The 65,016-nt window shown below is 45.4% G+C and overlaps 1 protein-coding gene and 1 pseudogene across 1 annotated transcript; one reads left to right on the forward strand and one right to left on the reverse strand.

The window, feature by feature from the left end:
- The first annotated feature begins 43,245 nt into the window (after positions 1-43,245).
- ACTA2 (actin alpha 2, smooth muscle) lies at positions 43,246-59,160 on the forward strand. Its single transcript, XM_030885905.2, has 9 exons — positions 43,246-43,313; positions 47,834-47,989; positions 49,082-49,210; positions 50,369-50,479; positions 52,357-52,441; positions 52,829-52,990; positions 54,469-54,660; positions 56,221-56,402; positions 58,872-59,160. The coding sequence occupies exons 2-9, from the start codon at positions 47,861-47,863 to the stop codon at positions 59,013-59,015; spliced, it is 1,134 nt and encodes a 377-aa protein (XP_030741765.1). The 5' UTR covers positions 43,246-43,313; positions 47,834-47,860; the 3' UTR covers positions 59,016-59,160.
- Positions 59,161-64,282: 5,122 nt separating this feature from the next.
- On the reverse strand, positions 64,283-64,636 carry LOC101639297 (annotated as a pseudogene).
- Between the last annotated feature and the right edge of the window lie 380 nt (positions 64,637-65,016).

Consider the following 65,016-nt stretch of genomic DNA (forward strand, 5'->3'; position numbering starts at 1 on the left):
CCTGAGGAAGAGGAGAGAGAACTCAGCGTCAGGGAATGAATTAACAAGAATTAACCCTTGGGGAAAAGGAGGAACGGGTGTGAATGGAGACTTCGCCGCACTGGAAGGTCAGCAAAACCCACTTGTGGGATGAACGGAAATCTGAGTCAGCCTTCCCACACTGCGTCCGCCAAGCCCTTCTTGGACAGAACGCGGCTCTGCTCTGGGCATTCTCTCCACCCGCCCCGCGTGGCAGGGGTGACCTGTGCATCACACCTCACTCATCTTCTCACTGCCAAGCACTTTCTCGAGAAATGGAAATGTGGAAAGTCCCTTTCTTCCCAGTGAAAACGGTCGAGCGAGGCTGCAGGCTGAAGCCACTGGCCAGCGGAGAGGAAGCAGAGAGGAAACGCAGTAGCAGTGAGTTACCCTCTGAGAGAACAATCCCAGGCGTTTCAGAACCTGTCAGTGTTGGAAGAGTGCAGGTGGTGGAAAATGAAACGTTTGGAACCTTGCCAGACGTCTATTTCCTGGGGCCACTTTGCTTTGGATAGAGATCCAGATGTGGATGGCATCGACAGTAGATTTAACAGCGAGATCATCTCCTATCGTGACCTGAGGTTTTTGTCCTTTCTGTCTTTAAGAACAAGCACTCAAATAGAGAGATTCATTATATGGTTTCCTGTTTGTACATTTTTTCATTTATCTGTTTTTTGGGAATGTGGAAAGAGGAACTCGTGTAGAGGGTTGAGGTCCTTTTATCCTTTGGTTTATGGCATATGAGAATCATTAGCCCGTTAATGCATATGTAAATAGGCACGCACATATACATGATACCTATCCACACACACATGTGGATTGATCCACAATAGGCAATCCAGAGTAAAACCATAACCTAGGAAATATATTATCATTTACATAACTTAAAAGCCCAGGTATACAAGAGAGTGGTAATTATGTTATAGGACCACATACAAAGAAAAAGGTGCACATTAATTATGTTAGATGGATTATTTCTTCCAAATAAGATTGGGAGTGGAGTCTGAGAATAAAATGCATTAATGAAAATTAAACCAGATTTTTTTCATGGACTAATGAAGGACTGACTGAGGAAGAAAGGATGAGGGTAATATGATTGTCCACTTTTGTGTCTTGGAAGGATGCATTTCTAGCATTCAGGCGTCCAAGGGGAAAAATGAGACAATGAAATTTGCAACAATGAAAATTTATGTGATGTGTCCAGGCTCATTGACTATCAAAAGACAGAACTGGTATTGCTTAAGCCTCTAGTGTTTTCTATACCCAGACTGGTGTCCTCAACATAGCATATAACTCATGTTCAATATCTGAACAAGTCCATGTATGGAACAACTGCAATGGGCACACAGATCTGAGGAATTATGCCTGAACATTCAGATTTCAGACTGAAGCATCACTTCTTCAATCTGCTTAGAGCCTAAATTCTTTTAAAAAAAATCATTTTATCGGTGTCTCGTACAACTCTTATCACAACCCATCCATCCATTGTGCCAAGACATTTGTACATTTGTTGCCTTCATCATTCTCAAAACATTTGCTTTCTACTTGAGCCTTTGGTATCAGCTTCTCATTTTTTCCCCTCCCTCCCCATATCCCCTCTCTCACGAACCCTGATAATTTATAAATTATAATTATTTTGTCATGTCTTACACTGTCTGATGTTTCCCTTCACCTACTTTTCTCTTGTCCATCCCCCAGGGAGTGGGTTATTGTAGATCCTTGTGATAGGTTCCCCCCTTCCTACTCACCTTCCCTTTCCTCTGCTGGTATTGCTACTCTCATTATTGGTTCTGAGGGGTTTATCTGTCCTGTATTCCCTGTGTTTCCAGTTCTTATCTGTACCAGTGTACGTCCTCGGGTCTAGCATGATTTATAAGGTAGAATTGGGATCATGATAGTGGGTGTGGGGGTCGGGGGAGGAAACATTAAAGAACTAGAGGAAAGTTGTATGTTTCATCATTGCTATGCTGTACCCTGACTAGCTTATTTCCTCCCTGAGACTCTTCTGTAAGGGGATGTCCAGTTGTCTACAGATGGGCTTTGGGTCTCCACTCCACATTCCCCCTCATTCACAATGATATGATTTTTTGTTCTTTGATGTCTCCTACCTGATCCCTTTGACACCTTGTGATCACACAGGCTGGTGTGCTTCTTCCATGTAGGATTTGTTGCTTCTGAGCTAGATGGCCGCTTGTTTACCTTCAAGTCTTTAAGACCCCAGACACTATATCTTCTGATAGCTGGGCACCATCAGCTTTCTTCACCACATGTGCTTATGCACCCCCTTTGTCTTCACCAATTGTCTCATGAATAGAGCCTAAATTTCTGAGCACAGTGTTTGCAAAAGGTTATAGATAACAGTGAAAACCCAAAATTCATTTGCAGAGTCTCCACAGAATGTTTACATGTTGGGCTGCTTATTGAAATGTCAGCAGTTCAAAACCACCAGCTGATCTCCAGGAGAAAGATGAGGCTTTCTAATTCTTTTGAGTACTTTTCAGCAAAGATGTTACTTTAATGACTAAAGTGTGCCTGATCCAAGCCACTGTATTTTCAGTCACCTCCTATGTATATGAAAGCTGGAGAAAGAATCAAGAAGACAGAAGAAGAATGGATGCATTTGAATTATGGTGCTGAAGATGAATATTGAAAGTACCATGGATGGCTAAAATGACAAATTGATCTGTCTTGGAAGAAGAATGGACAGAGTGCTCCCTAGAGGATGGCAAGACTTTCTCGACTTTTGTTGTTTAGACACATTGTTGGGAGAGGTCAGCCCCTGGAGAGGGACATCGTGTTTGGTAAAGTGGAGCAAAGGAGCAAGGCCCTTGAGGAGATGGATGGACACTTGGGCTGCAACGACGGTGCAGAACTGGGCTGTGTTTCGTTCTGTGGTACAGACGGTTGCTAGGGGTTGGAACTGACATGATGACACCTAACAACAACAACAACAATAACAATCGCCAACAATCTTCTTTCCAGTGCATTCTGTATGTTAGCAAGGCTGTTCACATCCCTGGTCTGTGGTCAGAAGGGATTCCCCAGAGGCTTAATGCAGGTGTATTTACCCTTACTCTTTTTTTTTTTAAAACAGAAACAACTTTATTTTTCATCAAAAAGTCATAGAAGAATATTTAATCACATGGACAGATGTTCACACACTATATTTCTGTCATTCATTTGTTTTGCTCTAGTTGGTTTGCTCAAACAATGCAGGACGAGCTTTGAGTGAAAGGAATGAGAACATTAGTTTGGACGCTTAAAGAGCAGGAACGGTTACTGGGTGTCTTTTTGTCTTAACCAGTCTCTCAGCCAGCACAGAACTTCGCCTGGGTCTCCCTCAAGTCATACTTTGAAAACTCAAATGAAGCAGGGATGATTCAATGGTAGAATTCCTGCTTTCAGTGAGAGTCAGATTCAAGGTCAATGCACTCCATGCACAGTCATCAGCCATCTGTCGGTAAAGGCTGTGTGTTGCTTTGATGCTAAATTGGCTTCAGTAGAGCTTCTAGACTAAGATGGACCGGTCAGAATTGACTGAGGTGTGCTGCTTAGCAGCTGGCCGCACCTCTGTGAACTCTTTTCTCCCTTAGGGAGTGTGTTGTGTCACTATCGGCTAGCTTCTGCTAGATCTCCTCTATGTCTGGGAGTGGCTGAATTATAAATCAAGTGAGACACAATTGCTGTCCAGCCTTCTGGTTTTGCTGCTGTTGTTGTCAGGTGCCACGGAGTTGGTTCCCGCTCATAGCGACCCTAGATACAACAGAATGAAGCTGCCCAGTCCTGCACCGTCTTCACAGTTGTTCTTGCACTTGAGCCATTGTTGCAGCCACAGTGTCAATTCATCTTGTTGAGATTCTTCTTTTTTGTTGTCCCTCTATTTGACCAAACCTGATGTCCTTCTCCAGGGATTGATCTCTCCTGACAACATATCCAAAGTTCTTGAGACAAAATCTCGCTGCCCTTACCTCTAAAGAGCATTCTGGTTGTACTTTTCCCAAGACAGATTTGTTTGTTCTTTTGGCAGTCCATGGTACGTTCAATATTCTTTGCCAGCACCGTAACTCAAATGGATCGATTTGTCAGTCTTCCCGACTCAAGGTCTAACTTTCACATGCATGTAAGGCGTTTGAAAATACCATGGCTCATGTCAGGGGCACTTTAGTCCTCGAAGTACCCTGCTTGCTTTTCAATACTTCAAAGAAGTCTTGTGCAGCAGATATGCCCAGTACAAGGCATCCTTTGACATCTTGACCGCTACTTCAAGATCATTGAGTGGATGAAAGCAAGATGAAATCCTTGACCACTTCAATCTTTTCCCCATTTATCATGTTACCTAGTGGTTACCTAGGTGGGAGGATTTTGGTTTTCTTTGTATAGAGTTGTAACCCATACTGAAAGCTGCAATTCTTGATCTTCCTCAGCAAATGCTTCAAGTCTTCCTCATGTAAATGGGTCAAAAGGGAGATAAAATAAGCTACTACATTTTAACCTAACTATAATTACTCTAATTGTCTCTACAATGCTCTCTGTGGGATAACAAGGCTATTCACATCCTTTGAGGAAAACCTGGCTGTCACTCAGCTCCCCATTCTGTGTCATCGGAGGACAGTATTTCCAGGAACCTATAAAAAGTGCATAAACTGACAACTACTTTCCCGGGGGAGGGGGTGCAATGGGGGTGATGGTTCAGTGCTTCATTGCTAAGCCATTGGCATAATGGTAACCCACTGGTTTGAATCTGGCTAGCGTCTCATAGGAACAAAAAACCCGGTGATCTACACTCCCGTAAGGGTTACCTCAAACTAAAACCAATGTCAGAGCGGACTCCATCTCACTCGCCACTGCCATCGAATAGATTCTTATTCATAGTGTGTCTACAGGACAAACTAGAACTGCCCCCTAGAGTTTCGAAGACTATGTCTCTAAGGGAGTAGAGAGCCTCATCTTTCTCCTGCTGAACGGTTGGTAGGTTTGCACCTGCAGAAACTGCCGTGCAGTTAGCAGCAGCCCAGTCTCAAACCTACAGCGCTAACAGGGCTCCTTATTCAGACCCAGGGCTTCCAAGACTGGAAGCTGTCTGCTGCTTCTCTCCCATGGCGCAACACCTCTCAGTTAACAGTCTGATGCCCCCCTATGATGCCACCAGATCCCCTTCTGCAGAGGAAACTCCCTATCGGGGAGTTGCAGTGTAATCTATGGGGCTCCTTATGAGTCCATACTGACTCTACCACACACAGCAACCCCAACAATATTGTATGAAAAGACTCAGATTGCTTTCTGGGGTTCGGAGGAGGGAGGGCCCCCTTTAATTAGTCAAGAGAACAAAGCTAACTACTTATGACAGATCACACATCTCCAGCTGTAGTAAACAGTTTTCTTTTAAAACATGCGAGTGTGTGCACGCACACACACACACACACACATTCTTGTAGCTGTGTGGTTAATACTGTTAATAGTGGCTAATACTGCCACTAATGTTTTGGAAAAGTAGAGAACTGTTTAGACCATTTCACATGACGACTTTTACATGTGGGGAGTTCGCATAATGACACGGTTAATGTGCCTGAGTTAAGAAGCAGTTTATAGACTGAGCAAAAAAGAAGGGTTCACTATTTCTTTGTCATTTTCCACCAAGCTCCGTGCCTCACTCCTTCTCTTCCTGGGTTACTCCATCTCATTAGGAAAATGCTCTCCTCCACCTCCCCTTGCTGGGCTCATTCTTCAGGCCTAGTCTTAGTTGACAATTTTTTCAAAAAGTTCTAGAAGCTTCTACTGGTCCCAAAGTCTAAATCAGATCACCTCCCTCTCACTTGGTGTTTTGCATCTCCGTCTCTGCAATTGTTACTCAGCCTTGTAGCAAGAGCTGATCATCCCAGTATGCATTACCTGTCGGTACCATGTCAGTCAGATAAACACTGGCGTCCCCAGTCTTGCCCACACCCTTCTAGGTGCACCACAATGAAAGGGGAGGAGGAGATGAAAGAAGAGGAGAAGCCACTGAAGGAGCAGTCGTGTGGTAATTATTTATTATGTTTTCAAGTGTTCAGTAAACCTAAAACCATTTTTAAATAAAAGAATGAAGGAACAGAGCAAGGAGAGAGAATGGAAAAATTATCTGATTCTTGAGTGTGAATTGTGATCCAAAAACTTTTGCAAATGACTTTTCCACTCTTACTGCTTGTCATTATATTCCAGTGAGGGGGTGATCACTTAATTTATTTTAAACATAAAGACTTGTAGCCAAAATAGGTTGAAGGAACATTGGAAAAATTGGTTCATGAAAAAATGGCAGAGTCAGGATTTGAGTTTAGATATTCTAGCTCCCAAGCCTTAGTCTTTCTCGTTCTTATTCCCTGCACTCTGCAAACAAACAGAGATAATTACCCTCAAGTTCAATGAGACAACGGTAGTGCTTCTCAAAGAAAAAATGTGTTCTTCGTTCAAATAATTTCAGAGAATTCTGGGTTAATTTAAGTGAAATAGTTTTCTTTAATCCAAGACATCTCAGAACTTTTAATACACAAACATACATCATAAGTATCTAAGAGGGTGAGGTAGTTAGTTTATTCTGCCAGCTTGGCAGATAAACACATGGGATTAATTGAAGGGCGGAGAGATCAATGTCTCGGTGAGCCTTGCCTTTCTTGTCTCTCGCTCTTTGATCGTCAGACCAGTGTGCGGCTGCCTTGCTTGTTCTGTGCCTCACTTTGCAAGCTACACTACCTGTGGAACGCCTAACCTGTGGACTGTGTCGCTGTAATTTGAGGTTCCTTCAAGACCTGCTTCGCCACACAATTGGAATTTACTTCTATCTCTTGAGCTGGTGACTGACTGTTGGTGACCTACCTTGCTGTTTGCTGCCTGTGCCGCGATAGCCTGAATCTCTCTACAGAGGACTACCTGGCGGCCCTCAAGACTTAAAGGACTGCCAGTGTCTGACAACTATCTCACGGGAGTGAGTTGCACTTAGCCATTTGTACTGCTTTATAGTTTAGCTGTTTATTTCTTGTATTATATATCTATCTATCTATCCGTATAAATATATATGTACATACAATTATTAGCAATCTGGTTTTGTCTTTCTAGAGAACCCTATCTAACACATTTTGGTACCAGGAGTGCTCTAGAGAAATAAAATCATAAATATGGGCTTCTTAAATTGGCTCTCCAGCCTGATTAGTCTTAACACTAGTAATGCTACTTCAACACCCCAAAGCATGGATAAGTCTGCTACTCCTCCTAATGCATGGTGTGAAATAGCAACGCTAGTACCATCAGTAGCACCACAGATAGATGAGGTGCTGGTTAAAGGAGAGGATATGAGTGATTGTATGATATTTTCCAGGAGTTTTGTAAGGATGACAAGTATAGGGAAGCTGGTTGGCTGGTCCTTCTTACAATGGAAAGTGTGATTGAGGAGAGGGATGGTCCCAGAGCCTCAGAAGCGTGCCTCAGGTGCAGACTAACAGATTTGAAAGCTTCCATCTGTGCTACAAAGGACAGCCTTCTCTCCTCTAGTAATAGAGCTGACATTGCCGAGAACCAGGTCCAGAGTCTCATTATGTGAGTGGCTGAATTACAAGGGCAGCTGAATTGCAGATCTAGAACAGTGTCTGATACCAAAGTGAGGGCATTGATTGAGAAAAGTTGGGACCCTGAAACATGGGATGGGAACATATGGGCTGATGATCCAGAAGAGGAGGATATGGAGCCCTACCCCAGTCAATAGATCCACCCCTCCCAGCTGAAAGTATTAATTCACAATCCACACCTGAGCAGATTACCAAACTATTCAAGTTGATATGCCAGGTGGGGCTGCATCAGTAGCATTGCCTTAGGGAGATACCTTACAAGATATTGCTGAGAGCACCCAGGAAACACCCTTACCACCCATTATTTCCGCTAGACCTGTCACTAAAATTACATCTCAGAAAGTTCCTAAAGGTGAGGTTGAGATGATTACCCAAGAGGAAGCATGCTATACTCATAAAGATCTGCTTGAGTTTTCAAATACGTACAAGCAGAAGCCTGGGGAATATCCCTGGGAATGGTTACTAAGGGTGTGGGATACTGGTGCACGAAATGTAATATTAGACCAGTCTGAGTTTCTGGATATGGGGCCTCTAATGACAGATTCTTCTTTCAATGCCTCTGCGAGAGAGGCTAAGAGAGGATCTAATTCTTTATTTGGTTGGTTCAATGAAGCATGGACTGCCAGATGGCCTAGATTAGACCAACTTGAAGTACCTGACCTACCTTGGTAAACTGTAGAGGAAGGCATCCAAAAGCTTAGAGAAATTGGTATGCTGGAATGGATCTATCAGGATATTCCCATAGACCAAAAGGGGGTGTGCTGAGGACATACCCTTTACCACAACCATAAGGAACAAGTTTGTGAAGTGGGCTCCAGCATCTCTGAAGACTCCTGTAATTGCTATTTTATGTGCACCAGGATTAACAGTGGGCACTGCCCTAAGTGAACTCCGACATTTGCCCACAATGGGGCTGATTGGTCCCGTGATGGTAGAGGGCAGGTGTCAGCACTGAATCAGCAGAGACAGGGTGAGCATGGTTATAATAGACAACAAGGGTTCCGTAGTAATCAGAGCAACCTGTCTCATGTGGAATTATGGCATTGGCAACTTAGCCACAGTGTCCCTACGAATGAAATAGATGGGGAACCTAAATATTTACGTGATCTATACAGGCGGAAGAATGGTAGATCAGGTGAACAGCAGAATAGACAGTCACGATCACTCAATCAATTCCCAGACCTGAGACCGTTTACAGACCCACAACCCTTGAATGAGGGGGAGGCCGGGTCCCTTTGAAGGAGGACCCTGCTACATCACCGAAGGTCTATACTGTTAGTCTTTCTTCTAGCCTTCCCCAAAGGGACCTGCAGCCTTTCACAGTCATGCTCATTGGGGAAAAGGAAATAATGAAACTTTTCGGGGATTACTGGACACTGGCTCCAAACTGACACTAGTTCCAGGAGACACAAAGTGTTTCGAAGGCCCACCAGTCAGAGTGGGGGCTTATGGAGGTCAAATTATCAATGGAATTTTAGCTCAGGTGCACCTCACTGTGGGTCCAGTGGGCCCCTGGACCCATCCTGAGGTTATTTCCCCAGTTCCAGAATGCATCATTGGAATAGTTATACTTAGTAACTGGCAGAACCCCCATATTGGATCCCTGAAATGTGGAATAAGGACTATCATGGTAGGAAAGGCCAAGTGGACACCATTAGAACTGCCATTGCCTAGGAAAATAGTAAACCAAAAGCAGTACTGCATTCCTAAAGGGATTGCAGAGATCAGTGCCACCATCAAAGACTTGAAAGATGCAGGGGTTGTGATTCCTACCACATCCCCGTTTAAAACCTATTTGGCCTGTAAAGAAGACAGATGGATCCTGGAGAATGACAGTGGATTATCGTAAACTTAACCAGGTGGTGACTCAAATTGCAGCTGCCGTTCCAGATGTAATTTCATTGCTTGAGCAAATTAATACTTCTCTTGGTACTTGGTATGCAGCTATCGATCTGGCTAATGCCTTCTTCTCAATACCAGTCTCCAAGGACCACCAGAAACAGTTTGCCTTCAGCTTGCAGGGGCAACAGTATACTTTCACAACTCTCCCCCAGGGGTACATCAAATCTTCTGCCCTGTGGCATAATTTAGACTGAAGGGACCTTGATCACCTGTCTATTCCACAAAATGTCACACTGGTCCATTATATTGATGAGATCATCCTGATTGGTCCCACTAAGGAGGATATATCAAAGACTCTAAATTCATTGGTACAATATCTGCATACAAGAAGTTGGGAAATTAACCCATCAAAGATTCAGGCACCCTCCACCTCAGTAAAATTTCTAGGGGTCCAGTGGTGTGGGACATGTCGAGATATTCCTAATAAAGTGAAGGATAAGCTATTGCATTTAGCGCCCCCATTGACTAAAAAGGAGGCACAACACCTAGTGGGCCTCTTCGGATTTGGGAGGCAACATATCCCTCACTTGGGTGTTCTACTTTGACCTATTTATCAAGTGACATGAAAAGCCTCCAATTTTGAGTGGGACCCAGAACAAGAAAAGGCTCTGCAACAGGTTCGGGCTGCCGTGCAAGCTGCTTTGCCACTGGGACCATATGATCCAGCTGACCCAATGGTGCTAGAAGTGTCAGTTGTAGATAAGGATGCAGTGTGGAGTCTTTGGCAGACCCCTTTTGGTGAATCACAGCGTAGACCATTAGGATTTGGTAGTAAAGTCCTGCCATCCTCTGCAGGCAACTACTCCCCTTTGAAAATCAGCTGTTGGCCTGTTACTGTGCCTCGGTGGAGACTGAACACCTCACCATGGGCCACCAAGTCACCATGAGGCCTGAACTACCTATCATGAACTGGGTATTGTCTGACCCACGGAATCATAAAGTTGGACGTGCGCAGCAACACTCCATTGTTAAATGGAAATGGTATACATGAGATCAGGCCAAAGCAGGACCTGAAGGGACAAGTAAGCTGCATGAAGAAGTGGCCCAAATGCCTACAGTCTCTACTCCTGTCACATTACCTCCTTTTTCCCAGTCTGCACCTATGGCCTCCTGGGGAGTTCCTTACCATACTTTAACTGAAGACCAAAAAGTTATGCTTGGTTTACGGATGGCTCTGCATGATATGCAGGTGCCACTCATCAGTGGACAGCAGTAGCACTACAGTCCCTTTCTGGGATCTCCCTAAAGGACAGTAGTTAAGGGAAATCTTCCCAATGGGCAGAACTTTGAGCAATGCACCTGGCCATTCAGTTTGCATATAAGGAAAAATGGCCAGATGTGAGACTGTATACTGATTCATGGGCTATGGGTAATGGCTTGGCTGGAAGGTCAGGAAATTGGAAGGACCATGATTAGAAAATTGGTGACAAGGAGGTGTGGGGAAGAGGTATGTGGATAGATCTCCCTGAATGGGCCAAGAAAGTAAAGGTAATTGTATCTCACGTCAACGCTCACCAAAGGATTACCTCTGAAGAGGAGGACTTTAATAATAAGTGGATAAGATGACACGCACTGTGGAGACTGGTCCTCCTCTTTCCTCTGCCACTCCTGTTGTCGCCCAATGGGCACATGAACAAAGTGGACATGGTGGCAGGGATGGAAGTTATGCATGAGCACAGCAACATGGACTTCCACTCACCAAGGCTGACTTGGCCACTGCCACTGCTGAGTGCCCCATTTGCCAGCAGCAGAAACCAACATGGAGTCCAAGATATGGGACCATTCCTCAGGGAGATCAGCAGCAGCTTGGTGGCAGGTTGATTACATAGGACCACTTCCATCATGGAGGGGACAGCGTTTTGTTCTTACTGGAATAGATAACTACTCTGGATATGGATTAGCCTTCCCTGCACACAATGCTTCTGCAAAAACTACTATTCGTGGACTTACAGAATTACTCATTCACTGGCATGGCATCCCACATAGCATTGCTTCAGATCAAGGAACTCACTTCACAGTAAATGCAGTGCGGCAATGGGCCCATTCCCATGGAATCCACTGGTCATATCATGTTCCTCATCATCCTGAAGCTGCTGGCTTGATAGAACAATGGAATGGCCTCCTAAAGACACAATTATGGCACCAACTAGGTGGCAACAACTTGCGGGACTGGGGCAATGTTCTCCAGGAAGCTGTATACACTCTAAACCAGCCACCAATACATGGTGTGGTGTCTCCAATCACCAGAATTCATGGGTCCAGGAACCAAGGGGTGGAAGCTGGAGTGGCACCACTCACTATTACTCCAATGATCCACTTGTAGCATTTTTGCTTCCTGTCCCAGCAACCCTGTGTTCCTCAGGCCTGGAGGTCCTGATCCCGAAGGAAGGAACTCTGCCACCTGGAAACACAGCATGGATTCCACTGAAATGGCAGCTGAGAATGCCCCCTGGCCACTGTGGGCTTCTCATGCCTTTGGATCAACAGGTCAGGAAGGGTGTCACTTTACTTAGTGGGGTGATTGATCCTGATTACCAAGGAGAAATTGGACTGGTGTTACATAATGGAGGTAAAGAAAAATATGTCTGGAATCCAGGAGATCCCATAGGCCAACTTTTAGTGCTACAATGCCCTGTGATTAAAGTATTAAGGTAGTAGATGGACATTGGGCCTCCACTCAAGTACTCCCTCAAGGCAAGAATACTTTGTGCTATTAAACTGGCATTCTATGTATGATGCTCACCTTCCCGACACAACCGCTGAAGACAAAGCGGGTGAATAAGCAAATGTGGTGAAGAAAGCTGATGGTGCCCGGCTATCAAAAGATATAGTGTCTGGGGTCTTAAAGGCTTGAAGGTAAACAAGCAGCCTTCTAGCTGAGAAGCAACAAAGTCTACACGGAAGAAGCACACCAGCCTGCATGATCATGCAGTGTGGAAGGGATCAGTTATCAGGCATCAGAGAACAAAAAATCATATCATTCTTTGCTCACCTCCCTGATATGATTGCTGAAGACAAATGGGTACATAAGCAAATGTGGTGAAGAAAGCTGATGGTGTCCGGCTATCAAAAGATATAGCATCTGAGATCTTAAAGGCTTGAAGGTAAACAAGCAGCCATCTAGCTCCGAAGCAATAAAGCCCACATGGAAAAAGCACACCAGTCTGTGCGATCACGAGGTGTCGAAGGGATCAGGTATCAGGCATCATCAGAACAAAAAAACATATCATTGTGAATGGGGGTGGATGGGAGTGTGGAGTGGAGACCCAAAACACATTTGTAGGCCACTGGACATCCCCTTACAGAAGGGTCTGGGGAGGAGATGAGCCAATTAGGGTGCGATGTAGCAATGATGAAACATACAACTTTCCTCTAGTTCCTAAATACTTCTTCTCCCCCACCTCCCACTATCATGATCTCAAGTCTACCTTACAAATCTGGCTAAACCAGAGGATGTGCATTGGTACAGATAGGAACTGGAAACACAGGGAATTCAGGGCAGATGATCCATTCAGGACCAGTGGTGAGAGTGGTGATATCGGGAGGGTGAGGTCAAAAGGGGGGACCAATTACAAGGATCTACATATAATCTCCTCCCTGGGGGACGGACAACAGATAAGTGGGTGAAGGGAGATGTCGGACAGTGCAAGACATGACAAAATAATAATTTATAAATTATCAAGTGTTCATGAGGGAGGGGGCAGGGGGCAGAGAGGGGAAAAATGAGGACCTGATGCCAGGGGCTTAAGTGGAGAGAAAATGTTTTGAGAATGATGAGGGCAATGAATGTACAAAGGTGCTTTACACAATTGATGTACGTATGTATTGTGATAAGAGTTGTATGAGCCCCTAATGAAATGATTTAAAAAAAAGAATAGCACCATGTCTCGTCACCAGTAGTGACCTTGGGGGAAAGTCTGGGCTGCTGCGAAGTTGTTCTTTCAAAGCATGGCGTGTTTCCAGTTGGTGCTCTTTTGCTGGTCAGTGAAAACCCAAGGCACAGTTCTCAGCGATCCTTCTCAGTCCTAAATCTTCTATTAAAATTCACGGGACTGAGCTGGAAGATAGTCTAGATAACGTGCCCATCTCTTCAATGGTCCGTTGTTGGTCTTTGAGCACAGGTGCATGAGTTTTGTCAACATTTTCTTCCATGAGAGAAGTTGACGGATGTCTAGCATGAGGTTTTGGCATCATAGACATTCTACCATTTTCGTAACAAGAAAACCACTTGTGTAGTTGAGTTTTCCCATAATGCTCTCCTTGTAAGCTGTGTTCAACATCACAACAGTTTCGGCGGCAATTTTCCCAAGCTGGAAACAAAAATTCAAAGCCACACACTATTCTCTTAAATCTGCCATCACAAAAACATGAGGTTTGACTGTAAGGTGACCAGATTTTAACATTGGTAAAGCGGGACACCATTGATAAAGCTCATATCCTGGCGAAATAGCCACATGGCAGCTGAAAACCATATACCCTAGGTTGTTGTGCATTCTTTCCAAAAATCAGGACTTTTAAAAAACATCACGGGACGCGGGGAAAATTGTTAAAAATTGGGACTGTCTCGCCAAAAGTGGGACATCTGGTCACCTTAAAGGGAAACTGCTTTCATGAAAAAATCCACTGTGACCAGAGAGAACCTTCCCAGGCAATGCCACTGGGTGCACTAACTCAGAGGGAGTTGCTCAATGCTTGCCTAGCAGGAAAAATGCAGATTATGAAAGCTCCAGCCAGTGGACCTTTATTCCAGGTCTTTTTTTTTTGGGGGGGGGGTTACCCCCTCATAAATTATAATCTTTTTCTTCTGTGAAGACACTTTCATTTCTGAATATCTCACCGACAATAATCTTTAAACTCATATCTGGCAACATAAACAGTGAGGAGGAACCATTGAGATAGTTAAGGTTTATTGTGCCAACCTGGCCGATAAACACATGTGGGGTTAATTGAAGGGGAGAGAGATAAATGGCTCGGTGAGCCTCGCCTTTCTAGTTCTGGGGTCTCTTGCTTTATGATGGTTGGACCAGGGTGCAGATGCCTTGTCCACTTCCCTGCTTCAGCTAGCTAGGCTCACTTCCTGTGAGATATCCCTGAGAAGAAGCCACATGGACCTACCCTGATGCAGCCCTGGGTGCTGGAGCAGCCATATGGAGACACCTGCCAGCATTGAGATGCTTACATATTCAACGACTTGGCTTTCCTCCTGCAGTCAGAATCATTGTATGTGTTTTGTGAGATTGAAGAGGACTTTGTAGATTGGTGTCGGACGTAGGGGCTACTGTTGGACTTATGGGCTTGGAAAGCCCTGGGTTGGGATGCTTTCTTAATGTAAACTTACCCTTTATATAAAACTCTCTCTTATACATATACGTTTCTACAGATTTGTTTCCCTAGTTTACCCAGACTAACGCAACTATCAAGAATATTTTTTATTTATTACACCCATGAATTTTTTAAAAAAAAATTCTGTCTACAAATTTGCTTTTCATAAACAGTATGGTTTTGACAATTCCCAAGACTAGTAGATATCAGGATTTTTTCCACCTACATCTTCTTCCTGGTAACAGCACTTTTCCCTCCTCCTTTTCTGAGTTATTTGGTGTGGGTGGCATGGCTGCAATCCCAGTTCTACGGTGTTAGTCCAGGCTAGGCAAGGAGGAAGAGGAGGACTGGGGACTCCACTTGTGCATCTCATATCTGACCAGGGTAAATCTCAGAACCTTTGCTGGAAACACCGCAATTCACCCTTGTATTTTCTCCACAAGGCTTAAGAAGCCCCAGTTGGCGTGATGTTTACATGTTGGACTGTTAACTACTATGAGTTGGAATTGGTTCAGTGGCAGTGAGAGACTTATGTGGGAGGCTGAGGCTTAAAAATAATGAGGGTGTGAAGGTAGCTTGTGAGCTTTCCAGATGTGAAGGCAATCAATAGGAAACAGCAAGAGAGGCAGAGCCTAGTGGTGTCTCCTGAGGTCTGGATTGATCCATTTATGAAATCTAACACTGGACTACCCATAATTACCCAACTCTCAGTGTGTTAGTCTGGGTAGACTAAAAAAACAAATTAAAAGATATACTCATATGTGTATAAGAAAGAGGTTTATATACTAGAGCAATTGAATATTGAGAAAACATCCCAGTCCAGATCAAGTACATAAGTTCAATATTAGCCCATATGTCTGATACCAATCTGTAACGTCCTCTTCTGACTCACGAAACACCTGCAATGATGCCCATTGCAGGAAGATCACAGGACAATGGGTGGGAAGTCTTGTGGATCTAGTGGTGTCTTAAGCATCTCAGCACTGGAAGGGGTCTCCATGTGACTTCTCCAGCCCCCAGGGCTCTGGATGCAACAGGGGAGGTCCATGTGGCTTCTCCTCAGGGATGTCTCTCAGGGAGTGAACCTTGTCAGTGGAGAGTCTCCAAGGGAGTGAGCAGAGAGCAAGTGTATCTCCAACCTCTAAGGAGGAATTACTGGAGTTCCCAGAATCTTCAGGAGAAGGCCATGCCCACACAGAGGTCTCATTGGCTATGACCCAACTGATAGACTAGACTCCACCCCTTCACTCTTAATCCTCTCAAGTCCCAAATTGACACCAGGTTATGTAACTACCACCCTCAAATTTTGCTTAAACCAATTTATAACAACTGAAGAATCCCAACTGGTACATCCTCAGAATGTATGATTAGCATCGGAAAGTCTTTGTTAGCAGTATTAGCTATCATCTTCCAATCCATTGCATTTCATAGAGACCTTATGTGATAGAGAATGCCCTTCTTGCTCTGCAATTTTCACAGAAGCAGGTTTTTCTCTCAAGGGGTAGCTGGGTGTTGGGTTTGTACTGTCAGTCTTTCAGTTAGCAGTCAAGGGCTTAACTGATGCACCACCAGAACATCTCTGTTATGAATTAGCAGTCAGGTTTCCTAAGTACCTAAATACTCCTGTGGAGATGGCCAAAGATCCAGGAGTGTTATTTTAACCCAAGATTGTTTTGGGTTTTTTTAATGTCACTAGAGGGAGTTAGAGTCCACACCAGCCAAAAGACTAAAGCAGACTGAATTTTGTTTCTAGTAGTTCCCCGGGAATAGGGTTCTTGGGGAAGGGTAGGGAAAGGAGAGAAAGAGATTTGATTTAGATAGATAATGTGTGTACCTGATCCTATCGACATTTTCACCTCCTGGAGAATACTGTATATTAATTCCCACAAGGTCAAATAATGTATGCAAAGCACCCAGAAACCTCAATGAATATTAACTAGTATTTTTACATGGTTCTTCCTAAACAAGATGCTAATGTGGAACCAGAGATCAGATGGAAAGAAAGGCAAGTAGCTCACTGCTAGCTTTCCTTTCTGTTCCACCTTCTCTACATGCCAGTTCTTGGGCCCAAAGCTGAGAGCTGGTCAGCTCAGGTCTGGCTGAGCAGACTGGAACTTTGGCCATTCTTCATCTAAGATAAAGAGTTATTAAATCAATTTCCAAATTTTACCCTACTATAAAATGATGTACTAACTCAGAACAGACAATGCATTAAGGAAGGTTTCAACTGTATCACCTAGGCTCCAGAGCGCATGTAGGGTAGTAAGTGGCTAGAAAAACCAATGGTTCGGCAGGCCCTGGCTTAATGATGCCATTTCTTGTTGTGTCAGGATGCCCTTTAACCATCAATATTGTAGGAGTCCACCTGGGAGAAGTAGAAATTTAGGGACCAATTTTCCAGAGGTCCCATCCTTTTGCCATTCTGTGTTGTGCTTGCACATTCACTTAATTAATACATATTTTAAAATCAACTTATTCTATTTCTTAACTTTATTTAAAAATGAACCATAGCATTATAACTTTAAGTGGCATTAAAATCGGCATTCCTTACCAAAATTGGAAGGTGTCTATAAAAATAAATACACAGCTCTTGAAAGAAAATATCTGCCAGCATACTGGTAAAAAAACTGTGCCAAAAACACATCACCTTTGGAAAGGCTGGAGTAAAGCACGGTGGTCTCTTTTCTCTCCTTTGAATGTGGCCCTGCTCCTTGTCCTCCAGTGACTGCTAGAGAAAAGACTAACAAACCTGGCCCTTGGGCCCTCCCCAGGAGACCGGCAGGGAGGAGAAGAAAATTAGCAAGAGATGATGTCCCGGCAGCCTCTAAGTCCCATCCGGTGCTGGTGGAGGATGGGTTCTCTTAGTACCCAACATGAGGCCTGGTGCTGGTGGAGGATGGGTTCTCTTAGTACCCAACATGAGGCCTGGTTCTGGTGGAGGATGGGTTCTCTTAGTACCCAACATGAGGCCTGCCCACCACCAAGCTTGGGAAGGATGCCTAGGACAGGCCCTTGGTGAGCCTCTTGGGAAAAGATATGACAAAATACCCATTTATAAACTATCAAGGGCTCATGAGGGAGGGGGGAGCGGGGAGGGAGGGGAAAAATGAGGACCTAATGTCGGGGGTTTAAATGGAGAGAAAATGTTTTGAGAAACGATGTACAAATGCGCTTTACACAATTGATGTGTATGGATTGGGATAACAGTTGTATGAGCCCCTAATAAAATGCTAAAAAAGAAAAAAAAACCAAACAAGCAAAAAAACAAAAACAAAAGATCACACACTCTTCAAATTTACAAAGAAGTCAATACAAATAACCAAACCTCCATGCATTTCAAACATTTAAAACATTATGCTAAGCAATTAATTGTGCTAGAGAATTGTATAAAGAAATTGTAAAAGTAGGTGCTGCCAAAAAGCTAAGGAATAAAGAAGTATCATTTCTATACACAGAAAAAAAAAGAAAAAAAAGACTGCCCAGAGAAATGGAATACAAATCAGCTACTTGATTCACTAGGACCTGGGCTATTCCCATCCACTCCCGATGGCCTCAAACCTAAGTCACAGAGAGACCTTGGAAGTCATCAGCCTAATACTTCCCATTTGAAACTATGCTCTCTTTCATAACATCTCTAAGAGCTGATCCCCAACCTGAGTTTGGACCCTTCCAGCGCCTGGCTCCCACTCCCTCGTGAGGGTTCATGCTACCTTAGCACACTTCCCAATGGTTAGACATTCTCACTGACATAATAACTTCCTGTTGTTTGACAGGTGTTTGTTCAACATCCATGTGCAAAGAACACTGCAGATAAAGAGACTAGAATAGTCCCAGGAAATGGGCAAGACTAACCCTCTGCTCACCCAAGACAAGAAGAGGCCTTTCACCATCTGAAATTTCCCCACAAGTGCTTCGCAAACCCGAAATTGTATTACTTATCGAAGCAGAAAGGATAACTAGGCAGCCTGACTCTTAAATCCTAGTAAATCCAGAATGAAATTGGGACTTACACTGAATGCAACTTCCATCCTGGGGAAGTTCCTTACCTGCCTTTGAAGAAGTCTCCTGGGAAAGTTCACATGGTTTATGAACATGTCTACTTACTTATTTTTATTTTGGGGTGGTGGTGGTAATTATTAGAAAATTATTAATATTGATATTTTCCATTGTAATTTTTTTCAAAGAAATTATTTTATAGAGACAAAGTGAAGGAACTAAAAACTATTAAAACATTTAAAATTCTTGTGTAAGTTCAGAGGAAACTGAATTAAAGAAATCCTTAGGGAAAGTGGCAGTGGGGCAGGAGGAAGGTAAAAGGAAACAGAGGAAGGACCTAGGAAGCAAAGCAATGGATAGAGGTATAATCATAGCAGTGCACATATGCAAATACATCAATCCACACAAATAGAGGCATTGGCCCTGTACATATATTTATATGGCAATACACTGAGGTAGGGGATGGACTTTGAGCCTCTGCTCATAGCCTCCCTCAAGACAAGAACACTTTGTTCTAACCAATCAGCAGTCTGAGATGTTCACCCTCCCATAACAATCACTGAAGACAAAACAGGTGCATAAGCAAATGTGGTGACGAAGGCAGATGGTACCCGGCTATTAAAGATATTGTGCCTGGGGTCTTAAAGGCTTGAAATTACACAAGCCGCCACTCAGCAGTGAAGCAACAAGTCCACATGGAAGAAGTACACCGCCAATGTGATCATGAGGAGTCATAGGGACAAGGTAATAGGCATCAGCAGACACATAACACACAAAAACAGATTGTTGAGAATGAAGTGGGCTGGAACAGAGATCCAAATCCCATCTGTAGACAGTGGAACAGTCTCCCCACAGAGGGGCCACAGGGAAGAGATGAGTCACCAGGGTGCAGCAAAGCATCGATGAAACATCCTATATTCCTCTGGTTCCTTGAGGCTTTCTCACCCCCGACTACCATGACCGCAGTGCTGCTTCTCAATCGATACTAGACCGGAACAGGTACACAGGTACAGATAAGAGATGGGAGCTCACAGCACACAGAATCCAGGAACAGGAGTGGGAGTAGTGATACCAGAAGGGTAGGAAGAAGAGGGGGAGAGGAAGGGAGAAAGGGGGAACCGATCGCAATGATTGACACATAACCATACACCCCTCTACAGGGGGAAGAACAAAAGAAAACATGGGGGAAGGGAGACAGCTGTCGGTGTGAGAGATGAAAATAATAACAATGTACAATCTATCAGAGGGGTACGGAGGGCTGGAGGCGAGGGGGCGGGCAGAGCTGATACCAAGGGCTCAATAGAAAGTAAATGTCTAGAAAAGAATGAGGGCAACATATGTACAAACATGCCTGATTCGATTGATGTATGGATTGTGATAAGAGTTATAGGAGCCCCCAATAAAACGATTAAAAAAAAGAAAGAAAGAAAAGAAATCCTTAGGAAAGAGACTGCTTGTCTAAATTAGAAAAGTTGGTTTCCAAGCTGTGCCCTCTTACCTCTACTGCTTTTAGCCCCAAGGAGACTTTATTCTCATTTTGTTGGTTTTCCTAGGGGGCAGGCAAGGTGGGAAGAATTGGCCGTAGTTAGACAAAAGACAGCTGAAGGCTCTGAGTCAGGAGCCTGTAATATGTAATGCGACCATACAATTCATCATCTCAACCAGGATACTTCTGAGTGCAAAAGAGTGTGCAAAAAGTTTTTGGACAATGCCGCTTGATGTGATTGAACCATGGAATGATATGGTGTATATGTTAACTCCCAATTGAAAAAAAAGTTCACCTTGGGTAGGCAGGGGGGTGGGGGGGTGGGAAGCGGGGTAGGGCGGTGGGTAAAGGGAGCTGATGTCAAGGAGTTCAAGAAGGAAAGAATGTTTTGAAACTGGCTGCGGTGGCAATTGTATGCTATTGCTTGATGTGATTGAACTATGGAATGATAGGAAATCTGTAGTAGCTTCCAATAAAATGGCTTTGAAAAAATATATAAACATAAATGCAACTTTAAAAAAATATCATCTGGGATGTATGGCCACAATAGAGATAAGGCAGTGTGAGAAATTACATTTCAGCATGCCCTGCCCCCTTAAAAGTCACAAGGCTGCACTGGAGCAAGGCACTCTGGGCCTGCGAGTTAGCATCACTTAAGAGGTACACTGTAGAGGGCTGGGCTCTGGCGTGGCGGCTTTTCATTTCTGTAGGTAGGTGACTTAACCAGACCCAGAACACAACACCTAGGGTGACGTTTCCATGGTTATTAAGGCTGGGGAGCCTGCCCAGTACTCCAGCGTGTGGAGCTGGTAAAGCTGCCCGTTGGTCCATTCTCTGTCTCTCTAGGGTGCTTGCTGCTTCTGCCTTCAAATCCTAGCATTCCCCTGCTGTTGGTCTTTTGGGGGATTCTGTTCCCACTCAACTTCAGCCAACTTACAGCTCCATGGTGACCTGGGCATCTTCCAAGGGGGAATGTCTGCTTGCCCCAATCCGAATGTCCCAATTCAGCAACTTCTGGCTAGAGTGCTTCAGAGACATGGTAAGATGCTCCAGGTTGAGGAGTGAGCTATAGGAGGTGCCCCAGGTGAAGGACTCGGGGTGGAAGTACTACAAAGCTTTGAAGGCACTGGACTCCACCACCATCATTCCTGTGAGTATGTTCGAGATCTGCCTCCCAGCAATCTTATGGAGTGTAGCTTTCGCCACAGGCTGCTTCCGGAGACCTCTCCATAGGATCTGAGAGGCACAATGCCGAAGGGTACTGATCACAATGCAGATCACCCTTGTAGTAGACAAGGAACATGGAGTCAAGGCACACACATGCTGTTAGGGCCCTGTGCCCACTATCTCACAGCCAAAGGTCACCATCTTCCTTACCTTCCTTCTCCTGAGATATGCCGAAGTTATCTTCTGAGTGCATTCGAGTGGAATTCTGTGAGGTAGATATGTATGCATGTGTGGTGCGGGGAGGAGGGCTAGTCTTCTAGAAATGCTTTCTCTGGGAGCAGGCTAGGTGGCTCAGTTTTTAGAAAGGCACTCTGGAAATCTTCCAGCACATCTATTTTTGCCAGAGGAGAACAGCGTTTCTGTGCAGAGGCAGGGGTTAGCCAAGGTACCGCAGGTAGTTTTTCTAAAATCCATAGCCTGCTCTGATCCACTGCTGGAGAAAACGGTCTCTTCCCTTTGGGAAGAGGAAAGGTGATCCATCCACCTTTGGACTCTCCTCGTTCTATGCAGGGTCCAAGTGTAACGTCCACACTTTGCTGAGGCCCTGGGAGGTGGAGGGGGGTGGCAGGGGCACTGCTTCGGATTCAGAAAGCCTTTCCATTCCCAGAGTCACAATTTTCCGGCTTGAACTTCCCCTCCAAGGCCTTTTTAGGAAACGGTTTCTCCAGATGGAGGAGGAAGGGAGACCTGAGTGCAGGAGGCACTCAGAGCAGCGGGGCACAGTGTCCACTGATTCTCCGCTGAATTCCACAGAGCTGCATCGGGAGACTTGCGGCACAGTCGTTCCATTTGTTTGGATTTAAACCATGAGGATATGGGAGGAGGACTGGTTGAAGGAAGGAGGAATTGTGAAATCAAACAGCAATGAGGCATCACTAATAATGTCCGATGCTGAGGTGTGTGAGGAGCCTGGGCGTTGCAATAGTTAAGGAACCTGGACCCTGACCCAGGGGTGGGGGACTCGTGTGCACACACAGTCCCTCCTCGGGAGAGAGACCTGGTGATCCACTCCTCTGAAGATCCAGAAAACCACATGGGGCTTTTCCACTCTGTCACACAGGTTGCAATGAGTCAGACTTGATGCTACAGCCCCAGTACCCCCAAATAACAACAACAACAACAACAACAACACTTCCATAGTGCTAGGGGTGGCTGTGTGTTTTGGCTACCGATGAACTCATCTGAGCCTCAAAACTCACTACCCCATCAAACAGAACCTGTCACCACCCTCATTTGGCAGAGGAGACACTTCAGGGACTTGCCCAGGGTCACAAGGCTAATAGCTGGCAGTGATGAATGAATGATGTCATACTGAATCCACTTGCTCTTCAGAACAAAAAGTGGCTTCAAGGATCTCTTGATTAAGACATACAATTTCTCCCAGGAAGTACTGCTTATTTGTTTTCTGTTGAGTGTGTGGCTTGCTATTAACTAACAACATGCTCTGTCTTCTTATTTCCATAAAGTTCAGACTTTGAGTACTATAGTCTCTATTCGCTGAGCTAAGTCAACTGTATACAGCAATGATTTCAATAAGAAGTAAATTTTTGCTATTTTCCCTTCTAAGAGCCATATGTAGCTCTTACCCATGTAAGTGGATTAGATGGAAAGGAAGATGGTGTAATTACGATTGTGTACTCTTAACTCCAAACTCGAGCTCAGCGCTTTTGCAACTATAAAATGTGTTTAAATCTCCTGGGGATGTGGTTAAACTCCAGATTCTGGCTCAGTAGGTCTAAGAAGGGGCTGGAGATTCCGTATTTCCAATAAACTCAGAGGGGATGCTGTCACCACTGAAAAGGACACTGGAAGTGACACATTTACTTAGCTTGGGGAAACAATTTACTAATCCAGTTGCTTGATACCACATCAATGTCAACATGCTGACTCTACTTTTATTATTTGGCTCATTGTATTCATGTTACTAAAGCATCTCTTTAGTGATGTTACATCAGCAATCTAAGAGAATCAATGAAGTTTATACAAATATATTTGCTCCAGTTTTCATTTAACTTAATTTTATACCACTTAGGTCAAATGTTCACTTAGAAGAAAGAAATCTTCTCTGATTACAGAAATAAATTCTTCCTCTCAAGGAAAAACCCACCCACCAGCCCCCAGACAAAACCCAGTCATTTTCAAACACTGAGCATTTATTTCCATGAGCAGAAAGAAAACTGGCCGGAGGCCTGCTGTGTCCCTTGGCCAATCAGAATAATGTGACCATAAATGTCCATGAAATCCCCCCTCTGAATCGCTGCCTCCAAGATATGTCTGTCGTGGGACATGCACAGTACAATTCTGTACCACAAACTCAGCCTCTTATGTTCTAATGTCCTCTACTCAAAAAACCCCCAAAACTTAAATTTCTGTGATATTCTCATCTTAAAATCCATTATCTTTTAGATGGAAAGCTATTCATATAAATGCACCATTTGATTTGTTTAAAATAACAATACCTAGCACACTTACATATAACCCATTTACTATGAATAAGGGATTGTTCTAAGTGTTTTTAAATATTATTTTATTTAATATTTGGAAAAATCCCTAGGTAAGCCCTCTGACTTGCTCACTCTAGATGAAGACACTAAGCGCCAGTGTGGTTAGGGTTTTGCATTAGTCACATAGGAAACAAATTATTGGGCCGGGATTTGAACCAAGGTCATTAATTTTTTTGCATTTAAAAATCTGCTACTCTCTTCCTGAACCGGTTCACTCATACTAATTGAGCACATACTATGTCAGGCTTTTTGTACATCTTCTCATTGAATGCTCATGGCCAGACCTATGGGAAAGGTTAACTAGTCTTATTCCTGTAGGCAGAGCCCTTGATTAAGGTCACCTGGCAAGTGAGGGGCCTAGGGTCTATCTGATCCCAAAATTGTATTCTTTGTCCAATATTTTACCTCTCCCTATTTTAGTAAATAAGAGAACTTCCCTCATGCTATTTTACATGTAGAAACCATCTGAAACCCTTGTATATACCTGAGCACAGACGGAATAGTAGGCAAGTCTGAGAATTTTTTTTTTTTTCTGAAAGGGTCCAAGATAGCTTAATCTAACGTTATCTTGTCCACTGTGTTTCCCATCTTGCCTTTCTTGTCTACCTCACAGATCTTTCTTCTTACATCGTGCCTCAGCTGACTCCCATCCGTCTCTCTCTTCGCCGTTTGAACAACAATATGTACATTGGGAAATGTCTGACTTTTGTCTTTCTCTTGGCTCTTTCTCAAGCCCCAGCATCGCATCTCTCCCACTACTTCCTCTCTCTTGGACATTAGCCTAGAGATTCCCCCACATAGAATTGACTAGCTGAACTGTACCTTGTAGATACAGCTCAAGTCCGAAAACCACAGTGATGGAGGGTAGAATGGCCTCTCCCTTCTGAAAAATGCACCCCGTTTTGGGTCATGACTAACAAACCCTGAACATTTACCAAGAGTTTAGCTGCATGGGGGAAATGCTCACATTTATAATATTAAATATCACCCTTGCTTTCTAGATTAAAACCTTAGGTTTGGGGAACTTAAATTAGTTCCAACAATGTGTTGGAACTGGGGTTGGAATATCAGTCTAGTGACTTCTGTGTGGCCCCTTTTTCCACCTCCTCCAACTCCTTTAATGGTGTTATGTCTTTGCCCTGGGCTTCAACCACTTTTTTGGTGGTGGGCCACCCCCATGTAGACCTCCACACTTCCTTCCACTGCGAATCCACAGCCTGCATTTCACGTAAGCCTTCCCCTTACATGACTTCCTTGTAGTCAGTTTCCTAACTGGCTTTACCCCATGGCGACTCTTTTAAACTTTGAACTTTCTCAGCACTTTTGAGGAGCGAGTGAGGCTGAATTTTGGAATCTGTGAAATTTCACTTCTTTTTAAAATGTATACTTGAGATAAGTCCAATTCCACCTAAGAACTGATCTATTACACTCATACCTACCCATTACCTGGGAATGGTTCTTGGCTTTAAATCACAAGAAACACATTCGTAGTCAGAACGAGGGCATTAAGTGTAAGCTGGCCTCCCAACAATCATGCATTAGTTTAAAAAGTATTTATGGCTTCCTACTCTATGCTATAGACTTTGCTAGATCAACCACAGACGGTGCTGGCCCCAGGGAAATAGCCATGAACAGGTGGACCTCGTCCTTGTATTCATGGGCTTCGGAGGTTGAGTGAGGCTAGCACAAGAAATGAATGATTACTGAAGGGCACGATTAGTAGTTTAAACTATTGGATACAAAAATGATGATCTGAAATGTAACCCCCACAATTTACAATTTTAAAAATTGTTTTTTCAATTTCTCTTTGCCTCCTGAAATACCGCTCTTCTTTGGTTTACCAGACACCACGCTCTGTCCTGTCCTTTGCTGGCAGTTGCTTCCTTGCCGCCATCAGACTGGTCCGAGGTAGCATCCTGAGGCCCAGGACGGTCCTCAGGGTTCTGTTCACTTTTGTTGGTCTTCTCAGTTGCCATCCCGTTGATTGCCACCCATGTGCTCAAAGTAGAACTGGTCCATCCTGTTGCCAAGGCTGGGACCTTTCACTAGACCGTCAGACCTGTCTTCTAAGATGCACTGGATGGGTTTGAACCACAATCTCTTCAGGCGGGTGGTCAAGTGAGCACTTAACCACTTGCATCACCTGGGGGCTCTGTTCACCTTCCAAGGGGGAAAAACAAACACACACACATAGAGCAAACCAAACTCACTTCCATCACGTCATGCTGTCACCAGTTCCAAACCATCGGCCACTCCTCAGGAGAAAGACGAGGCTTTCTACTCCTGTAAAGAGTTATGGTCTAGGAGACCCACAGGGCAGTTCTACCCAGTCCTATAGGGTTGCTATGATGATGTTCACCTTACTACTCCTTTAAAAATGCCATAAAGTTTCAATCATCACCCTTTCCCAAATAATGTTCATACCTCTAGCTCTGACTTCTCTGGTCTACATTTCCAGGGCATGATCTAAAAGTCCTGCCCATTTCCCAACCATCACCCTGAATGCTGAACTTATCTATTACAGATCTCCTTAACTCCTGCCAAGACCAGCAGGACAGGAATGTGGATGCCATGAACTTGGTAAAAAAAATAAGCTGTCCAGTGGAAAGATGTCCTCTTCAGTCTTGATTCCACTTCGTGGTTCAGCTTTGCCTCTTTCGTGCTGGTGCATCTCCATTCTGAGATCGGAGGCGCCTTGAAAGCAGGAGCTGTGTCTTCTACTGCTCCACATCTCCGAGGCCGGCCCCAACCTTCCAGGCTCTTTACACGTGTCTGAGAACATGCGTGACGAGGGCCAAGAGTGCAAGCTTGAAGCATGAAGCAATTACAGCCATGCTGCCCTCCTCCCGTCTCTTAGGGTCAACAGGAATGTAAACGAAAATAACAAAGGCAGAAAGAACTAAGGACAAAATAAGGAACTAGTGAGAAAGAATGAAAGAGCTAAAGAGAGAAAACTGAAATCATGAATGAAGGACGGGAAAAGGAAAGATGGACAGGGAGAGAGGGAGGAGGAGGGAAGAAACCAGACTCATTTTCAGAACATCATGTTCGCTCTTCTCCAGCTTTATGATGAAGGTTATTGCTGCTTACATTTGGCAGAGTTTAATATTATCCCAAGATTAGTAACTCTACCCTTGAAGGGTTCTTGATGATTATTTGGCCTCATCTCTCATGACTGCGGAGTCTTCCCTTCCGAACACATCTCTTTGAAGGCAGCAGGAATCTGGTCTGTGATGCATCACAGGGCTTTGCTTCGGGGGAGGCGGAGCAGCCTGCTGCGGAGCCTAGAAATGCACTGACCCATTTTCCCCTTCTCTCTGTCTGGGCTGTCCTATTGCTCGCCTGGCTCCTCCTGTCACAGTGCAGCCATTACCCAAACCCACTGCCCTTACGTGGATTCTCACTCAGAGAACTTTCGGGATAGAATAGCACTGCTGTTTCACATTTCTGAGGCTGTACATCTCTACCGGAACAGACCACCCCATCTGCCCTCCTTGAAGTGACTGGGGGGCTTCAACTGCTCTTCTTTGTGGTTAATGGCACCGTGTGTAACCCACTCTGCTGCCAGGGTTCCCTGTGTAGCCCGTCAGAGCCATCTGCATAGCACCTACAGAACCTGTCGTTTGAATTAGGCTTCACCCCTGTCAGGGTTTCATGTAGTAGACATGAAACAAAAAGGGTTGATATATATTTTTCCCACCAATGCCCAGTTTTTGATGCACATTTAATATGTATTTTCCTTTCTTTCTGCCTTTTGTCATTTTCTATTTCCTCCAGTAAAGAGAGGAAACAGAAACAACCTGCCTAGTGTGGCTATAGCCAGTATATGCTCTGGGATCCTGGGCAGGACCCTCTTAGGGCACAGCCTTCTGTCCCTGAGGAGCCACATTTCCTCATACTTCCTGCTTTCAAAGGCTCACTTGTATGCAAGGTTATCTTACACAAGATAGTAGCATTAAACTTGGCTAACACTTAGTCCAGGACTCCAAGTGGTGTGTTGTTTATGTTGTTGTTCGGAGCTTTTGAGTCAGGTACGACTCATCGTGACCCTCAAAAGGAAACCCTAAGCGGCCCTGCACCATCCTTCCATCGTTCCGGTGCCCGAGACGACCCTTGCAGCCAGGATGCCAGTCCACGTCACCAAGGGCCTTCCTCTTTTTCGCTTCCCCTCCACTTTCCCAAAGTGGTGTCCTCTGGGGACTGGTCTCTCCTGACCAGATACCCGAAGTATGTAAAACAAAGTCTTGCCATCCTTGCCTCAAAGGAGCACTCTGGTCGTGTAGTGAATTGCTAGCCACAAAGTTTGAAACCACCCTTGGCTCCCTCCGAGGGGAAAAGATGAGGCTTTCTACTCTGTACAGATTTACAGTCTCAGGGGCACAGGGGCTGCTCTACTCTATCCTATAGAGTTGCTATGAATTGGAGGCGGCTTGATGGCCGTGAGAGGTTTTGGGTTTTTTTGTAAGATTAGACCTCAATTCTCAGCATGGATGGGAACTGCTGTCATTTCTTCTTTCCCTTGAGGTTGGGTGAAAATGGCACAGAACGCTTTTTCTTTCCTACCCCTGTCTGCGGTGTGGGACTATCATCCAAACCAAATGTAACCCATTACCATCCAGTGGATGTCAGCTCACAGCAACCTACAGGACAGAGTAGAACTTCCCACGTTGGTTCCCAAGCTGTGTCGCTGCTTGCAGGGGTAGAAAGACATGCCTTTCTCCGGAGGAGCATCTGGTGGTTTAGAACTGCTGGCCTTGTGGTTAGCAGCCCAGCATGTAACCACTGCCCCAGTAGGCCTCCTATAGCATTAGCCAAATCTAAGAGGTGAGAGAAGATAGGTCCTGGAATCTAGGCCTTGAAAGCTGCACATTGCCAGTCTTATCCAGGCTCTTAAAGGTCCTGTTCTTACCACCCGAACAGGGAGCTATGTCCCAGCGTGTGACCTCACTTTTATTCTAGAATATCGATTAGAAGCCCATTATGTGGTACTCCTGTAAAAATGTTACAGTCTTGCAAACCCAGTGGGGCCATTCCACCCTGTCCTAGAGAGTTGCTCTGAGTCGGAATTGACTGGACAGTAGTGAGTGTGCTATGTGTCGAATGCTAGATATGAGGCAGTGAGCAAAACAGAAAAAAGAGAACCCCACCCTCAAGGAGTTTACAATCCAAGGGACAGAGCGCAGAGCTTTGCTTTCTGAGACCTCCTGTTTCTCTTTGCTCACTCCCCTTCCTCTACGCTGGCTCCAGGCCCCTCCCCCTCTTTCTATGTGAACTCCAGAAGCAATGACTGCTGGACCGAAAACACTGGCTTGACCTTATAATCACTGGGAAGCAGGAATGATGGGGAAATCTTTATTGGTTAAACTGTACAGCAAACACTTTTAAGGTACTTTCAGTTTCCTAGGAATGGCAGCATTTTCGTTCCTCTTGATCTCCAGATGGCTTCTCATGGACATAGACCACCTCCTTTATGATTGACATACTTGGAAACACTCCATAGGGTCTCTATGAGTCCTAACTGCCTTGCTAGCAGTGGGTTATTATTGTCATATATATGTTGTTTTATATATGTGTGTGTTATATATATATTTAGCAATCCTTTATTCACAACACCTTCAAGTATTCAAATACTCAAGTTATTATTGTCATATATGTTGTTATATATATATATATGTTATATGTGTGTGTGTATATATATGTTATATATATATGTTATGTGTGTGTGTGTGTGTATTTAGCAATCCTTTATTCACAAAACCTTCAAGTATTCAAATAGCCGAAGATTTAAAGAATGTAATCATTGCTGAATTCTGATGGGGTCCAGTGTTAGTAGTTCAAACCCACCAGCTGTCCTGTGGGCGAATGGCGCGCCTTTCTCCTCCCATAAAGACTCACCACCTTGGAAGCCCACAGGAGCAGTCCCACTTCACCCCATACGGTTGCTAGGAGTCAGAGTCAGCACGATGGCAGTGAACGTTTTTTTAATCACTGCTTGCTCTTGCTCAAAAAGCTGTCCTTTGAAAAAATGAATTACTTAAACACTGCTTTCACTTTGATTTTAGTTGATAGTTTCACGTGATACTCATACAACCTATTAGAAGGGTTGAATACGTTGAGTACTAATTTTATGTCCAGTCTTACACTAACCAAATTTGCATCAGCATCATTTAATAAATTTTACACATTTAAACTCATTTAAACTTTAAAATAGCCTCACCATTTCCCTCACTTAAAATATGCATTTCCCAGTGATGAAAAAAGTGACCCCAGGTTACAAAATCAACAAGTAGCATACTGGAGACTTAAACTCAGCTCCTTTAGCTCCAGAGACGGGCAGCTCAGGCATTCAATTCTCTGCGGCTTATCCTAGATGGTTGTCGCCCCCCCTGCCTCCTCGGCCACAGCTCCTGTGAATCACTGAGAATACAATGAAGTATTATTCAAAAGCAGGAGCCACATGTCACATATTTTGTAACTTGTCAACATTAGAATATTACAAAGTGTTCCCTAATTAGAGAAAAAGAGATTTATTTTATCAGTCTTAAGTGAGCTCTGCTAAGAGAAATAGTCAGGTGGAATTTCACGAAGATGTTTTTTATTACTTAATAATCATTATTCAATCTATCTGGCTACCATAAGAACTCATTTAGGAAATGATAAATTCAATAAATTTCATGCAATGCCATTTGCTTGCTCTGTTCCTTTAAATTAACTGTATAAGGCTTCATGTTTAGTCTCAATAAAGCACCTACATAGACTCAAGTTCAAAATTTTGGGGAAAAGCTACGAACAATTTTCTATTTGTTGTTAATTTCCTCTAGAGAGCCTGGTTTTGTTACCACAGATTCAAGACAATTAAAAAAATATCACTTTAGCCAGGTTATGCTCGTGGGCTTTCTCAATGTCTAGTTCAACCTCAGTTTTAAAATATAACCAAATTATAGTTTCTGAATGTATATGTTTCTGTAAATACACAAAACAGACATGTAAATTCGCATGTTTGTGCAATCAATGCACATGCCTGACTGCTGACAGAAAGGTTAGGGTTCACCTAGAGGTGCCTGGGGAGAAAAACCTGCCAATCTACTTCTCACAAGTCAGCCACTGAACACTCTGGAGCGTCGTCTACTCTGACCCACCTGGAGTCACCGTAAGTCAGACTACAACATGGAGTCTACACTTGACTACAACGTGTCGACCCACCCAGATGGCCTGAGCGCTGCTGACCGAAGGCCTGCCCTGACCAGCAGGGGCCTGAGCTCCAAGGACTCATGGGCTCTGGATGGGTCACATGGTACAGAGCCAAGAGATGGCTCAGCAACAGGGTGCAATCATAGAAAACTCAATCGCAGAAAACCATCATGGTCAACAAGAGTCTAGGCGGCCTGGGGAAGATCGCTGGAGGATGGAGGAAGGGGCAATCATCGGAGCCAAGCACCTTGAAGAGCAAGCTGACAAGGAAGTGACTTTGCCTGTGGGTGGTAGGCACTCGGTCCAAATGCAAAGAAATCAACCAGTGTTATTGAACATATTATCCTGCACTTGAACACCAAATCTCGTGGGTTTAGAGAGAGCCCAAATATTGGGAGCGCTGTTCTCATGGTAAAACTCCTCTACAGTTATGTTCCCCTCCTTCATGAATGGAGTCATATCAGAGGTCTGCTATCAGCATACTTTTCCAAAAAATTGCCAGCTTTACAATGAGTAAGAGGCATTCATTCATTCATTCATGCATTCATTCATTTATCATAAAGGCCTAAGTAGAGTTTATAATGTAGCACCATCCATGTAAGAAATATGAGGGCGTGTCAAAACATTTCTGGGAAAATTTCATAACCATTCCATTCCATTTTTTGCAGGAACTTTTTGAAGCCCTCTTGTATTTTTCACATGGATAGGCACGGTCATGGACACTTAGAATGGTAGAAGATCAAGTCCTTGCTCCAACCCTCTGGGGAAGTAGAGATACAATGAAATACAATCACATATCACATATTACGGCAAACTATATCAACCTCATGAGGGAAAGGTAGCATGACATCCCCCTATATATCGCAGGAGCTAGTGGGGGAGGAGGAGCCCTGGTAGTGCCGTGGGGTTCACATTGGCCTGCGAACCACAAGGTCAGCCCAACGGCTGCTCCAGAGGAGCAAAATGAGTCTGTCTTCTCCTGTAAAGATGTACAGTCTCAGAAAACCACAGGGGCAGTTCCACTATAGGGTCTCATTGACTCAATGGTAATGAGCTTGGTTTGGGGGTTTGAGTTTTGTAGGGTGATAGGGAGTCCAGAAAAGGCTTGGATGAGAAATTGATCTGAGAGATTGAAGTCCATTGAGGCATCCAAAATACATGAGCGAGAGTAAACCAGCCCCCAGATGACCATGACAAGTGATGCCTGCAGCGCTGAAGATCTCCGCACACCCGCAATGAGGCCATTTGGGGCTTGTCTTGGATGTTGAACAGCTTTCAAAATAGACGCATTACAGCCCCAGTGGGGCAGAATGACAGCTGTGTTCTAAGACATACCAGAATGTGGAAGTACGTATTTCTTCCAAAGTACGGTTTTTTGGTTGTTGTTTTTCCCAGATGGAGCACTGGCACTGAAGGCCTTTTTAAGGAGCTAAGAGAGAAGGTAAGGCGATTGGGGCATTTGAGAATTCTATTTTAACCCTATGCAAACAGTAATGCGTTCCAGTTTCTCTCGACGCCACCAGTGGATTATACTTCTTGGCTCAGCAATCAAGGGCCTATTTATAAAAGTTAGTGTTTGCTTTTTGAGTTCTAGTTAGTACGGGAGGGAACGATGGCCTTGTCTTAATGGTGTTACCTGTCATTTAGTTAGCCCCTACCTCATGGTGACCTTATGTACAACAGAACAGAGTGCTGCTCTACCTGCACCATCTCCTGAGAGGCTGGGGGTTTTGGACTGCTGTGATTGTATGCGTTTGATTGGACTCTTATCAGAAGTGATGGCTGGACCTGTTTTTTAGTCTATGGTTCTCTGGAAACACCACTGGAACCCCCTTGGCATCACAGCAACAGGTAAGCCTCCCTTCAGGGAGAGCTGATTTTTGAACTTGAGACAGCTTGGCCTGGAATCGAACCTAGGTTTCTTACCTTCAAAGCAAGATTGCCACCACCATTCTGCCAATGTCCCATAATGTTGGTATGCAATGCAGGTCATAGCTTTCCAAGTCCTTCTCATTTTATTTTCCCTGGGATGCTTCTCTTGAACTAGAGGGAGAGTCTACCTCCCAGACTGAGAATCCATTTTCCATTGGAATGTGGTCTGAAAATCTCCCTTGGTGATATAAATGGTTTACCCTCAACTACTAGCAGGAAGTTGGTGGTTCAGACCTGCCTGACCGTGCTGCGGAAGAAAAGCCTGGTAAGCTGTTCTCATAAAGATGGCAGCCAAGCAAGCTTATGCACTCTGTAACACACAGGGTCACCATAAGTCAGACCTGGCAGCAATGCATCTTCATTCTCTTTTTGTTCGTGCTGGGGGAAAAAAGACAGAATAAAACAAAGCATCGAACAATGTCATGTTTTACCCAAGAGGCAAAACGCACACCAAGACATGTTTTTTTTCTTCTCAAAGCCTGGGAAATCCAACCTTGGCGTCCACGTTCCAAAAAGAGGGCTTTAAAAGGGGTGAGCGAGACCCAGGACGAAGGGCAGTACATGTGCACATTCTGCTCTTAGAAGAGAGGGCAGAAATCCCTAACTCAACAATTGCCTGGAACATTTTTAGCAGAGCCTCTCTCCAGGCCAGCCAGTGAGAATTAAGCAGGAAAAGATTGAGAAGCTGCCTTCCCTTATAAAGTCAAGGTTCTCCAGCGTGGTGTTTTGATGGCTTGTGGAGGAGGGGTTACCGCATACAGTTCTCCAAAGAAGCCAGACTTTCCTATTCCTCTCTACCAAAAGTCCTCCACTGACAAGCGCATAACCAAAATACCAGCTGGGCCTACTTCCTCTCCGGCCAGGGGAGTGGCCCGGTCAAAGGCATTCACTGGTGAGTTTGGGATAAATTCTTGTTGTGAGGGGTCCAGGAAAACAAATATTTTAATTGTTTGGGGATGAGTTTTAAACCCAAAGTGACCAAAAACGACCTATAGATTTCCCAACGGTCTGTCTCTCGATGCAAACGCCTATATTACACATCCTAGCTGCCAAGTGAGAAAGTTCTTTAAATACAGAGGTCTGAACACACACACACACACACACACACACACACACACTGAGAGACTCTTGTTTGTCTAATATTGTGGATCGATGAGCCTTGCTACATCTACCATATCCAAGTTATTAAGCTTCAAAGGCCTGTTTAAAGATAAATGAAGTATGCACAATACGCGTTTAATGCAAACGGCTGCATACACAAGAAGCACCGAATTGAACAGGTCTGAAGAAATGTCAGAACCACGAAGCCCCTGAAGATCACAACAGCAAAAAAAATCCCTACTTCCTGTTTTATGTTACAGGAAAAAAAATGGCATTGCTGTCTGGAAACCATTGCTGCTTGCATTCTGGGTAAACTATACCTTGCAGTATGGTGTTCATGCTGACCAATTCCCATGATATCCCTTCAATGAAAAGAAATCAACATTTATATTTATGTCAAGCTTAGCTTCAAAGGGCAAAGGTTGGGGTGTGGGGCCGAGGAAAACCAAGACGATCAATAAAATGGGTCGGCCGTGGAGTTATCATTACCCTGTTTTCCTTTTGTTGGCTTTGAAAGGCATAGCTTTTATGTTCCTGTTCTGCCTTTGCGAGGCGGAGACCGTTCGGCTACTTTCTGGTAATGGGTGCAGGTTGCTGGGATGCAACCTGAGCGGCATGTGGATCGCAGGCACACCGGGAAAGTGGCACAATGCCAAGGACAGTGAGAGCCCCCAGCATGGAGTAGTCCTCTGTGCGCTTCATCAGCCCTCACAGTGCCCAATGGCCATCCATCCCCAGTGTCCAGTGGAGAAGGCTGAAGAGCAAAGACACTGGATAATCTCCCCAAAGACTCAAAATAAGGTGGAATCTCAGGTTTGAATCCTATGCATCTGAAAACACACACGCCTGCTCCAACTTCGTGAAGCCTTTCATCATAGATTATAAGAATCTTGGCCCGTTCCAACGATCTCAAATTCCAATCGAGCTTTGAGGAATTGGGATGGGGGAGGGGGTGGAATAAAGAAGTAGGAGGGAGGTCCTCAGAATAAAATGACCCTATAGGGTTTCAATTTTGCTGGAAAAGGAAGTGAATGCTTTGAATTCCAAGTTGCTGCTTTTAGCATTCTTGAAGCATCCAAAGATATCTTGCAGGGTCCCTCCTGCTTAGTTTCCTTTTAGGAGCTCAAGTATGTAAGATGCTAAACTAAGGATTGCGTAAACACTTGGGCTGCTCTTGGTGCCCAGTCTACCCTCCTGCCACACCACTTAGGCCTCTTGGCTCTTTCTGGCTCTTCTCATGCAAGCCTCAGTCTTTCTAAGGAGACACTGCTTCCATAGTGCTGCCCACAGTGCTCTGGACGTTCAGCTTTTAAGCAGCTCCCAGCACCCGGTGGGCTCAAACATCGAAACAATGATGAGGCTGTTGCACGACCCAGCCATGCTTTGCTCTGTTGTGCTAGGGGTTGCTAGGGGTCTGCTAGGGGTTGCTAGGGGTCTGGACCAACTCAGTGGTACCTAGCAACAACAACTGGTATTCACCAGGGTTTATTAGGCTAAGCGTGGCTACTGATAGGAAGCCATTGATTAGAACACTATTAATTTCAAAACACTTAAACAGTTCATGTCTTTGATCATGGGTAGGCTCTGCTCTCTGGATTCTCTGGCCATGCTCAGTGGAATCCCCTCTGCCCTGGGCTTCAACACCTACTGGCTGGGATCGGGGCAAGTCACCAGCACTTCCGTGTCTTCCTCTCTGTAACGTGACTGTGGTATTCACTCAGCCGTTTCCTGGGGTTCTTGGGCAGCGTTTTAACTGCGGTTATCATTGGAGCTTTCCTGCGATCATTGTGTCTCTATCTTTTCTTTTGTGTAAATTATCACCTCTTTGCCTTTTACCTCCCAGAGGTCAACAGGAAAATTTACGCTTTTTTTAAAAATTATTTTCAAATGTAATGTTTTAGAAAGCACTAGAGACACAGAGGACATGAATCCCTTAAGTCCTCACTTCTGCCTAAACACTCAATTACCCTGAACTGCTCCGCGGCTGAACAGGCGTTTCCCTGATTATGGAAAGGGAACATTTTGGTGATCAGTGCCCACACACTTACAGTTAGAGGGGAGCAACGCAATCCCAGCGGGGTCAGTGACCTATTCAAAGCCCACGAACGATTTGTGGCTCAGCCCATAAGTAGAGCATGGGCTTCCAGCCTGGTCCAGGCTCCTTCCTGACTGTGTCTTCTATTCATGCTGCTTTCTGAGGCAAATGACTGGGACCCTGGCACCTGGAAGGTGCTAAGGGTAACTAACACCTTGGTATTGGTCTACATTTTGAGAGTCCTATGTCACACTCTTTTTCTCCCTCGGTCCCAGCAGTTCTGGGAGCTTCTTGCTTAAATACATACCGTCAGTCCCACTCCAGAGTCTGGCCTGTCAGTGTACCTTTTTACAAACACCTCAAGTGATTCTGATGCTGTATTCCCAATGTTCAGGCCACTCCCTCTTTTCAAGGCCTGTCGTGAGGAGAATGTTGGTTAATGACACTTAAGGAACATTTTTCTTTTTGTAAGATTGTCCCAGGATCCCCTCAGTAGTGTAAGTCATTAAGTGCTCAGTTGCTAAGTGAAAAGCTAGCAGTTCAAATCCACCAGAGGCACCCAGGAAGAATCTGGGCTATCTGTCTTCCATAGGTCACAGTCCTTTACAACCTGTGGAGCACCTTTCTCTGAAGCCCACAAGGTCACCCTGAAGTAGAAAGGGCTCTGCAGCAACTGGTACTGGGCCAAGAAGGCTGGCCCAGAGAGCAGTCACAATGGTTCGAAGTAAGGAGTGACTGGTTGGTAGTAAGTCAGTCGGGACCCTTTGTGAGTGAATTGACACACCAACTGCAAGGCCAGCTGTTCAGATCCACAAGCTGTGCTGCAGGAGACAAACAAACTAACAAAACTGCCCTGGAGTCGATGCTGACTCATAGTGACCCTCTAAGGCAGAGTAGAACTGCCCTTGTAATTTGTGAAACACTATTTAGAAGAATAGAAAGCCCGTCTTTCTCCTGTGGAGAGGCTGGTTGTTTCAAACATCAGACGTCTCCACGAGCAGCCAAATGCTAACCACTAAGGCACCTGGGGGAGAAGGGCAAGGCTTTCTACGCCTGTGAAGAGTTATGGTCTCGGAAACCCGCAGGGGCAGTTCTACCTTGTTCTAGAGGGTCACTATGAGTCAGAATGGACTCATGGGCAGTGAGTTTTGGGTACGTCAGGGACCTATCATGTCACAAAACAGAAACTCCTTCAGTGAAGCTGTTGCCCCCTTCATAACAGGTTCTTTCGCTCAGTAGCCAGGCATGCTTGCACCGCCCAGGGAATCGCATGGCTACTGACAGAGAGGTGGTTGGTTCAAGTCCACCTAGAGGCGCTTGAGAGAAAAGCTCAGCAATCTACATCCAGAAAACCAACTCTTGGGAACCTCATGGCACACAGCTGCGCTCTGGCACGTGTGGGGCAGCATGAGTTGAAACGGACTCAGGGGAAGCTCGATTTGCATGCAATAATTCCTGGGAGAAACGACATTTTGTGAAAGGAAAAACATAGATGCTTTGTTTGATGTCCCTACTTCTCAAATCATGGCCAAGGTGGCTGGATCCAGAAGGCCTCTGTTGGGTACACAGGGGTTTGGCAGTTCTTGTTACCAGAGAGCCTGCATATATTTGACCTAAGGTTGGCACACCAGGCAGTGACCCTCTGTTTAAGGAAAACAGGGCAAAGATGTTGTAATCATCTTAAAATGTGCTACAGAAAGTCTTGAGTCACAGAAATTCCCTTATCTTGTGCATCTTATCTATTCTTTTCTTAAAATAAATTAGCAAAACTTTCTGAAAATAACTGTGCCCGAGATGGTCGATGTAGCTCTATTAAGGTTTGGGGTAAATAGGGAATTGCTCAACCACATTCCTGAGTTCTCACTCAATGTGAAGGGCAGAGTGTCCTGAGACTAACCAACACTCTGACACCCAATGCCTTGCCTCCAGAAACATCCAGCCTACCAGAGAGCGTATGACAAATAGGAGAGAATGTAAAGGCATGCAATGCATAAAGGGGTTGCAGGAATCTTTCAGGGTGACTAGAGCATGCTCCACACCAAAAAATTAATCAGAAATTATCTCCAGATATGTTTTGAGTGAGACTTCAAACTAAGGTCAAACTATTAGTGGGATAAGAACAAAGAAGGCATCCAGGCCCAGAGGATGTGTGTGTGCTGTGAGGGAAAGAGGAGACTTAGGGTTTGTGAAGCTTGCTATGAAAATTTGAAGAAGAAAGTAAATGGAGCGAGTGGAAGGTTGAACATTCTTGATCTTCTGAATTCTTGCAGCTACTCAGAGAGTAAGAGGCCAGAGCAAGGCAGATACAGATTGAAATTTGGCAGTTTTAATTTTCCCTGTTGAAAATAAGAGGCTCCCTTCTCCCCTGCTCTTTCAGAATTCACTTTCGATAATGTATACTTGTAGCTTCTTTCTCTGTCTCTTTGAAAAGTGATATTAAGTCATCTTTTAAAATTCTGGCTTCCAGAAATTTTCCTCTGTCTTCCAGTTTCTTAGTAGATTAAAATAGCCTCAAGTGGCTCATGTACACACACACCCCACATATGCGTACACACACACACACACACACACACACACACACACACACACACACGGTAACCATGAATTGGAGTGGACTTGACAGAAAGGGCCTTAGTTTCAGTTTTATAGGTGGCCCAGTTTCTAAATTTCAGATCTACCTCTAGTCATAAAGATGCTAGAAAATTAATCATCTTATCTTAAAAATAGAAATGCAATGGGTTGTGTTCACTCAGCTACAGCTAAATCAAACCCATTGCCATGGGGTGGAGTGTGACCCAGAGCCACCTTATGCAGAGTGGGCTGTAAACTCTACAGGAGCAAAAAGCCTCGTCTTTCTCCTGGGGGGTGGCTGGTGGGTTTAACTCGCAGACTTGGTGGGTAGCAGTTCAACACTTATTCAACAGGCTTATCACTGACCTGGACGCACTGTGCGTGGATCCCTGGCCGCAGAGTGGTCATGCGTTGGACGGCGAATCTCAAGGTCAGTGCTTTGAAAGCCACAGCTGCTCCACTGGAGACAGAGGAGGTTTTCCCCTCCTGTAAAGAGTTACAGTCTTGGAAAATCACAGGTGCCACTGGGTGGATACTAACCACTAACCCTTAGGTTCATAGTCAAGCACAAGTACCACTGAGTTGAAATAGACTCAGGGGAAGCTCGATTTGCATGCAATAATTCCTGGGAGAAACGACATTTTGTGGAAGGAAAAACATAGATGCTTTGTTTGATGTCCCTACTTCTCAAATCATGGCCAAGAAACCATCCCAGCTAAGAGGAGCTTAAGGAGACAAGATGACAAGATAGCTAGATGGAATATTGTGTCTTGGCTGGGATCCTGGGGGTGGAAAGAGACTTTAGGTAGAACATTGAAAAAGGTACATGAAGTGTGGACTTAATCATAATGTATTAGTATAGACTCATTATTTATAACAGGTGCAGCAGACTAGTGTAAGATGTTAATGACTGGAGATACTGGATATGCACTATCTTCATAATGCTTCTGTAAATACAGAACTCCTCACAAGTAAGAAGTTTATTTTTAAAAGGAAGATGCCAATACCTTCCCCAGGCATTGTTATTTGGGACTTGAGTATCTGTGTATGTGTTTGGGGCTTGTGTGTGTGTGTGATTCAAGTTTGTATATTACTAATACAGACTCCGTTTTATTGGGAGGCAGTCAGTTTCCAGACCATGCTTTGAGGTCCTGGGTCTATTCCAGATGTCAGATCCCTGCCTACCTGGTGAATGGTATGTGTCTCCCATCCAGATAGTCTGATTCAATCAATCTGGAGTGTGACCTGGGCCCCAGCATATTTTAAAGCCCTTTAGGTGTTTCCAGTTGCAGCCACACGTCCAATTTACTAGGCATACTTGTGCTAATCAAGAGAGTCACCACCTGCCACAAACCCCAGACTCAGACTCATTGCCATTGAATCAATTCCAACTCCCAGTGCTCCTATAGGAGTAGAGCAGAATGGCCTCTCGCTGGTAACTCTGTACAGGAGAAGAAAGCCTCCTCTTTCTCCCATGGAGCAGCTGTTGGTTTTGAACTGCTGATCTTGTGCCTAGTTAAGTTAAAATTAAATGAAATTAAAATGGCAGTCCCTAGCCACATGTGGCTAGTGGCTATTGTACTGGACAGTGGAAGCAGTGGCCATTTTTAGTATCACAGAAAGGGCTAGTCTGCCCACCGTAGATGTAAAGTGGATAGCTGTGGTCTTCTTCAATAGCATCTGAGAGGGGAACTACGTAAAGAATCCTGGGGAGTGGAACATGGTCCGGGTCAGTCATTAGTGAAGAATAGGATGACTAACTCAAACTTTATAGGTTTCAGTATTAAAGTCCCATGTCCTGAAAAACCCAGGATGCCTACTCTCACTCTCTCTCCTCAGACAAAATCAATTGGTGAGTTGAGTAAAATCGCTGATGAATGTGATCAGTTTAGGGAATACAGCTCCTACAAGCTGATGTTTCCATAGCAGCAGAAAATATTTTTCCTTATTGGACACCATAGTATATGTTGTTTTAGGTGTCATTGAGCCCATTCTGGCTCACAGTAAGCCCACATACAACAGAATGAAACACTACCTACGCTATCATCATCATCCATGTTTGAGTCCGTTATTGTGACCCTGTGTCCATCCATCTTATTGGCTTCCTCTTTTGGGCTAGCCCTTCATCAAGTATAATGTCCTTTTTCAGGGAATGGTTCTTCCTGATAACGTGTCCAAAGGATAGGAGAAAGGAGCAAGTTTCATCTTATTATAGGCATTTGTAAATATTGCAATGGGCTAATTTAAATCAATAAACTACTGGGGATTTAAAAAACAATCAACCAAGAATATTTAGGTAATTATTGAATACCTACTGCTTAGCCAGTGCTAGATTGAAACCACAAAAGGGGTTAAAATATTTCATGGACTCAGATCGCAAGGAATTTACAATAAATCATCACTAAATGTGGTTGCCAGGATGGTGCATGATGTTTGTAAAACAATGTGTCCGGAGATGATTCTCGACTGTGTGCTTATAGCTTGGAATTTATTTTATAGTTGTCTGAACTGCAGCTAAGTCATCAGACATTACTCTTTCTATTGCTTCCTCGCTCACTCCTTTGAAGCATGGCTAACTGCACCAAGACATGGCTAGCTACTTGACAGCAGATGTCTTTTTAAACACACATATTCATCCAACGTTGCTTTCTCTCTCTGAAGAAACTTAGATGGAGCACGAAAATATAAATCAAGGTCCCAAACAATGAGGCCATTTAATCATGTGCTCAGAATTTTATTTTCGGTTACAAGTCTTCTCTGGTTAATGTCACAGATGGCAAAAACAATAAACTCTTGGAAGAAAGCTATCTGAATGTTTAAATATAAATTCTCCACAGTATAAATGAAAGTGAGCATTGTTAAATGGTTTTCATCGCAGGAATAAGGTGAAACAGAAACAGTCCATCTTTCTCGATTAGAGTTTGAGTAGGAGCAGTATCTCTTCTCTAGGTAGTCCTTGGTACTTTTATAAAATAAATGGTATTTTAAAAGCCAAAGGGGAGAGCTTCGTGTATTCATCTTTATTATCTTACATTGGTTTCATCTTCAATCATAGTAGACGACATTCACAACCCCTACAGTAGAAAATAAAGTAAAATAATTACATTGGATAATAAAGCCATTGAGCAACTTCCTGATGCCCAAGGCCATCTTGTACTGTATACTCTTGATATTTAAACAGTCAGACAGTTATGATTCCTGGCTGATAGAAACGATATATTTGACAAATTCCTGATGAATTATATTATGATTTGAGCTTTAGTTACTTAATTGTTCCCCCTGATAGTCACAGTTCAATTTCTCAATGGCAAATATGTGTATGTACGTAGACTACAAATCAGAGATGAGACGCAGTAACATAATTGAACAGCTGGCCCCACCTGTAAAATAGAGCCATTCATTCTGGGATTTTCTCACATCTCAACAGCCCAGAAATACATAGTATTTCCATTATGAATTTAGTTATAACCTTGGCTTGGAAGAGGGGAGTAGACACATGTAACACTATTGAACTTGTCCAGTGACCCTTAGGAGAGAGAGCTCAAGACTAGATTGTTGCTCACTCCCTGCATGTCTGAGAGAAGACTGGGCCACCTGTCTCTATCTGTCAAATGGATTAGTGGGGACAGAGTTGGGCTAAAGAGCTTGGTTTGGGCACCCCCTTTTCACTCTCTGTGGCAGTGTACCGGTGGACTCTTGGTTAAAGAATGTCCCCTAGTCACAATGCTAAATCGTTCAGTGACATCTCAGCAGACAAACCTAAGTTATCAAAGGCTTATGGTAATGCTGACTTCCAAGTTCCTCCCTGTGAACTATGGGCCATCATATTTTTACTTTAATTTCTATTTCCAAAACACCACTGTGAACTTAATTTAGAAACAAAGAGTGGCTACGCTAAAATCTAAAATTGCCCTTCCGTGTAATAGATTTACGGACCATCAAAGCTACTGTTTTCTTCATTACGGGTCACCTTTATAGGAGAGCTCACCAAGTCCCTGCTCCTCAGAGGCAGCCCCTTTCTGCCCTTGGCTCAGTGGGGAATGTCAGCCTGGCATCTTCTGAGGAATGTGCAAATCTTGTCAGCATCTGCCCCGTCTACACTCGCTCAGTCTCTCTGGGCATTTCAGCAGTTGTTTCTGAAGGCTTGGGGTGTTTATCTCCCACAGGCAGCTGCACTGCCTCCCATTGCATGAGCAGAGCAGTGGAATGCAGTGGAAGAGACCCAGGCCTCTGGCCACCCAGATGAGAGAGTTTTGTGCTGAGGTCCCTATATGGTTGTGTTAGACTGAAAGAAGGGCTCAAGGCTGTCTCTGTTCCTTGTTTGGGAAGCCAGTGGGAGGGGAACAAGCCAACGGGCTATATAATGCTTCTGCTTCCAGCTTCCCTGACCACCACCCAGAGCAGAGGGATCTGGCTGAGCGCTCACTGTCAGGGTAAGTGACAGCATCCCAGAAAGACAAGATTTATAAGCCCAGTGGCTCTTTAATTACCCGTGACAGATGTCATCAGCAGAGCTCAGGCATGCTGATGTATTTGTGTGAAGATTAGACTCCTAAGATGGTTTTAGTTGTGAGCTACAACTTGTTAACTATTAATCACAAGTTTAGTGTGCACACTGTGTTGGGGGAGGATGTGGAAATGGAGAGGGGATGAATTTCCTTTTCTCATGTCACCTGTACAATCCATGTATACCAAGCCAACAGCCAGGTGTGGCAGCTCATCAGTGCTACGCAACCTGCCTGCTTGCCACAGGGGATCCATTTATTTATATGCGGGTTCTGAGCACTCCGCGATTTGCCTGTGGATCCGGTTTGGTGTGGGTTTCTTTTCTCTGCACTGGGGTTTTGGAATCTGAAATGAATTTGGAACGTGAACAGAGGGCGTCTTGCCTCTTCTTTTATTTGGGCTGAATTTGTCTGGGCTCTCACTGGCCACGCCTGGTGTTGGAAGCGTGCATCTGTTGAGAGGGACTGCGAGCTTACACTTCAGCGTTCCACATCACTCACTGCACAGTACAGCCAGCCCCCAACTGCATCTGTCTCTGCAAAGGCAGAGGGGCATCTGACAGCTGTGCATGGCTCAGCCCCGGGAGGTCTCCTTTGCCTTTCAGGGTTCCCTCAGCCCAGTGATGCAGGCAGGGCTGCAGGCTGAATGGGGCTCCACATCAGGGCTTGGCTGCTTCTGTCAGGGCCGGAGCTTTCAGGCTGAGATTTCCTTCCACGTTGTGATTCATGACTAAATATGGTTAGCGTTTCAAGAGGAGCGAGCTGGGAATTCTAAGGCTCTTTCCCTCCTCCTCTTCCCACTGACTACTCATTTTGGCACAAGATGCGCTCCAGTCAGTTGGAGCAAACCCTCTGACCCGGTGCAGTTCCCCAGGCAGCCCGTCAGGCGAGTTTTACCTAATTAGGAAATGTTCGCCTCCCAAGGCAGCTCGCTGCTCCTTCAGGTCAGATAAGTGAAGCCAGGCACCCAGGCAGCCCCTTTCCAGGGACCCAAGGACTTCTCGGAGGCCAGCGCTTGCTAGAGGGATTATACGCTCGCTTCTTCCTGGACATTTTTTTTTTGCATTGACAATTTTTCTTTTTCATAGGCTTTTGGTTTGAGGAACCGTTTTAGATCATTACAGAAAAGGGATTTTTCCACATATCCTTCACTCCGTTTCCTCCATTTTATCATTTCACATAATCGTGTACTTGGATATGTGTGCCGCCATGTGTCCGTCCGTTTGTCACACTGTTCCTTGTTTGGGAAGCCAGTGGGAGAGGAACAGGCCTAGGGGCTTTAAACTTGTTCTTTTTCTCCCCCCCCCCCCAACCGTTTTATTGGCAAGTAATTTATATATCATGTAATTCAATAGTTCAATCCTTCAATCATAGCATGGAGGATTGTACAATTATCCCCACCTCCATTTTAGGGCGTCCTCCCCACCCCCATAGTTAAATCGCCTTTAAGATGATGTATTCAATCACAATCTTTTCCAGGGCTCCCTCCCTCCTGCTGGCTTCAGCAGTTACTCCGGAAATCCCCTTTCTCTACCCATCGCCCCGCCCCCCACCCCCAAGTCCCTATATCCCTTTGCATCCGTTAGCATCGTTCCTCCTGTGCTTTACTCAAACAAAACGACATGGACCGAGTTTGGAGATTTCCTGACACATCTGTTAATGGGAAGGGAACACTGCAGTCAACTCAAATCTTCTCCCCAAACCCTTCATGACCAACACATGGGGATAGCCTCGCCTTCACAGTGACCATACCTGCCCATCTTCAGAGACCCAGCCCTGGTGGTGTAGTGGTTGCATGTGGGGCTGCAATCCCAATTGCAGTTGGAAACCATCAGCCCTTCCAGGGGAGAGACAGGGCTTTCTACTGCCCTCAACAGCTGCAGACTTGGAAACCCACCAGGGGGCTCTATGAGTCCACATTGAGTTGATGGCAGTGAGTTTTGGGTATTTTCGTCTAATTCTAAAGATTTTTATTCTGTTTTCAGCTTCTTTCCACCACCCTCCCCTGGCCCCCCCCCCCACCTTGCCCCTCTTTTCTAAGGTTTAGAAAGTACACTCCAAACAATCACAGCCTCTGATCAACCCTTGGTGTCCTATTGTTCCTTGTGGCTTATCTCCCTCAGTTCTCACCTTCCTTCCAGCATCTTTCCTCCTACTCTACCTGGAGGGAAGGCAAATTGCCAGGCTTCTAAACACCATTCAGTGCCTTGGGAGGGGAGGGTGGGAAAAGGGTGGTCCAATCCTTTTAAAGTCCTGCCTCCCTCCCATTCTTGCCCAAGTCAAAGATGACCATTTTGATGCCTGAGACAGTGTGGAAAGGAAACAAAAACTAGAAAAAGATTTAAGTATGGGCACTGAAGGTAATTGTGTAATGAAATGAACATTTGCTGCTTCTCATAATTCGCAAGTACAATGAACTCTTTTTAATCCCTAGATGTGTTATAAATGTTACTCTTCTTTTCTAGATAAGGAAGCTATTTGGAGATGAGATACGGCTTTCTAAGCTAGGTACCTAAATGGGTGGAGTCTGGATTCAAATTCATGCCATCTGACTTTGAGGCCAAACTCATAATTGTCAGACGCTGTAATCTCCCTTTATATTATCTTGACCACTTTTGGAAAAATTTATGTCATTTTAACTCTTTGAGCTTCAGTGTCCTCGTCTGTCAATTGGAAATACTTTTCCACTGCCTGGATTTGTAAAGCATTGTCCACATCCAGGTGCATGTTCCTTGTGAAGCAGGGTTATGCATCGTGGGCACAGCTGATGCAGGTGCAGGCACTTGGAAAAGACCGCCTTGACGTCCAGGGAGTGATCCAGTAGTTAACTGTAATCGCTTGTTTTCTTGTCTCACCTGTCAGAAGTTTCTCTAAAAGAGATGCCTGTTACACTGCAGTCTAGATGTGCAATGAATTCACCAATTGAAAAAAAAAAAAAAAAGGACTCTTCCTTCACTGGACATCCTAACCAAGGTCTCAATGCCAGGCAGATGACCCTGTGTTTCTCTCTCTTCATGGCTATTTCCCCTAGAAAAATGGGGAAACCCAGGCTGGGAGGCAGCAGGCCTCTTGTAGTCGACATCCAACACCCTGCACGACCCTGGGCAAGCCACTCTCCCTGGGCTTGCTCACTCATACAAATGAGAGCACTGGAGAACACTGGGCTCTTCGCTTTCCCAGATCAACACTTCCATCCCTCGTGCCTCTCAAATCTTGCTAAAGCATACAACTTTGAGAGAGCCTATTTTGTTACCCCGGGCTACATGCTCCATCGAGAAATATTAGGAAACCCCAAGAAGAAAATTGAAAATACCTCAAACAGCCATGACTCTAAGAAAACCCAGAAAGCATTTTACCAAATAGGATTCCTCTTTAGTGATTGATATATTATTTAGTAGGATCATAAAATGTATAGTTTCCCCAACCTATTTTGCTTTACCAAAGAAAAGATTTCAGCTTATTTCCGCCTGTCCTTTTGAATTTCAGCGCCAACTTCAAGGACAGGGTATGTAATTCACAGGCCTTACCCTCCCTGTTGGCCCGGTAGGTTGCTTCCACTGGGACTTTTAGGATGACAGAGTGCACTTTCGGAAAGTCTTACGTGATCTCATGTTTTTGTTGTTTGTTGTTGTTTTTCCTTGAGCATTAAATAGAACTTCCCTCGAACCAGGAGGTATTTTTCTTTTAAATATTTTACATGAAGCATTTGAACATTGTCATATGTGCCCCATCTCTCAACACTTAACTTTGGAGAGGAACAATTTAGAGTTACAATCTATTGAGATAAAATGTAAGTTTGAGCCAATCAAGATGCTTCTAGATACTTCTTTAACAAATGGCAATTGATTGGTCCTGTGAAAATCTGGGACTCCCATTGGTGTTCTGAAGTGTCTGTATTTGTTCGCTCCCTCCCTCCATCTTTAAAGGACTTATCGAGTCTGTCAGATGTGCCAGCTACCGTGCTAAGGGCCTGTCCAGTGAACATGGAAGTCAGAGCCTCCGCTTATAAGAATCTTACCATCTAATTAAAACTGTTGTTGGAAACAACCACGTTGCTGGCCCCTGACTCCTGGCAACCCCATGTGCCTGGTCCTGTACCATAGAAATGATCAGTTGAGGATTGGACCTTGATGACCAAGGTTTTCACTGGCTGGCTTTCACAGGTAGATTGCCAGGCCTTTCTTCCTACTCTATCTCAGTGTGGAAGTTTCCCTCAAACCATCATCATAGCCGTCTGCCGACAGTGACAGCAGGGTGGAAGGTAAACACAGCAACATTGTCCAGGAAGGGAAACTTCCAGCCTGGGAGATGAAATTGAAATGCCTTGAGGTAAACGTCATGTTGTTAGGAGGATCAGCAGAGGAGGCTGCCCACCCAGCAGGTGGAAGTGGTCAGTTGCGGCTCATACCACAACTGCAGGATGACAGCTGTCCTCCTGTCCCCTGTAGGATCGCGTGAAGTCGCTCCAGCCGAAGATGTGTGAAGAAGAAGACAGCACCGCCCTGGTGTGCGACAATGGCTCTGGACTCTGCAAGGCCGGCTTCGCTGGCGACGACGCTCCCAGGGCTGTTTTTCCATCCATCGTGGGTCGCCCCAGACATCAGGTGAGCAAAATTCTGATGTAATGGAGAGAACAGAGCTACAGATCGGGTCCCTCCGTGGCCCTGAGTACCCGCAGACTACCATTCACTCGGCCCAGGGGTCATGTGGCCTGGTTTAAAGCACACTTTGAAGATCTAATGACCAGGATGGGTGCCAGTTTCCTTTATAATGGAGACTGCTTGTCTGACAAGTTTCTACATAGAGTCTAAGCCCCATTTTATAGGTCTTATTTTATTTCGTATCATCTTCTTCGTCACCAACATCATCATGAATCCCGATGAGTGACTCTTGGGAAAAAAACTAAAATAAAAATCTGGAATCCCATTACTTTTATAGAACTTAGAGCTGGATCAGATTATGTTGTCACCAGATATATTTTCCTAATGTTACCTGTCTAAAAATATATCTGGAAAGACCCCCGGTAACTTTACATGTTATGGATAAGTAAAGTGTCTGAGAAAATCTGGGCAGCTTCATCTCCGAAATTCCTGGCCGCCTTCGGAATGTAATCTGCACAGTGAACTGATCTGACGGATGATTAATCCGACCACAGTCAAGCATCAAGTGGTCATTTGTAGACTTCTGCTTCTAATGGTTAGAATATAATATTTTATATAATCTGGGCTAGGTGATGCCTAAATAGCACAGTTTTAAAGAATTATAAGAGGCAACTAACTAAAAGGTGTTGCCTCTTCTAATTCTATACCTAACTAACTAACACGCAACGTTTTAGATTCATTCAAAACAAATCATTTTTGAGCGTCAATGATATGCCAGGGCATTTGCTATCAGGATGGCTAGATGACATTCTCTTTGCACAAACAGAGTTCATCAAGGAGCATAGATGATAGAGAGGAAAGCGGAGAGTGGCCTTACCCACACGGTCCCCTGTGATTGGGGGACAGATTCCATTCTCTATTCAAGCAACAAAGGGATTTTGCCTAAGAGAAATGTGATAATAAGACGCCTCATCGTACTGTTGCAGCTACCAAAAACATGGCAGTCTAACTTAGTACTTTAACCTTTCAGAATTGATAGTAATTAAGCCACCATTTGGGGGAGAAGCTGATCTGTACTCTGTTGCACCCTTTTAGGGGGTGATGGTGGGAATGGGTCAAAAAGACAGCTACGTGGGTGATGAAGCACAGAGCAAAAGAGGAATCCTGACCCTGAAGTACCCAATAGAACACGGCATCATCACCAACTGGGACGACATGGAAAAGGTACTGGGGTCGGGGTGGAGAGTCACTGCAAGTTCAATGTCCTGGCCACAGCTCCAGGGACCCCTCCTGCAGAACTTCATGTAACCGCCGGGGAAAATAAATGTCTCATGTGACTCAATTAGACTTTTACTAGAGAATGTTTATTTTGAATTATTTCAACTAACTTGTGGAGGGAAAGTCAGAAATGTTTTCTACTGAAATAAAACACCATGCTTCACAGAACAAGATTAATCAGAGCAACATATTTCTGCAGATTCAAATTATCATAGTTCTTTGCCAGCGGTGGGAATTAATGGTCCATTGCTCCTGTCAACTGGATGATCCTCATAGGACAAGCTCTGTGTGCCCGACAACCCGGAGAATTATTCTCCTTTCTCTTCAGAGGCTGAATGGCTGCCTCTCTCAGTACAATCTTGTTAAAAGACATGGGGAGGATGGAAATAATTTTATCATCCATGTCTGAAAGTTTTTCATGAACTCTGAAAAAAATTTTTAAAAAAATTTTTTGGGTTCCCACTATAGAAAAGAGAATTGCGGCATTGTGATTTGAATGCATTCCTTAATGTTCCTCAAGGGTATGAGAGCCCAGTCGCAGCTGACAAAATTTAAAAGCTATGCTTTTAAAAAGAGTCTCTTCTGTGTGAAGTGAAATCTTCACTCCCCAATAACCAGTTACGGCCAGTTGGGTGCTGACTGGTGGCACCGCAGGTGGGTGACGGCAGAGCTGCGCTCCCAGGGTTTTCAGTGGGCTGGGGCTTGCTCAGCCTCTTATTGGATGTGATTCTGAGAACGTAACTTACACTCTCTGGGCTGCAGCCTCTGCATCTGTCAAAATGGAGATAGAATGAGTACTGGTAACGTTTCCATAAGGTCTGCTTTCATGTAGTTCATTCTAGGCCCCTTTCTAGGGTGGTGTAGTAGCTATGCATTGGGCTGTGATCCTCATGGTCAGCAGTTCGAAGCCCCCAGCAGCTCCTCAGGAGAAAGATTGGGCATTCTATCCCCATAAACAGTTACAGTCTCAGGCAGGCAATCTGAGTCAGCACTGACTGGATGGCAGTGAGTCTTATTTTCATGTGGAGTCCCTTTACAGGGGCTAGGGTGACCCCCAGGACACCATATCACCATGTTTCTCCTCTGTCTCCCACCCACTGCTAGATTTGGCACCACTCTTTCTACAATGAGCTTCGTGTTGCCCCTGAAGAGCATCCAACCCTGCTGACGGAGGCACCTCTGAACCCCAAGGCCAATCGGGAGAAAATGACCCAGGTAAAATACACACCCCAGAACCCAGTGGTGGAATGATGGTAGACAGGGCTACTTGGGCATTTGAGAAAAGTCATTTTCTGAAGTGTAATACAAAAAGGTCCACATTAGCCATCTACCAAGAGACTGACCCCTCTCCAGGGACTCGGGAAACATAAACAGTGGGAGGAACATAGATCACTTGGAAAGACCACTTAATTTCTCAGTCTCGGTTTTCTGGTCTATAGATTGAGGATAATAATATTGACATTATTGCTCATGGATATCAAGGGACACTGAGCAAAATAAAATGATAACTGCGTGTCATGGTGTCTGATATGCAAACATTCGGAGAATAATCATAACTGTTGTCATTATTGTGACTTGCATAAGGCTCAAAACCCTTCCTTCAGGAGGTCACCGAGTTCCCCAGGCAGAAATGGTTTCTAGTTTGTATGAACTATTTAATAGTAATGCCTTTTAATAATACCATCTTTTCATCAATCCTGGGTATGGTCAAGCACCGGGCTAAGCATTCTAACTTCTCCATGTCTAATTCCTAATAGTAGCTCTGTAAGGTAAGGATTATTCTGATTCTGATTATGTACACCCATCGCTTGGTATGGGAGGGGCATTGGTTCCAGGCCCTCACAGGTACTAAAATCTGAGGATGCTTAAGTTTCCTGGATAAAATTGGGTAGTTTTTGCAAATAAACTATGCACTTCCTCCCTTATACTTCAAATTGCTTTTAGATTACTCGTATTACTTAATGTAAGCCAGTGCTATGTAAATAGCACCTTTTCTCTGTCTTAGTCTTTGAGAGATTGCTTTGACCACATAGTTGCTACCCGCCCCACATCCCAATATTTTCCATACAAAATTAGTTGAATCCATGGACACAGAACCCACAGATATGGAGGGCCGACTGTAAATGAAGAAGTCAAGGTTCAGATATTTTGACTTTCCCAAGAGCTCACAGCAGGAAATGGCAGAGACTGGGTTTGACCCATGGTCTCTTGGCTTTGTAGAATAATAAATGCCTCCGCAGAGACCAATGGCCCAGCAGTTGTGCTCTCCCCAGTAACATCCATGGGCCTGGGATGCAGTTCCTGATGGGCACTAGGAATGGAGTGATGGCAGAACAGGGTTTGGGAACGGTGGCTTCCAGGAGACGCTGTCAGACATTCTCGGATGGTGAAAGTGGGGGTGGGATGTCTAGTGAGGCACAGCATCCCACAAGTGCCCTGGAGGACTCAGGCATGAAGCTTGCCCCTGGGCTGCAGGAGCTCCCCTTGACCTTCAGATGTGGTCCTTTATTACCGGCAGGGAGTTCTTGTCTCATAGGACCCTGACAAGGCAGTCAGAGTGGCCTCTGAGTCACATTGACTTAGAAACCATATTAAAAGTCCAACGTGACAGGCAGCCTCAGATCCATTGGAACTGGGGTGCAGTCCAACCATTCTAAGCTTCGTGTTCCAAAGGTCTCTTCCTTGAAAACCAAGAAGGTGTCGTTTCTTCTCCTCGGCGTTGGACAGTCTATCCAAGCAGAAAGAACCTCTGACATCCTGTAGGTCCAAACTGCTCTGGTCACAGCTAAGAGACCTAATGAAGCTCACCTGAGTCAAAAATTAACGAATTCTTCCAGGACACATTCAAGTCCAGGACAAGGCCAGCTCCAGAGCTAGGATCTCCTAACCCCTGGTGAGGTCCTCCCTTCTCCATTCCATCAGAGCGCCCCTGAGAGGGTCTCTCTGTTCAGACAATAGCTTCTCTTCCAGTGGCCAGGGCTACCCTGGCCCTCCTTGATGTTCAGAACCAGGCAGGCAGGGCTCTCTGCATGTTCTCTAGGCCATTCTTTATAAGATCAAATGCATCCCTGACTTAGCTCTTTGAATTGCAGATCATGTTTGAGACCTTCAACGTCCCAGCCATGTACGTAGCTATTCAGGCTGTGCTGTCTCTCTATGCCTCTGGACGCACAACTGGTAGGTTGCTGGGAAGAATTCGGAGCCTTGATTGAACGCACTATGAATTATGGAATTTGAGGGTTGTGGGTTTATTAAATGAAGGGTTTATTAAAATGACAGTGCTAATACTAGTCATTACAGATCTGTTTTTACTTTAAAATAAGTCTTTGACCATATCTTTCTGGCAGGATTTGCTCTGTTGGCTTCCCCTTTGCACATTCTGTTTGTTCATCTGTCCCAAGCTCTGCCCCACTTCTCCTAGCCCTCCCCGACAGAATCCCATTTTTCTTCCCTTTCCAATCTGAGGCTTAGCAATGTCCTCTCCCCCAAGGCTTCCTTCCACTAAACCACCAAATCAACAGACAGCTGCAGTGGTGATGTCTATAACGCCCAATTGTCCCGTAGGCATCGTGCTGGACTCTGGGGATGGCGTCACTCACAACGTGCCCATCTACGAGGGCTACGCTCTGCCTCACGCCATCATGCGTCTGGACCTGGCTGGCCGAGATCTCACTGACTACCTCATGAAGATCCTGACCGAGCGCGGCTATTCCTTTGTGACAACTGGTGAGCCCGTGGGAGAAGCAGGGCAGCGCGCTCTTCACAGCGGCTTACAGGACCACGGTCGCTGTTGAAGAGGAGGAGGAGAGCCTTTCGAATGGCAAGCCTGGGGCTAGTGCAACCCGGGGCAAAACTCAACCTTTCTTCTTAGGTGAAACTGCAAAATGATTTTCATATTCCCCCCAAGAAAACAGGTAGTTGTCTGGTATTATGACACAATCTCTATCTTCCTCAAAGAGATGAGAACAGAGACTGGAAAGCAGTAGCGTCTATTGGGTGACCCTGTAGCCTGGGGACATTTAGAGAGGGCCTCGGTTCCAACATGCTGCTCACTAGCTATGTGATCTCAAACAAGTTCCCTCCCCTGCCCCTCCCCATAAGCCACTCTCTTCATGTGTCTAACGGAGAATGATAGACTTCGACTGATATATTAAATAAGGTAATGCGTATAACATGCCTGGGACAAAGTGGGTATTGAATAATGGTCAATTACCAGCAATAGAGCCCCTGGTAGTGCTGTAGATTATGTGGTTCAAATCCAGTAGCCGCTCTGTGGGGGGAAGATGAGGCGGTTTGTCCCATAAAGATTTAGTCTTGCAAACCCTAAGGAGCAGCTCTACTCTGGCCTAGAGGGCGCCATGTGTTGGAATGGTCTTAAGGGCAGTGGGTTGTCGGGTCTTCAAGTGCTTGTGGCCCCAGCTGTCTGCCCTCCCCTTGTTGCCTAATGTTTACATTTCTGCATATGCCCAAGGTTTACTCTAGCCTCGAGGTTTGAACTCTGATGGTATTTATGTGCTTTAGGGTAGGGAACGGATTCGTTCATCCCTCCTCTCTTCCTCACAAAGAATCCCAAGACATTTCCAGAAGGTTCCCAGTGATCCAAATGTAGCAATAGCTTAGAACCTGGGAGTACAGGAGTCTGAAAGGCACCTGGTGCACATTCCTCCTAGATAGACCATTGGAACCTTCTGGCCTAGAATTGGTCCTGCAAAGTGACTGACAGACAAACTAAGGGACTGAGGTGTAACTTGTCTGTGCCAGACAGCACAATTCTCGGAGGCCCTTTTGAATACCACGGGGTCTCGGAGGAGCTGATTCATCAGATGCTTTCTTCATCAACTGAAAATCCAATAGAAAAAAAGTCATAGAGCAGTGATTCTGCAAAAGAGTTATTGTACAAAAGGGTTTCCCGCCGTATGCCTTTGTGCTGTTTCATTTTATTCCAGTTAACACATTTCCCAGACAATTGTTATTCAGTGCCTTCTATGTGTGTGGGAGGGGGGGGGGCAGTCAGCTAGGCACAGATGTGGTCCCCTAGCTGGGACAGCTGCATTACTGTCATGGGTTTGGGATTGCAGAGTATTGGACTTTCAGCACTTCTTTGATGGACTGTGTCTAGTTGGAGGGAATGAAATGGGGCTGGTGGATCTGTACCACCTGTAGAAGCCCCAGTGTCTGCTCTCACGTTTGCATCTTGTTGGCAGCTGAACGTGAGATTGTCCGGGACATCAAGGAGAAGCTATGCTATGTAGCTCTGGACTTCGAAAACGAGATGGCCACTGCAGCGTCCTCCTCTTCTCTGGAGAAGAGCTACGAGCTGCCCGATGGGCAGGTGATCACCATCGGGAACGAGCGCTTCCGCTGTCCAGAGACCCTGTTCCAGCCATCCTTCATTGGTAGGTGACCAGCAGCCCTCTCCTGGGAAGCCCTGGTCACCCCGTTCTTCTTGTCCAGCTCCCAGGTCTACTCTGTACCTGAAGACAGGGTCCACAGACCGAAAGCATTTCTAAACCAGAGCCAGGGAAAGAGTGTGACACTTCTTAAGGTGGTCAGGGTGGGAGTTTTCTTTGTGGGAAGATCGGATTGAGCTGAATTTTAGTCAAGTTAAAAGTGCTTGGGACACAGTGGAGCTGGTGGTACAGGTGAGGGTGGGAGACTTGCTAAGAGTTTGAGAATGGGGTGGGGTGGGAGGAACTGGAAGAACACCCAGTATGAGCCGGCGATGACATCAATCGCACTGATTTCAGGAGGCAGGGGTGCAGAGTCGTTTCCAGAAGGGGGGATCTGGAAAGAGTAAGACTGGATTTAAATCTTAGTTCTACCACTTTCGATTTTCCTGATCTTGGCCGAGTCTCGAGTCTATAAAACAAGGATGGCAATAAGGCCCATGTCATAGGATGGCGGTGAGACTTTCATGAGATGGTGCAAAACCCTGAGCTTACTGCGTAGCACACAACAAACACTCAATAACTATTAGATCTTGTCAGTGATTAGGAATGGCATCTGATACTAGTGGGGCCTCTGAGTTGTGCAGCTGGCAAGTGCTCAGCTACTACCTGAGAAGCTGGGGATTCAGACCCACCCAGAAGGCCCTCAGAAGAAAGGCCTGCCAACCTGCTTCTGAAACAATCAGCCATTGAAAACCCTCTGGAGTCAGTGCTACCCTTGGGACCCATGAAATCACCTTGAGTCAGAGCTGCCTCAAAGGCAGCTGGTTTAATTTTATTATTATCTATGATCATTACCCCTCACCCAGCAAATGGTAAAGGGCCACTAGAGTCTCTTTTTAAAAATCCCACACCAGATATTTTGTGTGTGTGCGGACAAACAAATATGATTAGGTTTGAAGAAAGATGAGACTGGCCAATAGGCTGGAACCCTTCTCTGAGGAGTCAGCACCACTGAGCTCTGGGTGGAGAGCAGGCAGCCACTCCAGAGCAGCTCGAGGAGCAGCGGTGAGAGCCTCGGCTCAGCGCAGGAGCTTCCGCGGGGCTGGGAAAGCCGTGATCATACCCGTAAGCTCACGACAAGTCAGTAGTAGCATGATTTGCATCTCTGTGGAGATGCTGGCCCGGGCCTTCCTCCTTAGGCAGGGCATGGAGCAAGGCAAAATGCTCTGGTCTCTAAGATGGGCCCTTTCTGGATGATAGTAACTTTCTGCCTTCAGCCCCAAAGATGCTGGGTGGCTCAGTGGTCACGTGCTCCGAGGGTAACGAAAAAGTCAGGATCAACACTTTGGTGATCTGTCCCCCAAAGATCATAGTCTAAGAACCCCTACGGGGCAGTTCTGCCCCGTCGAACAGGGTCGCTGTGAGTTGGAATCGACTTGATGGCACATAGCAACAGCAGCATCAGTTAGGGGTCAGGGTCAGGCATCCAGTTTTACTCTCTCTGGTCTTCTAAGGCTAGTCTGGGTTTATGCTCCACCCAAAGACCACGGCCTGCGTCTCTTCCAGGGATGGAGTCTGCTGGCATTCATGAGACCACCTACAATAGCATCATGAAGTGTGATATCGACATCCGGAAGGACCTCTATGCTAACAACGTCCTCTCGGGGGGCACTACCATGTACCCTGGCATCGCTGACCGGATGCAGAAGGAGATCACAGCCCTAGCGCCAAGCACCATGAAGATCAAGGTACGGTGCTGGTCCCATGGTGGGACCCCCAGCAGCGCTGGGCTTGTCATCAGACATGAAGAACATCTTGGTCTCACATGCTCATAGTCTGTAGGGCCCTTTACTCACTATGTAGTGCGTAAAACCCATGTGGGGTTTTTTGTTGTTTTTCAGGATAGAAGCCAGCTCATTTTATAAGAGATGTTGAATAATGTTGTACACACTTCGATCTCTCTGCACCTTTGTCCATAAGCAGGTACAATAAGGCTCACAGAACTGTAACACATACATTTGATGTTTTTTTTCCTCGGTATAAATACAAGGCATCTCACAGGTATAGGATTTTTAAGAGAGACCAGCCTGACATGATGGAAGCCATTTAGACCCTTAGATTTAGGAGATGACCCTCCTCTTCTATAACTAAATGTGACCACATATCAGTGGCCAGGAATTGGACTTTTATCCTTGTCTCTCTGTCTGGCACACCTTTTGAGGCAGATGCTCAAAACCACAGACTGACTCTGGATGGCCCAGCACTGCCCCTGTGCCACCGGGTCCCTGTCTCGTAGGTTTTGAGTCTCATCGAAAGGAATGCAGGTTAAATGTAACTCATTCTTTGGCTCTGTGACTCAGGTCAAAGGAAAAGATGCAATCGTAGGACATTCATATGCACAAGTGTTCATGCGCGTTCTCGGGCAGTCCCATCCCTGTCTTTTTGGAAAAGGAGTGACGCTAACATAATTCCAGGAGAGCGTGGTAGACTGAGATTCACTCTCTTCCCCTTTTAGGCTCTGTCCTAAAAGACTGTAGGGTGAGAGGTGTTTCCTGAATGATTTGTGTTTCTTCAATATTCCTATGATCTGTTCTGACCTCCTCTCATTCCCATACCAGAAGAACTGCCGTAAAACCAACCACGGAGGTCCTTGACAGCCCGGTGCATGGTTAGCGGTAGCAGTTCCTCATTCTCCAAATCTGGCTTCTTGACGAACAGTGAAGCAGACAGAATAGTTACAGACTCGTGACAGTAAGATGCTAACGTTAGACAAAACCCAAACTGGCTGAGGGGTCTACTGAAATTCTGTGTAATACCTTTGCAACTTTTCCGGAAGTCTGAAATTATTTTTCAAAAACCAACATGCTTACAAAAATTACCTAGGAAAGAACTAGGGTTAAGAATTGGATCTGGCACTTACCTGTAGAACCAGTGCCACCTGGGGAAGGTACTGAGCATTGTCTCGGTCTCCATTTCTTCATCTGTAGCATGGAGGGAACTTAAGACTTAGTCTCCTCGAGGTGATTGTTAGAGTTACAGGAAATAGAACACAAACACTAGTGCCCAGCACATACCAAGTGCTCAATAAATTCTTGTTCTCTTTATGAAAAATAAATGCTCTATCAGAGTTTGGGGCATAAGAGGAATTTTAAAAAGCTGTAACGGATTTCAGAATCAACTGGTTTCTTGACCCAAGATTCCAAGAATGCGGTGAAATCTAGGATTTCTCAACTCCTGTCATTTTTTGAGAAGTTGCAGGTGGATGAGGCCCCTCCACTGATTTCCAGCTACCATGCAGTCATGATGTTTCTATGGCCATGCCACTCAGTCATTTAGGGGCAGGCTGTGCTGTGGGTAGTGCCAGCCAGTATGCTTATCTGAGACCTTTCCAGGGACATGTTCATCCAAGAGTGGGCCCTGAACTCCTCAATGCCACCAACAGTGCAACTCAGATGAACGCATTTCCTTTGAAGGGGCTGGGGAGGCCCAGCACGTGGCAATCAGAGACATGGTCAGGCTGTTCAAGCGGAGGCACTGCAGATGTTAGAGCCGGTTTTCCATTTGTCCAGTAACAGAGAGCAGGCAGAAGAGGTGTTTCAGATGCTTTGAAGGGATATGCTCACTGAAGAATCTGTCAATCCAAAGACTATTCACACTCCTTTGGCCTGTAACCAGGAGGCCCGGTTGTGCAATGATTATGTGCTCAAGTGCTAACTAAACATGGGGCTGTTTGAAGTCGCATGTTGCTCCCAGGGAGAAAGCTGTGCAGTAATGTTTGCAGCCCTGGAAAGTGTATCGGGCAGCTCTCGTTTGTCTTTGAGAGTCTCTATGTGTCAGAAGGAGCACAAGGGCATGGTTTGGTTGCGGTCTGGGGCATCTAACAGCCAAGACTAAGAGCCCTGGTAGCATAGTAGGTTGGTTACAGGTTGGGCTGCTACCTTAGAGGTCAGCAGTTCAAAACCTCCCCGGGAGAAAGATGAGATTTTTTTTTTACCGGAGTAAAGAGCTGTAGTCTCAGAAACCCAAAGGGGGCAGTTCTGCCCTGTCCTCTGGGGTCGCTTTGAGTCAGCCTAGATAGCAGTGAGAGAGAAGAGCTAAGCGTGTCTCTGTGGCACATGGGACGACAGCCAAGCCCACGAAAGGGACCACAGTCCAAACACTGCCCAGCGCCTCGACCTAGTTCACTACCTCACCTGTCTTTCTCATCTGACCAACAGATCATTGCGCCTCCCGAGCGCAAGTACTCCGTCTGGATTGGTGGCTCCATCCTGGCCTCTCTGTCCACCTTCCAGCAGATGTGGATCAGCAAACAGGAGTATGACGAAGCCGGGCCCTCCATTGTCCACCGCAAATGTTTCTAGAACTCCTCTGCTTTCCGTGTCTGCCTCCAGCACGTGACTGTGAAGGCTTTGTGGAAGACTGCCTTAGTTCCTTTCCAAATCATTCCGAGCTGAAGCCCTGACTGGTTACCTATGTGTTTTTTAAATAAAACTGAAATGTGCTCTAGGTAATGTGTGACTGGTTTTGGCATCTGATTGACAGCCCCCTGACTATTCTTTGCGCTCATATACGTCGCTATGAGTCAGAATCTACTCTAGGTTATAAAACAACAAACAAAAACACTATCATGTTCAGCCTTTATTCCTCTTGGTTACATTGCCCTACCAGGCCACCTACATCCTCCTTGCCATTGATTTTAGATCACTTATTCCCTTGGCCCTGGGTTTGTTAACACCCACTCTCCCCCCCACCCCTCTCCCATGTCCCCCTGGAACTGTCAGACCCATTTTTTTTCTCCTCCGGATTGTTTATCCCACCTATCTAGATAGACATGCAGAAACAATAATAAGCACAAAAACAAGACAGAGTGAAACAAAGCAACAAAAGAATACAAAACACAAAAAAAATAGAAAAGCCTATAAATAGTTCAAGGTCTGTTTAGGTGTTTCCAGTCAAGTCTGATTGGGGTGCCACGCCCTGGCCCCACAGTCTACTTTTGGTATTCTCCGGGGACTTAATTGCTGTGTTCCCCTTGCTGTTCTGTTGCATGCCCTGTGTTTCACCCCAGTATGGTGGCGTCATATCAGGCACAATTCCTACACAGTGTCTACAGTGTTGTCCCCCGTAGCGTAATGGGTCAGTCAGTGAGGGACATCATATCTCATGGTGGGGCTGGCCCTATGGTCCTCTCTGCATTGGCTGCTCTGAGCAGGAATATCATCCTCGGGCTTGGTGAGCCAGGATGTGCTCCACTCTCTCTTCTTCCCCCTTCCTTTGTTCCTGTGTGCTCTGATCAGACATGTCCCTCTCCCTGAGCTGTAGCTTCAGTGCTGTCCTGTGAAGTCAATTCTTCTGGAGGAAGAGGGGGTTGTCCACGTAGTTAGGATTGGGGCTGGCCCCTTAGACCTCTCTGTTGGTTCCCTGCTTCATGCCAAACATGATAGTGGACAAGAGGAAAGTAAAAGGAAATAGAGGAAAAAACTAGGAGGCAACAGGCATTTATAGAGGTCTAAATACAGGCATGTACATATGTAAATATGTATGATAACAGGGAAATAGATCTATGTACATATATTTCTAGGTTTAGTATTAAGGTAGCAGGTGAACATTGGGCCTCTACTCAACTACTCCCTCAATGCAAGAACACTTTGTTCTAATAACCTGGCATTTCATGATGCTCACCTTCCTGGCATGATCACTGAAGACAATGTGGGTACATAAGCATATGTGGTGAAGGAAGCTGATGGTGTCCGGCTATCAAAAGACATAGCTTCTGGAGTCTTAAAGGATTAAAGATAAGTGACCACCTAGCTGAGAAGCAATGAAGTCCACCTGGAAGAGACACACCAGCCTGTGTGATCATGAAGTGTCCATAGGATCAGGTATCAGGCATCAAAGACCCAGAACAAAAAATCATATCAATGTGAATGAGGGGGAGTACGGAGTGGAGACCCAAAGCCCATCTGTAGACAATTGGACATCCCCTTACAGAAGGGTCATAGGGAGGGGGAAGCCAGTCAGGGTGCAGTATAGTACCATTGAAACATACAACTTTCTTCTAGTTCTTTAATGCTCCCCCCCCCCCCACTATCATGTCCCCAATTCTACATTACAAATCCAACTAGACCAGAGTATGTACACAGGAACAGATAAAAGCTGGAAACACAAGGAATCTAGGACAGATAAAGCCCTCAGAACCAATACTGAGAATAGCCACACCAGGATGGAAAGGAGAAGGTGGGGGAGGGGCAAGGGGAATAAGGGGAAACTGATCACAATGATCTACATATAGCCCCTTCCCAGGGGGACAAACAACAGAAAAGTGAGTAAAGGGAGACATTAGTCAGTGTAAGACATGAAAAAATAATAATTTATAAATTATCAAGGGTTCAGGAGGGAGGGTGGGAGAGGGAGGGGAAAAATGAGGAGCTGATACCAAGGGCTCAAGTAGAAAGAAAATGTTTTGAAAATGATGGTGGCAATAAATGAACAAGTGTGCTTGACACAATGGATGGATGATAAGAGTTGTACAAGCCCCCAATAAAATGATTAAACACACACACACAACACAAAACCTCACTGCCTCCCATCACAGGGACACTATAGGACAGTGTACAACTGCCCTGGTGGTTTTGAACTGCTGACCTTGAAGTTAGCAGCTGGTAGCGTAACTACTACACACCAGGGCTCTTGTAATCTTGGGGGGCGGGGAGTCGGGGGGAGATGGTCTGCCTGTTTGGGGATGTTTGGTTGCACTCCTTATTGGCTCGCTCCCTCTAGTGGCCTGGCCGAGGATACAACACAGGGAGGGTGGGTATTTCCCCAATGAAGGGTTGTCCTTGTTGCCCCCTAGGGGAGAGGGACTCATGGTGACCCCAGGTTTGCAGAGCAGCACTGTTCTGGAAGGTTCTCAAGGACGTGACCTTTGGGAAGCAAAACAAGAGGCTTTTCTTCTGAGGCACTTCTGATGGGTTTGAATAGCCAACCTCTTGGTGATTAGTTGAGCCCCTGTGCCTCCCAGGGACAGCTAAGGAGTGACTGTTGAGTCAGTTCCAACTCTTAATGACCCATTGTGACAGGGAAGGACTGCGGCCGAGGTTTGCCATCATAGTAGAAGCAGATAGATAACCGGGTCTTTCTCCTGAGAAAAGGGCAGCTGGGGGCACATGGCAGTTACATGCTCATTATCATACTAAGGATTCCTCGGGCCTAATTTACATATATATATATTTCTACTAGCTAAATACATAGCTGGAAGTTAATACTTACCAGGCATTCAATATACCAGACAAAAATTTAAAGGTGATGGTAACTAGATCACTTCCATTTTTTGGAGGCAAAAAAATATTGCACAGTTCAGTTAAAGCAAAACAGCAAGTCTTTTAAACTGTCGTACTTTAACTCTACCACCAGGGGTCAGGAGCTCCCTGGTGAAACGCAAACACTGCCGTGGAATTGATTCAGCCTTAAAAGGACCCTGGAGAACAGAATACAACTGTCTTTTGGGTTTTCGAGGCAGTGGATCTTTGTGGGATCAGAAAGCCTGTTTTCTACCGAAAAACAGCTGATGGGTTCGAACCACTCACCTTGAAGTTAGCAGCTAAAAACCAAACCAAAACACTGCTATCGAATCCATTCTGAGGGTTTCTGGGATTGTCTAATCGCTACAAGGGCCGACAACCTCATCTTTCATCAGTGCAGCGGCTGGTGGATTTGAACCGCCCACCTTTCAGTTAGCATCCTAACCCAGTGCATCACCAAGGGTCCTTCTAGGTAAAGGAATAGATGCTAAGAACAGTTTCTCCAAGACCCCCAAATCAGAAAACCTCGGACAAACGTGCTTTAGTGAAATGTTCCTCCCTCTTCAGTACCTACACACCTCCTCCCAGTCGGAGACTGCCCCTGGGATCATTCTAGAAAACGCCAGTATGGCGAAGGGCTGGGCCTGCAGAGGTAGCAGAGTTCCCCTAAGGAGTTTTGCAGGAGATGGTGGGGCAACTCAAGCCAGCTGCAGATAAACAGGCTTCAAAATGTTCATAGAAAAAAAAGAATGAAAACATAATGGATTTTTTTTTTTTTTCATGAACTTGGTAAAGCCTCTTCAAGCAGGTGTGGGCCACGTGCTGCATGCTCCTCTCGCCCTGTAACCTTAAGGACCAGCCTCACCAGCCAGACCCAGGGCTTTTGTTCCAGCGCTCTCTCCTGGGAGAGACAGACCTCGGCCCTTGGCTTCTCTGGAGAAAGAATTCACGCTGAAGCCTGGTTTCTGACCCAAGTGAGTTTTTTGAACATTGGAAGCAGTTTGGGGTTTGACAGTAAATGGAACCAAAGCCAGGCAGAGACTGCGGCACAGTTGTGGCACCGCAGCGGCTGCACAGCACTGTGTGGAAGAGCTATCTGGGGCAAACGTCTGGCGTTTCAGCCCCGCCCCCGTTGGGGGGCGTGGTCAACGATACTAGTCAACCCCATTGGCTGAATGAAATTCACCTGGCCTAGATGGGCCAACCCAGGTTGTACCTCCCACCTAGGTGTTCCACCCTTCTTGGCCAGGAGCTCGAACCTAACACCTCCCCTCAGAGCACCCCAAAGGACAGACTAGAAAGGTCCCCAGGGGCATTCGGAGGCTTGGCAACAGACTGTCACCTCTTTCTCCCTCAGGGAAGCTGGTGGGTGGCAACTGCTGACCACTGCACCACCATGGTCTGTGGCCTCCGCTCCCCCCTGGCGCCAGTATTGCTGAGGACCGCGTGCATTTATTAACGTGAACCCACAGAATGAAGGAGCAGTCTCATGCCCAGGGTGGATGAGTGGGAGAAGGCGCTGTTTACTTTTAACAAACAAATAGTTCTCCGTAGCCAGTGCAGCAGCCAATTCTCCGGGATATAGAAATCCCAAGGCCGAAGTAGCTGGGGGTTTTCTGTGTGGGGAGGGAAAAGGCTATCTGGCTCAGCACACACTCAAGCCAACCAGAAGCCCCTGCGGTGAAGAGGCTTTTGAGCAAAGAGCTGCTATTAGAGACGAGACTGGGCAGGCTGGGGCCGGGCATTCCCCACCTGGAGAACGTCAGAGGCGTGCCATACTGCACCGAATAAATGCGTTTCCTTGGAGAGCCGCGTGGATTCACCGAGTGCTCCATGAGCACTTACTATGCGGTAGGGCAGGCATCCCGGTGAAAGATGTAAGAAGTCAAAATTCCGCCTGCCTGGAGCTGGCAGATGGGCGAGGAAGGCAGACTGGAAAGAAGAAGATAGAATCACGGCCAAGGTTCCAACAGCACGATCGCCGGGTAAGTAAAAAAGCGTGGCTACGGGGCTCCAGTTTATGCATGTACAGGTCTACCCCAAGCAAGACGCGCCTCTGCCGGCAGTGGATGCCTGCAGACACGTTCCCTCACCAGTACCCTTGTCTTTGTCTCACGCAAAACCCCAAACCCAACTCACTCCATTCCGACTCTGAGACCCTACCCTGTAGGGCAGGGTAGAACTGCCCCTGTGAGTTTCTGAGACTATAACTCTTTCTTTTTACTGTCATACAAAAAAGGATTTTTTGGGGGGAAACTGATTTCTTATGTATGGCAAGTTTCGCTTTCAGAGAGAAAAACCACAGAATCACCTGGGCTAATGCAGTCTCAGAGGCTGGCATGCTAAGCAAGGGATGGGCATATTCTCTGTAGGAGCTCCTTCTTTACGGGCAGGCCAGGTACCAGGGCTTGATTGTCGTGGTAATGACGTGAATCTAGACAGGGGTTAACATTCATAGAACCATTCACTCGGCCTCTTGGAGTGATTTCAGCCACCAAGTCATCACCAGAAACTGTTCTAATCCTTTTTCTTTAATTACCTCTTCACAGTGTGCTTTCAATTGATCCTTCCAGCTACATTCAATTAAGTTAGCTCTCAGCAATTCTTTGAGGCACTCTTTCTCAAGTTTCTATCAACTTTGGGTTAATTGCTCTCACCTGAGCATCTTAGTGCATCTTCCTAACCACACTCTTCACCGGCCCAGACTTAGTCCCAACTGTAACTCTTTACAGGAGTAGAAAACCCCATCTTTCTCTAGCGGAGAGGCTGGTGTTCGAACTGCTGATCTTAAGGACTGCAGCCCAACATGTAACCATTATACCACCAGGGCTCCTACTACCCCACTAGAGTACCTTTAAACAAACAAGCAAAACCTTTCTGGGCCATGGGAAGAAAACAATTTTTTAAAAATCATTTTATTAGGGGCTCATACAACTCTTATCACAATCCATACACATCAATTGTGTAAAGCGCATTTGTATATTCATTGCCCGCATCATTCTCAAAACATTTCCTCTCCAATGAAGCCCCGGCATTAGGTCCTCATTTTTTCCCCTCCTCC

Source organism: Echinops telfairi, unplaced genomic scaffold, assembly GCF_000313985.2.
Source record: "Echinops telfairi isolate 266 unplaced genomic scaffold, ASM31398v2 ScPeMD7_70;HRSCAF=299, whole genome shotgun sequence".
NCBI lineage: Eukaryota > Metazoa > Chordata > Mammalia > Afrosoricida > Tenrecidae > Echinops > Echinops telfairi.

Excerpts from the sequence above, each read along its gene's own strand:
- ACTA2 (XM_030885905.2), top strand. The coding sequence starts at position 47,861 with ATGTGTGAAGAAGAAGACAGCACCGCCCTGGTGTGCGACAATGGCTCT. Across the intron at positions 49,211-50,368 it reads ACTGGGACGACATGGAAAAG|ATTTGGCACCACTCTTTCTA; the intron begins GTACTGGGGTCG and ends ACCCACTGCTAG. Across the intron at positions 54,661-56,220 it reads GTTCCAGCCATCCTTCATTG|GGATGGAGTCTGCTGGCATT; the intron begins GTAGGTGACCAG and ends CGTCTCTTCCAG.